At 38.3% G+C, this 57,180-nt stretch overlaps 1 protein-coding gene across 3 annotated transcripts; it reads right to left on the bottom strand.

The window, feature by feature from the left end:
* Positions 1-9,168: 9,168 nt before the first annotated feature.
* On the bottom strand, positions 9,169-36,702 carry LOC129636433 (cytochrome P450 2C42-like). 3 transcript variants are annotated; one of them, XM_055559809.1, is made up of 9 exons: positions 36,535-36,702; positions 34,845-35,007; positions 34,510-34,659; positions 28,807-28,967; positions 27,462-27,638; positions 19,626-19,767; positions 14,403-14,590; positions 10,079-10,220; positions 9,169-9,350 (listed from the first exon to the last, which is right to left on the bottom strand). In XM_055559809.1, the coding sequence occupies exons 1-9, from the start codon at positions 36,700-36,702 to the stop codon at positions 9,169-9,171; spliced, it is 1,473 nt and encodes a 490-aa protein (XP_055415784.1). The 3 variants fall into 3 exon arrangements, with proteins under 3 accessions (XP_055415784.1, XP_055415785.1, XP_055415786.1); XM_055559810.1 differs by lacking the exon at positions 27,462-27,638; XM_055559811.1 differs by lacking the exons at positions 34,845-35,007; positions 36,535-36,702 and adding an exon at positions 36,497-36,521.
* Between the last annotated feature and the right edge of the window lie 20,478 nt (positions 36,703-57,180).

Raw genomic sequence — 57,180 nt, 5'->3', positions numbered from 1 at the left:
ACAGCTTGTGCTTCATCCAGCCCAGCATTTCTCATGATGTACTCTGCATGTAAGTTAAATAAGCAGGGTGACAATATACAACCTTGATGTACTCCTTTCCTGATTTGGAACCAGTCTGTTTTTCCATGTTCAGTTCTAAGTGTTGCTTCTTGACCTGCAGACAGATTTGTCAGGAGGCAGGTCAGGTGGTCTGGTATTCCCATCTCTTTTTTGAATAAGATGTTTAAGATCATTCAAATATCAAGATGAAGTAATTTTGGTTCAGGCACCCAAAATAGAATTGAGTAGTCATTGTTGGATGTGGACATGTTTCTGCATCATTGAGAATTTGAATGTTCTGTACTGTATCAAATTCAGGGATACCACAGGTCATTTTTTAAACAATATATGCTAGCAGCAGCTAGCTGGAATTTGAAGTTTCAAAGATACCAATGTCTGCCCCTCCTGACCTCACAAGTAAGAAAGAGATCATTTCAAATCTCAACCACATTTTTTTCTTAACAAAAGCACCTTCTTGTCAATTCCAATATTAATTCTTTTGTGTTGTTTTGGCTGTGTCACATGGCATGCAGAATCTTAGATCCTCAATCAGGGATGGAAACCATACCCCTGTAGTGGAAGCATGGAGACCTAATTACTGTACTGAGAGGGAATTCCCACCAAGTGTAATTCTTTTTTTTACTTTGATGGTAATTCTTGACAAACAATTTATGTAACCTTGTGTTTTTATCTTTATAAGCTTCCCTTGTTTTGCAGTCAAGCAGAACACAATTCAAGTGCTTCTTGGAGCTGCATCTCCTGGGCTGCAGTCATAATAAAACTCAACTAAAACCTTTTTATTTCAATTGGGTCTCTGTTCCTGTTGTTCTTGGTTGAACACTAACATAATTCAAGCATTTGAGTGATCAAAAACAAAGTAAGTAACTAGCTAATTAAATTTATATGCCTTTTACCATGAAATATTTCTTCTCCCTCCCCAACCAAAAAAAAAAAAAATACAGTGGAAAACAGAGCTTATCATTTTGTATTTTTCAAATGGGGGAAAGGGAGCTTTGGGGAAAGCAGGATAACTTCACATGGTCACAGATGATAATTAAAACTAAGATAGAAACAGATCTTCTGATGTCCATTTATTGCACTCACTCACTACTAGAGAAGAAAAACTTTAGCAAAACCAAACTAAACTGCCAACACAAATAATCAATAAGCAGTCTATAATAAGGAATAGAAGTGCGTTTTATCTGAGCCAAACTGAGAACTGTAGCCCAGGAGAGAGTCTCTTAATAGCCTTGAGAAACTTCTCCAGAGAAGCATGGTTTTCATCAGTTTTATATCTCCTCAGAGCAAAGGTCATACATGAAACATGACAAGGTTTCAAAAGAGACAGATCAGCATGTACACAATGAAGTAGTGTGACCTTGACATCTGAGAAGGAAATCTTATCTTCAATGGACTACTATTATGAGTACCATAGCAAGGGAGGCATTTTATCCCTATTTTCAAAGTGGACAGTCTTACTTCTGGATAATTTATCTTTTAATGCTTAAAGTAGATGTACATGTGTGATACCTGGAGGAGGAAATGGCAACCCACTCCAGCATTCTTGCCTGGAAAGAGGATCCTGGCAGCCTACCTCCACGGGATCTCAAAGAGTCAGACATGACTGAGCAACTGAGCATGCATGCATAATGTTTAATAACTTAAGGCCATAAGCCAGGCTGTTCTAGTTATCATAAAGGTCAGGTTAAATCATGTGTAAGCTGAATGACTTCCTCCCATCTTAAGAAATGAAAAATTCCTCATTTCCCAACATATTACTCTAAATGTACATCTGACTGGCTATTCACAAAATAATGGGCTTCATATTAAATAGATGTCCCTTGACTCCAAGGATTAAAGCATCATAGATTCTCAAGAGGGAAAATAAAAGATAGGGATTCTCCCCTCTCCAGCACTGCAGAGGTGAAATTTGCTCAGGTAACTGAGGGAAGAGCCAATCTCAAGATTTTAGTGGGGAAGGCTTGAGAAACTATGGCTCAAGCCTCCTAGTTGCCTCCAGAAACAACCGCTTCTGTTGTGTTTTGGAGTTTGTAAGAAATAATGAAATAAAGAATGCACAGTGCTAGCCAAAACTTTAGAAAACCAAGACCTGATTGAAATAAAAAGATGTTTACTGGAGGTTAGTTAGTACTTCTGGAAGACACAGAATTGTGTCTTGAATTGTGCTTTCCTGAACTACAAAAGCAACAGTTAGAACTGAACATGGAACAACAGACTGGTTCCAAATAGGAAAAGGAGTACATCAAGGCTGTATATTGTCACCCTGCTTATTTAACTTCTATGCAGAGTACATCATGAGAAACGTTGGCCTGGAAGAAACATAAGCTGGAATCAAGATTGCCAGGAGAAATATCAATAACCTCAGATATGCAGATGACACCACCCTTATGGCAGAAAGTGAAGAGGAACTAAAAAGCTTCTTGATGAAAGTGAAAGAGGAGAGTGAAAAAGTTGGCTTAAAGCTCAACATTCAGAAAACGAAGATCATGGCATCTGGTCCCATCACTTCATGGGAAATAGATGGGGAAACAGGGGAAACAGTGTCAGACTTTATTTTGGGGGGCTCCAGAATCATTGCAGATAGTGACTGCAGCCATGAAATTAAAAGACGCTTACTCCTTGGAAGGAAAGTTATGACCAACCTAGATAGCATATTCAAAAGCAGAGACATTACTTTGCCAACAAAAGTCCGTCTAGTCAAGGCTATGGTTTTTCCTGTGGTCATGTTTGGATGTAAGAGTTGGACTGTGAAGAAGGCTGAGCGCCGAAGAATTGATGCTTTTGAAGTGTGGTGTTGGAGAAGACTCTTGAGAGTCCCTTGGACTGCAAGGAGATCCAACCAGTCCATTCTGAAGGAGATCAGCCCTGGGATTTTTTGGGAAGGAATGATGCTAAAGCTGAAATTCCAGTACTTTGGCCACCTCATGCGAAGAGTTGACTCATTGGAGAAGACTCTGATGCTGGGAGGATTGGGGGCAGGAGGAGAAGGGGACGACAGAGGATGAGATGGCTGGATGGCATCACTGACTCAATGGATGTGAGTCTCAGTGAACTCCGGGAGTTGGTGATGGACAGGGAGGCCTGGTGTGCTGCGATTCATGGGGTCACAAAGAGTCGTACATGAGTGAACAACTGAACTGAACTGAACTACAAAATGGGGGAAACTTTTCAGATATGCTTTGTATCCTTGATAATACTTCACTTTCTCCATTATTTGGATTTTAGCCATTTTCTACTTGGGTAGTGGTGTCTATTTGTTAATTTTGTTTGCAAGTTCCTAATGATATATGATGTTAAGCATTTTTCAGATGCTTTATTGTGATCTGTGTATCTTCTTTCATGAGGTGTTTGTTCAGTTTTTTTGCCCATTTAAAAAAAATTTTTTTAATTGGAGGAAAATTGCTTTACAAAGTTGTGGTGGTTTCTGTCATACAGAAATGCAAATCAGCTGTAATTATAGGCTCCCTCTTGAAGCTTCCTCCCCTCCCCTATCCCACCCTCTAGATCATCAAAGAGTGCCAGGCTGGGCTCCCTGTGCTATACAGCAACTTCTCACCAGCCATCTATTTCACACATGGTAGTTTACATATGTCTTTTCTACTTTCTCCATTCATCTCACTCTCTCCTTCCCCCACTGTGTCCAGAAGTCTGTTCCCGATATCTGCATCTCCATTCCTTCCCTGCAAATAGGTTCATCAATACCATTTTTCTAGATTCCATATATAGGTGTTAATATATGTTTGTTTTTCTCTTTCTGACTTAATTCACTCTGTAGAACAGGCTCTAGATTCATCCACCTCATAGAATTGACTCAAAGGCATTTTTTTTTTTATGGCTGAGTAATAATCCATTGTATATATGTACCACATCTTTATCCTTTCTTCTGTCAGTGGACATCTAGGTTACTTCCATGTCCTAGGTATTGTAAATAGTGCTGCTATGAACATTGGGACACATGTGTATTTTTCAATTATAGTTATCTCAGGGTTTATGCCCAGTACTGCGATTGCTGGGTCATATGGTAGTTTTAGGGGCTTCTCAGGTGGTGCTAGTGGTAAAGAACCTCTTTACCAATGGAGGAGACTTAAAAGTGTAGGTTCAATCCCAGGATAGAGAAAATCCCCTGGAAGAAGGCATGGCAACCCACTCTAGTATTCTTGCCTGGAGAATTCCCAGGAACAGAGGAGTCTGGCAGGCTATAGTCCATAGTGTTTCAAAGAGTTGGACACGACTGAAGCAACTTAGCACATGCACACATGGTAGCTTTATTCCTAGCTTTTTAAGGAATCTCCATACCGTTCTCCAGTGTGGTGTATCAATTTACATCCCCACCAACAGTGCAAGGGGGTTCCCTTTTCTGATTGTTTACCTAGAGTTTTCAATATACGTTTACAGCTAATCCAAGTCTATTAAAAAAAATCCAATACTGTTTCATATGAAGTACAAGTACCTTGTAAAAGTGTATCTAAAGTGTCTCTCCCCTGACTAATATCACTGTTGTCATTTATCCCACTTATCCATAAGATATATTCACAAAATACATTATTGCTACATTTTCAAATAGACTTTTCTGTTAAATCAACTAAGAACAACAAAAATGAAATTGTTATGTTACCTTCCATTATTTTTTTCTGAGACAATATACAAAAGTAAACTCAAAATGGATTAAAGATATAAATGTAAGAATGCAACCATTAAACTCCTAAAAGAAAACATAGTCAGAACACTCTGACATAAATCATAGAAGTATTTTTTTGGATCTATCTTATAAGGAAAGGAAACAATAGGATAAATAAACAAATAGGACCTAACTACACTTAAAAGCTATCACAAAGAAAAGGAAATCATCAACAAAATGAAAAGAAAACTTCTCAAATAGAAGAAAATATGTACAAATTGCCTGATCAATTAGGGGTTAACATGCAAAACGTATAAACAGCTCATACAACTCAATATCAAAAAAATCCAGCAAACATTTAAAAATGGGCAGAAAAAAAATGGGAAGAAACCTGAATAGATATTTCTCCAAAGAAGATACACAGAAGACAAGAAAAATACTCAGTACTGGCAATTAGAAGAGAGGTGTAGATAAAAATCACAATGAGATGCCACTTTACACCTACCAGAATGGCTGTCATCAAAAAGACCACAAGTAACAAACATTGGTAAGGATGTGAGAAAGGGAAGCCCTAACACACTGTTGGTGGGGTTGTAAACTGGTACAACCACTAATGAAAACAGTATGCAACTTTTTCAAAATATAAAAATAGGACTACTATATGATCCAGCAACTCTAAGGTTGGTTATATATCTAAAGATCACAAATGCATTATTTTGAAAACATACATGCATCCCATGGTCATAGCAGCATAATTTACAGTAGCCAACATATGGAAACAGCCTAAGTGAACATCAACAGATAAATGGATAAAACAAAATAGTTGGTATACACATGTGCTTTGAAATATTACTGGGCCATAAAAAAGAATGAACTTTTTCCATTTGCAACAACATTAGTGAACTTAGAGAGCATTATGCTTAGTGAATAAAGTCTGAAAGAGAAAGGCAAATACTTTATGTCAACACACATGTGAAATCTGAAAAATAAGATGAATGTATGTAACAAAACAGACTCACAGATGTAGAGAACAAACTAGTAGTCACCAGTGGAGAGAAACGAATAGAGAGGGGCATAATAGGGGATGGGATTAAGAAATAAACTTTTATGTATAAAATAAATAAGCAACATGGATATATTATACAACATGGGAAAATGAAGTCATTATTTTGTAATACCTTTAAAGAAAGTATACATAAAATATTGAATAACTATGTTGTATATCTGAAACTAATATAATATTGTAAATCAACTGTATTACAATAAAATAAGAAAAATAAAAATACATGGTTTCCCTCTCCATCACTGAAAAGTTAAAATTTCATCAGTGTAACTGATAAAGACACAATCTGAAAATATCAGTGTAACTGAAAAATAATTTATTGGGAAAGTTTGAGATACCATGTCTTTCCCCACCTCTCAGTCACTTTGAGACATAGCTTCTTCTGTTGCTTTTTTGGTTTGTCATTGTCAGAAATAATGGACTTAAGGATGCACATCAGGGAAGGGAAATTATAGAAACAACAACAGTTGAAGATTTAGTACAGGAGAGAAGGCTGGGACTCCATTAAATGCACCCACAGCAGAGAAGCACCACAACACACGCAGCTAAACACAGAGGACATGTACGGGTCATGAGAGAGTGACAATTCACACAATTTCCATGCCATCAAATCTCTTCAGATTTTCTCAAATAACTTTGCCTAATGTAAACTGCTCTCACCTTAAGGATGAAGAAACAGGTTCTCTGAGAGTCAGTACTTAAGGCAAGGACATACAGACCAAAGGTATTAGGGCTCACATTGGAAACCACATACTTGGGCTTGGACTTTTCCTTCCAGCAAAACATTCAGTGCAACTAGGTACACCAGTATCTACTGCACCGTTAGGGTTCATAATGCACCCTAATCAGTGACTTTCAAAGTAAATATTAATATAGTTAATAATTATAGAGCCTGTTTGTTTAATTGAGGGTCAGAAAAGTTTGGTTTTGTAATCTTTTGAGCTGAGTGAACCTAGGTCTACATGACCACTGTAATCAGGACAAACCTAAGAACTGATTTGTTGCCTAACTCACATGGATCTAACTCTGATAGAAGTAAATCAGTTTATTTTGAATAAAATAAGCTCAGTCATTCTCCTTTAGCAACTATTTTATTCTTTGAGAAAGGAGTGTCTTACTCTGTACTTCCTTCTTCTTGCTAGGGTTTATGAATGGCAATTCTTCTTATGGTATGAAAGAATGACAAATAATTGGAGCTCTGAGATCAACTCACCTGATCCTAAATTTTTCAAGTGAACAATCACTGCAGATGGTGACTGCAACCATGAAATTAAACTGTCATCAATTCATCAACACCAGAACTTATCTGAGAATTCAGCATTTTTTGCTCTCAGTTTAGTGATATTGCACATCACCTGAAATTCCAATTGATGTCCAAATGATCAGGAGGGCATCAACATTAAGCCCTCCACAACCATAGATGAATGCACCTTGCCTTGATGAGAGTTGTGAAGTAGAGTTGGAGTTTTTCTTTTAAATTACTAGAAGCTATTTTTAGAAAAGTTTTAGGTTCTCACCCAAACTAGGTGAAATGTATACAACTCCCAGATGTCCATTACCATACCCAAAAACTTCTATCAGCAGCCTTCACCAGTGTGGTACATTTGTTTCACTCAATGAACTGACACAGTATTATCAAGCAAAGTTCTTGGTTTCTAAAAGTTTCATCTTCTGTGTTGTGTTCTATTTTTTTTTTTTTTTTTACAAAACCATAATAACTTGAATAGACCATTGTGGTATCAAACAGAATAGTTCCATTACCCTAAAAATCTGTGATTCACTTATTCATTTTTCCCTCCTACCAAACTCCTGGAAACCTCTGATTTTTTTCACTGTCTCCATAATTTTGCCTTTTCAGAATGTTGTATGGTTGAAATCATAGTATGTTGTCTTCAGATGGTTTCTCTCACTAAAGTAATTTTCATAAGGTTTATCCATGAGTTTTCATGGTTTGTCAGCTCATTTCTAACAACAAAATAATGTTCAATTGTATGGATGTGCTGCAGTTTATGCATTCACCTACTGAAGGACTCTTGGTAGCTTCCAGGTTTTAGCAACTATGAATAAAGTAACTATGAAAATTCATGTGAGGGTTTTTATGTGGACAGAAGTTTTCAACTCATTGGGTTAATACCAAGGAGTGTGATTGCTGGATCATTTCATAATCATATATTTTGTTTTGTAAAAACTATCAACGACTTCCAATGTGGCTGTACCATGCAAAATTGTACACAATAATAACAGTCCTTGTTGCTTCCACGTCATCACCAATATTTGGTTTTGTCAATGATTTGGATTTTACTAATTGTTATCTGGGTGTAATGGTATCTCATTGCTGTTACTGTTTGCAAGTTCCTAGTGATATATCATGTTGAGCATTTCCACATGCTTATTTGCCATGCATATATCTACCTTGGTGAGCTATCCATTCAGGTCACTTGCTCTTTTTTTCTTTTTTTTTTTTTCCTGGCTGCACTGTGCTGTGCAATGAAGCTTATCCAACCACAGATCAGACTCCTACCCTCTGAGGTGGAAACTCAGAGTCTTAACCAGTGGACCACCTGGAAAGTCATTTACCCATTTTCAAAATGGCTTGTTATATTTCTAATTGTTGAGTTTTAGAGTTCTTAGTACACATTGAATGGGCTTCCCAGGTGGTGCTAATGGTAAAGAACCTGCCTAACAATGCAGGAATCCTAAAAGGTATAGGTTCAATCTCTGGGTTGGGAAGATTCCCCTGGAGGAGGGCAGGGCAACCCACTCCAGAATTCTAGCCTGAGAAATCCCATGGACAGGGGAGCCTGGTGGGCGACAAGCTATGAGATCACAGAAGAGCTGGACATGACTGAGCGATTAAACAGCAACAATCACTGATCTTAATATTTCCTACAGGATGAAACTGCTCCTGAAAACAATTTCTCCACCTTCAATCCAAACCTCAGGTAACTCATTTTAACATGCAGCCCAGGGAGCTTTTCTACTCCCATTCCCTCTGTCCTCTGTGCATATGAGAACCATGTGACATCTTTGCCTTTTTTCTTTCCTCTCTTATATGCAATATGTACAAAAGAAGGAAAGCTTGAAAACTGGCTTATCAAATTATGTGTTTTATTAGGAATATGCATATCAGAAATAGCTCTGTATTGTACACACAGTAATCATCTTGTTCTATACTGTATGGAGCGCATAGTACTATGCACATAGAACTACTCAATATTATGTAATTATTTGCATATCTGGTGGCCAATATAGATGTTATAGAGTATGAAGAACAGCAAATACATTTCTGCAGTGAAATTACACAATAAATGAAGAGAGGTCAGAGCAGGCACTCTCAGAAAAGAGGATGGGAAGCAGGTGAACAATGCCGCAGATGAGAGGGAGTTGAAGACAACATCACTGAAGAAACTAGAGGATCTAACATTCCTCACACAGGAATGAAACAGAGCTGGTAAAAACGTGGCACAGAAAGTAACCCATTGACAACTGGGGTGGTGTCGAGGTCCTTTGGGTCAACCACAGATTTCAAGGTAAATTTTTGTAAAATTGTGGTCAGGAATAAAAACAGCTCCATGCGGGCCAGGCCCTCTCCCACACAAATCCGTTTCCCTGGAAACAACAAACACAGAGGGTACATACTCCTTGAACTCTGTCTTTCTGGCTGTCAGAAAAGATACTATGTAGTAGCCATTTGATGAATGTTTGAATGGATGGATGGATTGAATGGCTGGATAGACAGATGGGAAAAGGGTGAACACATATGCTATCCACCTAACATCTTATCATAATAAATATCATTCCTTCAAGAAATATTTACTGACTATTCCAAACACTTCATTAAATTATTCATGCATTATAACTGCAATTTCATATTTTCAAATTTCTACCCATCTTTTTCTATAAACCCACGTACACTGGCTGTATTTTCTGATCCTAATCTAGTAGTCCCACATGTTTCTTTTCATTCTTCACAGCCTCTGTTCTCTGCTCTAAGTATACGTACTCTTCATCAAACTCCAACACACCTTGAAGTTTCAAGTTTTATAACACACTTTTTTTTGGCTAAGATGTAGTTCTCTGATATTTTCAGTTCCCAGCTCAAGTTTTATTTCTAAATGGAAAGAACTGGGTCACCTCTCCAATGTTTCAGTAATCTAGCCCAATAATGAGGATGTTTCATGGGGATGGAAAGAGCATAGTTATTGGGCTGCTACCCCTCATCATGGACAAAGAGCATTTCTTCTACCAGCCCCAGGGTAGGTACTTTGTAACTCCCAGCTGATCCTTAGAAGGTATCCTGTCCTCTAAAGTACTGAATGGGGAAAAAAATTTATTACCTGTTGAGAAAGCCATGAAATGGTCACTCTTCCTAAAGTTGCCACTCTCATCCAGAAAGTGGCCAGGGTCAAACACCTCTGGGTTGGGAAATTCTTTGTCATCATATAGCACAGAAGTCAGTGATGTTAATATACCTGTGCCCTGGAAAGAACAGATGAAGATAAACTGAACTGTGAAAAAGTCACAGAGCTGGAAGAACTGCCTCAAATCATTTAGTCCAATCTTGTGATCAATAATGAAGAATCCTCAGACCAAAGAAGGGCAGTGACATTTTGAGGAAGAAAGAACAAGTTATAAAGAAGAATACATTTAAGACTAGTGGAATGATGCTGCTAAGTGAACAGCCTCTGAAATACTAGGTACATGGATTCTGGGGTGCCAGACCTTATGAACTATTCTGCTTATCACATTTGGACAGTGGTGTCTGACCACACCAGCTGCTTTACTTTATTTTTTTTTAATTTAATTAATTTACTTTACTTTATAATATTGTATTGGTTTTCCCATACATTGCCATACATTTTTGCCATACATTGACTTGAATCTGCCATGAGTGTACATGTGTTCCCCATCCTGAACCCCTTTCCACCTGCCTCTCCACACCATCCCTCTGGGTCACCCCAGTGCACCAGCCCCGAGCATCCTGTATCATGCATCAAACCTGGACTGGCAATTCATTTCACACATGATATTTTACATGTTTCAGTACCATTCTCCCATATCATCCCACCCTCGCCCTCTCCCACAGAGTCCAAAAGACTATTCAATACATCTGTGTCTCTTTTGCTGTCTCACATACAGGGTTATCATTACCCTCTTTCTAAATTCCATATATATGTGTTAGTATACTGTATTGGTGTTTTTCTTTCTGGCTTACTTCACTCTGTATAATAGGCTCCAGTTTCATCCACCTCATTAGAACTGATTCAAATGTATTCTTTTTAATGGTTGATTAATATTTCATTGTGTATATGTACCACAGCTTTCTTTTACTATTATTATTATTATTTTATTTTACTTTTACTTTACAATATTGTATTGGTTTTGCCATACATCAACATAAATCTGCCACAGGGGTACACGTGTTCCCCATCCTGAACCCCCCTCCCACCTCCCTTACCATACCATCCCTCTGGGTCACCCCAGTGCACCAGCCCCAAGCTTCCTGTATCCTGCATCGAACCTGGACTGGCGATTCGTTTCTTATATGATATTATACATGTTTTAATGCCATTCTCCCAAATCTTCCCCCCCTCCCTCTCCCACAGAGTCCCAAAGACTGTTCTATACATCTGTGTGTCTTTTGCTGTCTTGCATACAGGGTTATTGTTACCATCTTTCTAAATTCCATATATATGTGTTAGTATACGGTATTGGTGTTTTTCTTTCTGGCTTACTTCACTCTGTATAATAGGTTCCAGTTTCATTCACCTCATTAGAACTGATTCAAATGTATTCTTTTTAATGGCTGAGTAATACTCCATTGTGTATATGTACCACAGCTTTATTATCCATTCATCTGCTGATGGACATCTAGGTTGCTTCCAAGTGCTGGCTATTATAGACAGTGCTGCGATGAACATTGGGGTACACGTGTCTCTTTCGATTTCTAATACCATACACAAAAATAAACTCAAAATGGATTAAAGATCTAAATATAAGACCAGAAACTATTAAATTTCTAGAGGAAAACATATAGCAAAACACTCTCTGACATAAAACACAGTAGGATCCTCTATGACACACCTCCCAGAATACTGGAAATAAAAGCAAAAATAAACAAATGGGACCAAATTAAAATTAAAAGCTTCTACACAACAAAGGAAACTATAAGCAGGGTGAAAAGACAGCCTTCAGAATGGGAGAAAATAATAGCAAATGAAGCAACTGACAAAGAATTAACCTCAAAAATATACAAGCAACTCCTGCAGCTCAATTCCAGAAAAATAAACGACCCAATCAAACAGTGGGCCAAAGAACTAAACAGACATTTCTCCAAAGAAGACATACAGATGGCTAACAAACACATGAAAAGATGCTCAACATCACTCATTATCAGAGAAATGCAAATCAAAACCACTATGAGGTACCATTTCATGCCAGTCAGAATGGCTGTGATCCAAAAGTCTACAAGCAATAAATGCTGGAGAGGGTGTGGAGAAAAAGGAACCTTTTCTTACACTGTTGGTGGGAATGCAAACTAGTACAGCCACTATGGAGAACAGTGTGGAGATTCCTTAAAGGACTGGAAATAGAACTGTCATATGACCCAGCAATCCCACTGCTGGGCTTACACACTGAGGAAACCAGAATTGAAAGAGACACGAGTACCCCAATGTTCAACACAGCACTGTCTATAATAGCCAGCACTTGGAAGCAACCTAGATGTCCATCAGCAGACGAATGGATAAGAAATCTGTGCTACATATACACAATGGAGTATTACTCATCCATTAAAAAGAACACATTTGAATCAGTTCTAATGAGGTGAATGAAACTGGAGCCTATTATACAGAGTGAAGTAAGCCAGAAAGAAAAACACCAATACCGTATACTAACACATATATATGGAATTTAGAAAGATTGTAACGATAACCCTGTATGCAAGACAGCAAAAGACACACAGATGTATAGAACAGGCTTTTGAACTCTGTGGGAGAGGGCGAGGGTGGGATGATATGGAAGAATGGCATTAAAACATGTATAATATCATATAAGAAACGAATCGCCAGTCCAGGTTCCATGCATGATACAGGATGCTTGGGGCTGGTGCACTGGGATGACCCAGAGGGATGGTATGGGAGGGAGGTGGGAGGGGGGTTCAGGATGGGGAACACGTGTACCCCTGTGGCGGATTCATGTTGATGTATGGCAAAACCAATACAATATTGTAAAGTAATAAGCCTCCAATTAAAATAAATAAATTTATATTAAAAAAAGACAATTAGGACATTTTAAGTATAGCTTGTACATTAAATAATATTGTTGTTTCAGGGATAACTCCTGTGCACAAATGGTATTATTCCTCTGCGTCCAATAATCACTGTTATTGAGGTATGCATACTGAAGTAGGGAGCTTTTGATGGATAGTTGGATATGGATAGATAAGCATTTATTTATTTATTTATTTATTTTTTAAACTTTACATAATTGTATTAGTTTTGCCAAATATCAAAATGAATCCGCCACAGGTATACATGGATAAGCATTTATTAATGGAAGAAATTTTCACATATTGCCATATAGTGAAGTCGTTTTGTTTTATAAATAATTTAACTTGAATTCTGTATTAAGTAAAAGATCCTGTTATGGTCTATTGAATATGTTGTCCATGCTCCTGCTCAGTCATGTCCTACTCTTTTTGACCTCATGGACTGTAGCCCACCAGGCTCCACTGTCCATGGGATTTTCCAGGCAAGAATACTGGGATGGGTTGCCATTTCCTTCTCCAGGAGATCTTCCTGAGTCAGGGATTGAAATGGTATCTCCTGCATCTCTTGTACTGGCAGGTGAATTCTTTTACCACTGAGCCCCAGGGAAACTTCCCTAATCTGATAAAAAAAAATCTAACAAAATATACATAAAACATCATTCCTAATAGTAAGATGTTAACTTCCACTTTCCTTCATATCAGAGATAATACAAGGATGACATGAAGAAATTAACCCAGATAGCAGGATAATGTATATGGAAATTGCTATTAACTAGAGACATTTTCAAAATGACATTAAATTTAGCAAGGTTGTTACATATAAGGTCATCAAAATGATAAGATCAATTATATTTTGATCTTCCACATAAAATGGAAAATGCATTTTAAAATGCTTATAACAACAACAATAACCACTTTGGCAAGACAAAAAAATACGTAAACCACTGCCTGAAAAAATTATTGAAAAAATTAAAGAAAGCCCTTTAAAATAGAAAGACTATATCATATCCAATAAATGAAAAATTCAATGTGTCATGATATTAAGTCTTTCCAAACTGATCTTGCATGTCACTCTGATAAAAAAAAATCCCAGCAGAGTGTTCTGGTAAATCGACAGATTGATACTAATGTTCATTTGGAAATGTGAACAGCTATTGTTAGCCCAACAACATAAAAGAAGCAGAACAAATTTGGAAGTCTTGAATTGCTACCTGTCAAAATCCATTATAAAGCTTTATAGACTAAACTGGAAACAACACACAACCCATCAGTCCACCACACACATGGCTATTTTTACTTCTCTCACCATGTGTTCATCAAGGGTTGCACCCATACTGTGTAAATGAGAACTTCAAGACCAATGAGGTCAGTAAATGAGAAACCAATCCTACCTTTGGGATGAGGTAGTTTCTGAATTTAATGTCACAGGTCACCTCATGGGGCAGGTTGGTGGGGACCAGGTCAATGTATCTCTGGATCTCATGGACCACAGCATCTGTGTAGGGCATGTGGCTCTTGTCCTGCATGCAGGGGCTCCGGTGTCTGCCAATGACATGGTCAATCTCTTCCTGGATCTTAGCTGAAAGGAAGGTAAGGAAGACTGATGGAAAAAGAGGAAAATTCACACCACATTCCATACCAATTCAGGGATACATGAGCACTATGATGGTGTCCCAGTATCATTATACACAAAAACTATATGACCATAAGTGGAACTAAACATAGAGAGATAATGGCCATAATACAGGCACATAAAAGTCTCTTACAAGCCTGGCTTAAGCATCTATCAGTTCAGTTCAGTTCAGTCGCTCAGCCATGTCCAATTCTTTGCGACTCCATGAATTGCAGCACGTCAGGTCTTCCTGTCCACCACCAACCCCCAGAGTTCACTCAAACTCATGTCCATCGAGTCGGTGATGCCGTACAGCCATCTCATCCTCTGTCATTCCCTTCTCCTCCTGCCCCCAATCTCTCCCAGCATCAGAGTCTTTACCAATGAGTCAACTCTTCGCATGAGATGGCCAAAGTACTGGAGTTTCAGCTTTAGCATCACTCCTTCCAAAGTAATCCCAGGGCTGATCTCCTTCACAATGGACTGGTTGGATCTCCTTGCAGTCCAAGGGACTCTCAAGAGTCTTCTTCAACACCACAGCTCAAAGCATCAATTCTTCGGGGCTCAGCTTTCTTCACAGTCCAACTCTCACATCTATACATGACCACTGGAAAAACCATAGCCTTGACTAGATGGACTTTGATGGCAAATTTATGTCTCTGCTTTTGAATATGCTATCTAGGTTGGTCATAACTTTCCTTCCAAGGAGTACGCATCTTTTAATTTCATGGCTGCAGTCACCATCTGCAATGATTTTGGAGCCCCAAAAAATGAAGTCTGACACTGTTTCTACTGTTTCCCCATCTATTTGCCATGAAGTGATGGGACTGGATGCCATGATCTTAGTTTTCTGAATGTCGAGCTTTAAGCCAATTTTTTCACTCTCCTCTTTCACTTTCATCAAGAGGCTTTTGAGTTCCTCTTCACTTTCTGCATTTCTGAGGTTATTGATATTTCTCCCGGCAATCTTGATTCCAGCTTGTGCTTCTTCCAGCCCAGCATTTCTCATGATGTACTCTGCATAGAAGTTAAATAAGCAGGGTGACAATATACAGGCTTGATGTACTCCTTTCCCTCTTTGGAACCAGTCTGTTGTTCCATGTCCAGTTCTAACTATTGCTTCCTGACCTGCATACAGGTTTCCCAAGAGGCAGATCAGGTGGTCTGGTATTCCCATCTCTTTCAGAATTTTCCACAGTTTATTGTGATCCACACAGTCAAAGGCTTTGGCATAGTCAATAAAGCAGAAATAGATGTTTTTCTGGAAGTCTCTTCCTTTTTTGATGATCCAACAGATGTTGGCAATTTGATCTCTGGTTCCTCTGCCTTTTCTAAATCCAGCTTGAATATCTAGAAGCTCACCGTTCACATATTGCTGAAGCCTGGCTTGGAGAATTTTGAGCAGTACTTTACTAGTGTGTGAGATGAGTGCAATTGTGCAGTAGTTTGAGTATTCTTTGGCATTGCTTTTTTTGGGGATTGGAACGAAAACTGACCTTTTCCAGTCCTGTGACCACTGTTAAGTTTTCCAAATTTGCTGGCATATTGACTGTAGCACTTTCACAGCATCATCTTTCAGGATTTGAAGTAGCTCAACTGGAATTCCATCACCTCTAAGGCCCACTTGACTTCACATTCCAGGATGTCAGGCTTTAGGTGAGTGATCACACCATCGTGATTATCTTGGTCGTGAAGATCTTTTTTTTGTACAGTTCTTCTGTGTATTCTTGTCACCTCTTCTTAATATCTTCTGCTTGGTCCATACCATTTCTGTCCTTTATTGAGCACATCTTTGCATGAAATGTTCCTTTGGCATCTCTAATTTTCTTGAAGAGATCTCTAGTCTTTCCCCTTCTGTTGTTTTCCCTATTTCTTTGCATTGATCTTTGAGGAAGGCTTTCTTATCTCTCCTTGCTATTGTTTGGAACTCTGCATTCAGATGCTTATATCTTTCCTTTTCTCCTTTGCATTTCGCTTCTCTTCTTTTCACAGCTATTTGTAAGGCCTCCCCAGACAGCCATTTTGCTTTTTTGCATTTCTTTTCCATGGGGATGGTCTTGATCCCTGTCTCCTGTACAATGTCATGAACTTCCATCCATAGTTCATAAGGCACTCTATCTATCAGATCTAGTCTCTTAAATCTATTTCTCACTTCCACTGTATAATCATAAGGGATTTGATTTAGGTCACCCTTGAATGGTCTAGTGGTTTTCCCTACTTTCTTCAGTTTAAATCTGAATTTGGCACATCTTTCTATATTAGCATACATGATAAAACAAAGAGAAATGATGAAATGTTTCAAATATAAACAGAATATAAAGTCAAGAAATTATAGTCCTTAAAGAAGAAACAAGAATCAAATATTAACTTTATATCAGAATAACACAGGTTGAAAAGTTAAATTATAAAACATGTGTTTTGTGTATTTGTGTATTATGCGTGTGCAATTTGCAATGGTACTCAGGTCATTCTCCAGCTGTCAAATGCCACCGCTTTCAGCATTCTAGCAGTTTCTTCTAAAATTCATGTCCTTTTTCTTAATAATGACTATTTTTATTTCTCACTCACAGATTGTTAAACAGTATCTGACATCTTGGTATGAGAGTTGAGAATTTACATCTCCATCCTTCCTCATACAAAATCACACACACACCACACACACATACACATCCCCTTAATCTATTTCCCCAATATATTTACACCACAATTTCTGATGGTTAGAATATTCATTGTACCATCATTCTATAATGCTCTCTGGTAAGACAATTATGATCACGCTTCATTTTCTTACTTTCTTAGACTTAACCACATGTCTTTATTTCAATTCATAAAATTCTCTACCCGGATTCAATTATTTCCAAATGCTTAGGTAGATGTTCAAACTATTCAGAAGCCACAAGTAGTCCATCACCTCTCTTTTGTTCTTGGTATCTCCCCAAACACCTGCTTTATTCATATAACCCATTTAGAAATGCATATTTTCCAGGCCTGCTGTCTAGCAACAACATTGACACTTTCACTCTCCTTCATGAGATTTCCAAATCCTTGGAGCCCATGACCTTCCTCTGACATTACTTCAGGCATTTGGATGAGAAAGGGGAAAGAGTGGGTAAAAATTTTGTTAAACATACAAGTCTGAAAATACCCTTTTAAAAATTAATACCCAGTTTGATAGTTGCCCTTGAATTATGATGCTGATATGAACTCTTTTATCTATGACCTGCTACATCTCTCTGAATGTCTTTGTGATTTTTCTCTTTTATCCAGGTATTCTGAAATTTTATGACCCTGTGTCTTTGGGTGGATGTTCTTATTTCATTCACTCTGTGAGACATGTTGAGAGAATTTTCTATCTACATAGCAAAACTTGGAAGTCTTTTCTTCAGAGTGCTCACTCTCTGGAGTTTTCCTCTAGCTGCTGAATTTCAGGAAGCAGGATGGGAAAGGAGCTAAGAATCTCTGAATTCAAGAAGTGGATTCTTCCCTAACCTTTCCTCTAAGCTGTGACCTCACTCTTTACCCCTGTCTCTGCCCAGTGTCCTAAGTAGGGCCTCTTAGATTCCCTTTCTCTAGACAGTAAACCTTTTTCATCCTATTGGAGAAACAGAGTTACCTGATGAAAGGAGTTATCAAAGACTTGTGGCTGGGAGAGTTTCCTTTATCAGCCTATGCCTTCCTCTATCTTTTTTGAAACTAGGCACTTCCAAACATAACCTTAAGGGCTGTAAGAACATAAATGACTTCTCCTTGTTTGATGACACCACTCTAATAGCAGAAAGTGAAGAGGAACTGAAGAGCCTTTTGATGAGAGTGAAAGAGGAGAGTGAAATGCTGGCTTAAAACTCAACATTCAAAAAACTAAGATCATGGCATCTGGTCCCACCACTTTATGGCAGTGATTAGATAGCATTGCTGACTCAATGGACATGAATTTAAGCAAACTCTAGGAGATAGGGAAAGACAGGGGACTCTGGAATGCTGAAGGCCATGGGGTCACAAAGAGTTGAATACGACTTAGCCACTGAACAACAACCACAATATTATACCATTTCCTCTTCTGACATTTAGGCTATAACTTCATCCTCTCTATTGACTTCATTGTCAACCCTCAATATGCTCTCTGTGTTTCAGAAATTTGTTGAATATTTGTTGGCTGCTTCCTGACTCCAGCTTAGAAAGGCTAATTCTCATAGGTTATAGGTTATAATCATTTCAGTGGTATTCTGACAACAAACAAGAAAATGTGTGCTTCTAAAATTAACGATAGCTTTTAAAACTTAATTTATAACAAATAAATCTTTCTTTTTGAAAGATAAAATTCTTGACCCCTTAAAATGTGTATTTTGGCAACAACCATTTTTCTGGAAACAAACTTATGGATTAATACAATTTCTTTATATACATATCTTAAGCTAATTTATTGTCAATCTAACTCTTTAGAGGACTTCCTAGATTGTTGAAATTGCATCAGGCAGCCTCACCAAATTTCTATGATTTCCAATCTCTTTAATAAGGAGAGCTTCCAGTGTCCCAACCCTGGTTTCTTTCTTTCTTTCTTTCTTTGATTTTTGGCTGCTCTGTCCATAGCATGTGGGACCTTAGTTTCCTGACCTGGGTTTGAATCAATACTCCCTGCATTGGAGATTCAGTTGTAAGCACTAGACCACTGGGGAAGTTCTTGGACCATAGTTCTAGAACACTGTATTTTCAGAATGTAGGGACATCAGAGTGGTCTTTCCATAATTGAAACCAATATGCAGTTCGAGGCCAATTCATGCTGGCTGTGCTTGTTACACATGACCTCCCACGAAATTCAGATGCTTAATATCTTCACAAATTATGTAAAGATGTCACATTACTATCCCTTCATTAAATCTGGGGGAAAAAGTTAAGCTGCTCAGTCCGAGATTTAAGTAATTCTCTGAGAGAAACAAGGTGGAATACATTCAAGTGTCTTTCTATCATCTCTTCTGAGGTCACCCTGCCCACCACGTTATCATACCTGTGACCTCTGGGTGTTTCAGTAGGAGGAGGAGCCCATATCTCAGTGTGGTGCTCGTCGTCTCTGTCCCAGCTGCAAACAAATCCAATACAGTGTTTGCCAAGTTTTCAACTGTATACTCCAGTTCTTGATTGTGCTTTTCCTAGGAATGATTTAATTAAAAAGTTACAAAGCATACAAAAAAGGAGGAAGTATGGACCAGTAATAGCAAAAATAATAAGTTGACACAAATCATTTCTGAGGAAATCCAGATATGGACTTACTAAACAAAAACTTTAAGACACATGTCTTTAGTATGCTTAAATAGCTAATGAAAATCATCAAGAACTAAAGAAAATATTGAAAAGATATTGAAAATAATGAAAAGTGTATGAACAAGTATAGAATAACAAGAAAGGTACTATAAAAATAAACAAAACAGAATTTTGGAGCTAGAAATCACACTATCTGAACATTTTTAAATTTACCAGAGAGTTTGAACAGTAGACTATGGGAAATCTGAGAAAGAAACAGCAACTCTGAAGCAGAATAAAAAATTTCCAGTGTGATCATCAGAAAGAAAAAGGAATAAAGAAAAATAAATAGAACCTAAGGACCCATGGCACTCAATCAATTGTACTAACATCCACTTTATGAGATCCCAGAAAAGAGTTAGGGAAGGAACAGAAAATAAGTATTTGAATAAGAATGACTGAAAACTTCCAGCATTTTGTGAAGTACATGAATCTAGAAATCCAAAAAGCTAAAGAAACTCCAAGAGGAATGAAACCAAATAGACTCACTGTGAGGCATATTTTAATCAGACTGTCAAAAGCCAAAGCAAAAGAGAGAACGTTTAAAACATCAAGAGAATAGTAACTTATCATGTACAAAGGATCATCATTAGGATAACAGCTCATTTTTTCCACAGACACCATAGAGGCCAAATATCAATGGAAAGATATATTTAAAATCTCAAGTGTAAATATGTCAACCAAGAATTTTGCATTTGGCAAAACCATCCCTCCATAATTTACGAGACATAAGACATCCCCAAATTAAAAGCTAAGGGGTTCCAGTTAACAAAACCAAAGGACAAGATGATAATTCAAAGCCAGATTGACAAAGTCCCTTGTTAAAAATAGCTATGTAGGTAAATGGAAAAGCAAAAGCCACTGTATTCTAATATAAAAGCCTCATTTCATTTCCCATATTATTTAAAAGAAAAAAATCATGAAACAATCATTATAAGTATATGATTCTAGGCACAAAATATAAAGATGTGATTTTGTGACACCAATAAAATAAAGGGGGGATGAAGCTGGATGGGAGCAGAGTTAATGTGCATGATTTGAAGCTATTGAGGAATCAGTTCATACTGAATTGTTATGAATTTAGAATGTTAACAGTAATCTCTTTTATAAGTATTAAGAAATTAATTTTAAAACACAAAAAAAATTGGATGGAAATTAAAAAAGGTACCTTAGGAAAAGATCAAACAAAACTAAGGCCATATTGAAGGAACTAAAAAACAAAAATTATAAAATACATTACAGCAAAAAATTATAGGGCAGAAATAAATTCTTCAATGTGAATAATTAATCGATTGAAACTCATGGTTTAAGACAGATATTGAAAGAATAATATTTTAAATTGTTTATCTAAATATTCCACTACATATTCATAATATATCTATACAAGTATAGAATATAATTTAGCCATTAAAAAAAAGGAAATTCTGATGTCTGTGACAACATAGATGGGCCTTGAAGTTGTGCTAAGTGAAATAAATGAGACACAGAAAGACAAGTTACCATATGATTAAATTCATATGTAAAATATTTTAAAAACTTCATCTTATAAATAGAGAGGATACATTGGTGGCTGCAAGAGTTGGGAGGAGAGATCAAAATGAATAAATAGTCCAGTTATAAAATAAATAAGTCCTGGTGATGTAATAAACAGCATGATGACTATCAGATCAGATCAGACCAGTCGCTCAGTCATGTCCAACTCTTTGCAACCCCATGAATCGCAGCACGCCAGGCCTCCCAGTCCATCACCAACTCCCAGAGTTCACGCTGACTCACGTCCATCGAGTCAGTGATGCCATCCAGCCAACAGAGGATGCTCTGTCATCCCCTTCTCCTCCTGCCCCCAATCCCTCCCAGCATCAGAGTCTTTTCCAATGAGTCAACTCTTCGCATGAGGTGGCCAAAGTACTGGAGTTTCAGCTTTAGCATCATTCCTTCCAAAGAAATCCCAGGGCTGATCTCCTTCAGAATGGACTGGTTGGATCTCCTTGCAGTCCAAGGGACTCTCAAGAGTCTTCTCCAACACCACACTTCAAAAGCATCAATTCTTCGGTGCTCAGCCTTCTTCACAGTCCAACTCTCACATCCATACATGACCACTGGAAAAACCATAGCCTTGACTAGATGGACCTTTGTTGGCAAAGTAATGTCTCTGCTTTTCAATATGCTATCTAGGTTGGTCATAACTTTCCTGCCAAGGAGTAAGCGTCTTTTAATTTCATGGCTGCACTCACCATCTGCAGTGATTTTGGAGCCCAGAAAAATAAAGTCTGACACTGTTTCCCCATCTATTTCCCATGAAGTGATGGGACCGGATGCCATGATCTTCATTTTCTGAATGTTAAGCTTTAAGCCAACTTTTTCACTCTCCTCTTTCACTTTCATCAAGAGGCTTTTGAGTTCCTCTTCACTTTCTGCCATAAGGGTGGTGTCATCTGCATATCTGAGGTTATTGATATTTCTCCCGGCAATCTTGATTCCAGCTTGTGTTTCTTCCAGTCCAGCGTTTCTCATGATGTACTCTGTATATAAGTTAAATAAACAGGCTGACAAAATACAGCCTTGACGTACTCCTTTTCCTATTTGGAACCAGTCTGATGACTATAGTTAATGACATATTCCCTATTTGAATTGCTAAGAGAGCAAATCCTAAGATTTATAAGAAAAATCTGTAACTATGTGTGATAATAAATGTTAATTATGTATATTGTAGTAATCATTTTTAATATATGCATATATTGAATCATTATGTGACACTATAATCTAATAACTAATATGTTATATGTCAACTATTCTCAACAAAAAACCTTGTATGTGGTACAAGATATTGTACATTTGAGATGCCAAAACACAAATACATTGAACGAGAAAGAGGGAAGGAGATTTTGCAAATTATGAGTAGCCAAATAAAGCAAGACTGGAAAAATTTTTATCAAAAATAGTTTAAAGGGACCAAATAAGAATGGGATGTTTTATATTGGACTAAAAAAGGTGAATTCATCCAGTCATATAATTATAAACATGTATTCATCAAGCAACAGAGCCCCCAAAATATATGAAGCAAACATTTATAGAATTGAAAGGATAAATGGAGAGTTCTACAATAACAGTGGGAGGTTTCAAAACTCAGCTTTCAATAATTTATAGCATACCTAGACAAAAGATCAATGAGTAAATATATAAGACTTGAACAACCCTAGAGTCAATTATTCTCACAGATATATAAAGAATACTCCACTCAACAAGAGGAGAATGCACAGTCTTCTCCTGTGTATATAACTTTTTATGTTATATGCACTTCTCAAGTGTACATATAACTTTTTCCACAGTAAACTATATGTTAGGTCATAAACAATTCTTGACAAATTGAAAAAGATAAAAATGATACAAACTATCTTCTCTGACCACAATAAAATGAGGCTAGAAATAAAAAACAGAATGAAAATGTTCAAATGCATAAACAGAGAAAAATAAATCTGATATCTCCACATGTAAAGACCCTGGAAGTTCAACTCCATTCCTAATAACAAGTGAAAAGCTGAACAGACTAAAATCAACAATTCTTTTAAGACTCCTAAGAGAGTTGAGCACAAAGGGAAAATCACTGTCCCCTAAATTGGAGAGGTTGGCAGGGCGATATAGGGAGTCAGACTTACCAAAGAAGAGCACACGAATGGAAATCACAATGAAATTCAGTGGTAAGGCAGGAAAATCTGAATAATATTTGAGAAATTGCTAAAAGCTCAGTGAGGAAAACTCTGAGAGAAGGATGACTCAACAGGATGACTGAGTCATCCAGAAGCTACCATAATTTTTTAAATTTATTCTAGGAGCTTGACCAAATTCTGACAGTACACCTGGAGAAAAATCCCCTCATGTTTCCAGCAGAGGAAGGGCAAAAGGAAAAAAATAATTAAATGAAGTATAGCTTATTTTTAAAACTGTGCTAGTTTTAGGTATACAGCAGAGGATATACACTTTTTTGGATTCTTTTCCATTATAGGTTATTACAAGATATTGAATACCGTCCCTTGTGTTTTACAGTAATTATCTATTTTATATATAGTAGTTATAATAAGACTAATAGTAGTATCTATTAATCCCATACTCCCATTTAATCACCCCTTTCCTTTATTACCTAACCATAAGTTTGTTTACTCTGTCTGAGTCTGTTTCTGTTTTATAAATAAGTTAACTTATGTATATATATATATATATATATTTAGATTCCACATATAAGTGATATATAATATTTGTCTTTGTCTTCCTTCACTTAGTATGATAATCTCTAGGCCCATCCATATTACTCAAATGGCATTATTTAATTCATTTTTAATGGCTGAGTAATATTCCATTGAATATATATATATATATATACACCACATCCTCTCTATCCATTCATCTGTTGATGAATACTTAGGTTGCTTTCATGTCTTGGCTACTGTAAATAGTGCTACTATGAACACTGGGGTTCATAACATCAAATTATAGTTTTCTCTGGATGCATACCTAGGAGTGGGATTGCTGATCATATGAGAACTCTATTAATAGTTTTTAAAGAAACCTTCATACTGTTCTCCATAATGGCAGCACCAATTTACATTCACACCAATAGCGTAGGAGGATTCCCTTTACTCCACATCCTCTCTACCATTTACGGCATGCATGCCTAGTTACTCATTCGTGTCCAGCTCTTTTTGATCCCATGGACTACAGCCTGACAGACTCTTCTGTCCCTGGAATTATCCCAGCATGAATACTGGAGTGGGTTGCCACTTCCTTCTCCAGAAAATCTTCCTGACCTGGGATCAAACCCTAGATCTCCAGTGGCTTCTGCACTGGCAGGCAGATTCTTCACCACTGAGCCACATTTGTAGACTTTCTGATGATGGCCACTCTGACCAGTGTGAAGTGACACCTCATTGTAGTTTTGATTTGTATTTCTCTAGTAATTTGCACTTCCCTCATGGCTCAGATGGTAAAGAATCCACCTGCAGTGTGAGAGACCTGGGTTCAATCCCTGGATTGGGAAGAGCCCCTGGAGGAGGGCATGACAACCCACTCCAGTATTCTTGCCTGGAAAATTCCATGGATAGAGAAGCCTGGTGGGCTGCCAACTCCAGTCCATGGAGTTGCAAAGAGTCGGACACAACTGAGTGACTGAGCATGAATGCATGCTTATATGTAAGCATATAATACCAAAAATATCCATTTTTACTTTATTTTTATAATACCAAAATATCAAAGCTCAACAACAAAGACAAGGAACCTAATTTTAAAGGGGTAAAGGACTTGAATAACAATATTTCTCCAAAGAAGAAATAAAAATGAGTAATGACACATGAAATATATTCTATATCATTGTTCATTGAGGAAATGCAAACTAAAGCCACAAAGAGAGATTTGTGGCTTCACATTAACCAGACTAGCATTAATGACTACAAGAAACTAGAAAATAAATAATGGTGACTATGTGGGAAAATAAGAATGCTTTACATTGCTGGTAGGAATATAAATGCTTCAGTCACCATGGGAAAATCTGGCTATTTCTAAAAATGTCAGACTTAAAATTACCATAGGCCTCATAGATTTCACTCCTAGGAATATACTCAACATAAATGAAAATATGTCCATGAAGAAATTTGTACACAAATTTTTGTGGCAATAATGTTCATTAAGACCCAAAGGGAAACACCAACAATGTCCACAAATACATAAATGTATAAAAAGTCATGGTACTTATATTAAAATAGAATACCATGCAGCCATACAAGAGAGTAACAAATACTGGTATACACTATAACTTAGATAAGAATCCAAAACATTATACTAGATGAAGCCAAAAACAAAAGGGGCAATGCTATGAGTTTTTTTATATGCTACATTCATGCATGCATTCTAAGTCGTTTCAGTCGTGTCAGACTCTTTGTGACTCCATGGACTGTAGCCTGCTAAGCTCCACTATCCATGGGATTCTCCAGGCAAGAATACTGGAGTGGGTTGCCATGCCCTCCTCCAAAGGATATTTCCAACCCAGAGATTGAACTCGTGTCTCTTATGTCTCCTGCACTGTCAGGAGGGTTCTTTACCACTAGCACCACCTGAGTAGTCCCATACTATATTCATAACAAGCAAATCCATAGACATAAAGCAGAAAACAGGTTAACACATGATGGGGTGGAGGGAATGAAGAGTGATCATTTAATGGATATGGTATGTTTCTGGAGAGCAAGAGGAAAGTTTTGAAATAAGAGAACTAGTGATTACACAACATTTTGAGTGCAAGTATATACAACTAAATCATATACTTTAAAATGGTGAATTGCATGTTTATGAATTTCACCTATATTTTAAAATGATGTTGCTCCATAAGTCGATCAACAGATTTCCTGCAATCCCTATAAAAATCCCTAATTTCTTTGCATAAATTGACTAGTTTATCCTATAATTAACCTGAAAATTCAAAGCATTCAGAATGGCCAAAACACTTTTTAAAATTAACAACAAAATTAGAGTTCTCACTTTTCTCAACTTCATAACTAAATACAAAACTAATAATTAAGATGACCAGATGATATGCTACCAGTATAAGGACTGACATTTAGATTAATGGAATAGATGTCAGGTTACACAAATAATCTAGGGCTTCCCTTGCAACTCAGTCAGTAAAGAATCTGCCTGCAGTGCAGGAGACCCGGGTTCAATCCTTAGTTGGGAAGATCCTCTGGAGAAGGAAATGGCAACCCACTCCAGTATCCTTGCCTGGAAAATCTCGTGGACAGAGGAGCCTGGTGGGCTGCAGTCCACGGGGTTGCAAAGAGTCAGGCCCGAATGAGCATCTAACACTTACTTACTTACACAAATAAAGGGTCAAATTTTGAGTGCACTAATCTTTGACAAGGGTGCCAAGAAGGAAAAAGGGTGTCTTTTCAACACATGGTATATAATTCATGCCCACAGACATATAATTCCAGCTCCATATCTATACCAATTCATTTTTACTTCACACTCAAAGTGCTCTCTCTCTCTTCCATCCACCTACTCTTTCTCATCACAGGCCTATGTATACTGTATATAATATATACAGTATTCACCATCTAAAATTCCTTCCCCTGTCCTTCAATGCAAATATATTAAGATTTATTTCCAACCACTTGTTATGCAGGAAGCCCAGCTAGCTTAAGCCATTCTTTTCCATTCCCTTATACAGAGTATGCAATGATCATGTTCAACTTCATCTTATTCCATGATATTTTGTGTTTTTTAACTTGTTTCTAATTGTTTCCATTTCATCTGAGGTGTCATTCTGTACTTCTGTAGGAAGATTACTAGTAGGTGAAGAGTAGAATCAATATATTCAACTAATTTAACAATTAAACATTATATCTTCCATAATGCGTACTATAGATTTATTTGGACATACATCATGTACTTAAAATGTTTGTCAACATTGCTGGCCAAACCACTGAAACATCGCTGGTAAATTCAACAGCCCTAAAAATGCACAAGCAATCAAATAATCGAGCTGTCATTAACATTTTACCTGTTCCATCTTGGTCAGGAAACAATCAATAAAGTCCCGAGGGTTGTTCATGTCCAGGGATGCTTGGTGTTCCCTTGTTTTCTCCAAAATATAACTTTTCATACAAGTATAATTTTCAAAGAATTTTTTATGTTTCCCTGGGACATAATCAATGAGAGCAGGGAAAGAACTACAGAGCTAGAAAAAAAAATGTTCATTAAAAGAAAACACTAAATGAAGATTCAAATATTATATGCCAAGTCCTGGTTAGAAAATGTATTTTAATATTAAAATAATATGATCACTATATAGATGGGACTTTTTAACTTCACAAATACATAGTTTTCTATGCTGATAGATGTATTTCAGGGAGAAAATTATAACCAGGGATCAATGATGGTATTCATCTCCTATACTCATACATCATGTTTACAGTACAAAGGCATCTTTGTATCAATTCTTTCATTTTCTGCATTAATTCTCCCCACAATTATGTAATAAGAGATAGCATGAAACACAGTGATTCACCTTTTATAGATGACATCAGACTGGGAGTTTAGGTAACCTGTTATAGAAAACAAGCTGATCCCTGATATTTCTATTTCTGTTTAGTGGCATCAACCATAAAATCGGTATTTTAGGACTAAAAGGGTCCTAAAGATACCATGAAACACAACTCAACATTTTATGGATGAAGTAACTGGGAACCAGAGCAATTAAGTGACCTCTGTACGGTTACACCATTGTCTTTTAGGCAGGGGGCAGAACATTTAGCTCAGCACAGGGTACACCAGTGACGTTGGTTTGTGGTTCCTACACTAAAAAATAATCATTTTGTCATCCTCAAAGCAATTATTTTGTCAGTTAAGATACCAACTGAAGCACCAAACTCTCCTATCATATTCAGTGTCCTGTGGGAGCCCCTTGAAGGAGATACTGTCTTTCTTCCCAAACAGATATTTCTGTCAGCTAACATGCTGAAGAATCCATGAGTAGAGATTGGGTAACAAGACTTGTGGGCAATGGAAGACTTTCCAGTAGGACCTTGAAGTCCTTCTACTTCTGTGGTCACGCTTTGGGGAAATTACCAAAGTAGTTTACAGAAATTGGTCTTTGGATCTTGGTGGAAAAACCACTGAACAGGGTCAATGGGATGGAATTGCAGTTCTGTATTCTGGGCATGTATTTTCCTGTCTATCATTAAAGGCTCTGCCGTCATCCCCAGATGAGTACTCCATGATGCTAAGCTCTGGGCAGGAATGTGCTGTTCACACATTCACCTCACAGCTTGGTGCCCAGAGAGATCTGGATCTCATGGAGAAAAGAGCCAAAATGATTCCTTGAGAAGAAAGGACTTTGGCCTCACCTGAATCCAAGGAGAGCCCAGAATTCTGGCATTTTCATTCAGTCTTTCCATTAGATCTAGAAAAGTCTGATCTTTATAATCAAAACGATTCTGGAAGATAATGGAGCAGATCACATTGCAGGGTGCACAGCCCAGGATGAAAGTGGGGTCACAGGGCAACCCTAAAGAATAACAAACAATTTAAACACACCATTAAAACATATGCAAGAGACACTTGGTGTTTGAGATAACAGGTAAAGGTAATTTTAGAAACTCTAAAGTGATATCTCATCAACAAATTCCTTTAAAAATAAATATTCAGCATGCATAAAATCAGCACATCACTTTACCTTAACCTGAGTAGGATATTTCAGCACAGCTAGTTAAATAATGGGCTTTTACAAATATTAAATTCACTCCCACCTTGACTTGTACCCTTTTCACTCAAGGTGCCTGTTAATTTGAAGGGAAAATGACAAGAACATTTAAGGAGGCCATTTTGTATGATTTAATAATGAAAGTTATCAATGTTGAATATCATCTGTCTGAAAATTAAACACTGACAGAAAGAAAGAAAATAATTAGGGAATTCAAAATGAATAGTTGAAAAACTCATGTGCAGAATCAGGGAGGAAAAGCTTAAGTGAGAGAGAGAGACTGTAGTTGAATTCATGCATTTGAAAAAAATAAATGTAATAAAACACAAAGTACCCATGCTATATGAGAAGAAAAACTAAGGTACAAGTGAACAATTAACCAATTATTATAAATTGGATTTTTGTCTAAAGTAATATAAAATGTAAAATTTTAATTTCAAACATAAACCCCCAGATAAGTGAAATAAAAAGGGTAACTTGATGAGTGGAATTCCCTTAATTTTGTTTTCATGTTTAAAATTTCTTCTTTTTTAAGAATTAATGTCCCTCATTTACCATGGTCATTAAAATTAATATATTTGGAATAAATACTGTAGAGGATGTGGGGAAAAGGAAACACTCCTATACTGTTGGTGGGAATGTAAATTGATGGAACCACTATAGAGAACTGTATGGAGGTTCCTTAAAAAACTAAAAATAGAGCTACCATATGATTCAGCAATCCCACTCCTGGGCATATATTCAGAAAAGATAAAAACTCTAATTAAAAAAGATACGTGCATCCCGATTTCATGGCAGCACTATTTATAATAGCCAAGACATGGAAACTGGAGAAGGCAATGGCAACCCATTCCAGTATTAGTGCCTGGAGAATCCCATGCAAAGACGAGCCGGGTGGGCTACCATCCGTGAGGTCACAAAGGGTTGAACACGGCTGAAGTGACTTGGCACAAGACATGAAAACAACCTAAATGTCCATCGACAGATGCATGGATACCGAAGATGTGAAACACACACACGTAATGAATATTGTTGCTGTTGTTTAGTCTCTAAGTCATGTCTGATTCTTTGTGACCCCAGGACTATAGTCTGCCAGGCCCCTCTGTCCATGGGATTTCCCAGGCAAGAATACTGAAGTGGGTTTCCATTTCCTTCTCCAGGAGATCTTTCCAGTCCAAGGATTGAACCCACATCTCCTGCATTGGCTGGCAGATTCTTAACCACTAATGCCATCAAGGAAGCCCCCCAAAATATTACTCAGTCACTAAAATAAAGAAATAATGCCATTTTCAGCATTATGAAATTATTATATTGGTGAAGTAAGCCAGACAAAGATAAGTATCATATGATATTGCTTATGGTATGTGAACTGAGAACTTCTAGATGTACCATCTGGATTTAGAAAAGGCAGAGGAATGAGATATCAAATTGCCAACATCTGTTGTATTATTTGCAACAGACTTCCAGAAAAACATCTACTTCTGCCTCATTGACTACACTAAAGCCTTTGACTGTGTGGATCACAACAAACTGTGGAAAATTTTCAAGAGATGGGAATACCAGACCACCTTACCCGCCTCCCAAGAAATCTGCATGCAGGTCAAGAAGCAACAGTTAGAACCAGACATGGAACAACAGACTGGTTTCAATTGGAAAAGGAGTATGTCAAGGCTGTACATTGTCACCCTGCTTATTTATCTTATATGCAAAGTACATCATGTGAAATGCCAGGCTGGATGAAGCACAAGCTGGAATCAAGATGCCGGGAGAAATATCAATCAATCCAGTTCAGGTCAGTTGCTCAGTCCTGTCCTGATCCTCTGTGACCCCATGGGCTGCAGCACGCCAGGCCTCCCTGTCCATCACCAACTCTGGGAGTTTGCTCAAAGTCACCTCCATCAGGTCAGTGATGCCCTCCAACCATTTCATCCTCTGTTGTCCCCGTCTCTTCCTTTCGTCAATCTTTCCCAGCATCACGGTCTTTCCAAAGAGTCAGTTCTTCACATCAGATGACTAAAGTATCAGAGCTTTAGCATGAGTGCTTCCAATGAATACTAAGGACTGATTTCCTTTAGCATTGACTGGTTTGATATTCTTGCTGTCCAAGGGACTTTCAAGAGTCTTCTCCAACACCACAGTTCAAAAGCATCAGTTCTTTGTCACTCAGCTTTCTTTGTGGTACAACTCTCTTACATCACTAGTAGTGATCTTACATCACTACTGGAAAAACCATAGCTGTGACTATCTGGACCATTGTTGGCAAAATGAGGTCTCTGCTTTTTAATATGCTGTCTAGGTTGGTCATAACTTTTCTTCCAAGGAGCAAGCATCTTTTAATTTCATGGCTGCAGTCACCATCTGCAGTGATTTTGGAGCCCAAGAAAATAAAGCCTGTCATTGTTTCTACTGTTTCCCAATCTATTTGCCATGAAGTGATAGGGGTGGGGGGAAATGCCATGATCTTAGTTTTTTTGAATGTTGAGTTTTAAGCCAGCTTTTTCATGCTCCTCTTTCACTTTCATCAAGAGACTTCTAGTTCTTCTTTGCTTTCTGCCATAAGGGTAGTGTCATGTGCATATCTGAGGTTATTGATATTTTTACCAAAAAGGTGACTTCTACCTATTAACTTTAGGCTGCCTAAAGTTATCCTGAGCCAACAGCTTCCTCTAAACATACCCTGTGACACAGCTCTGCCCACAAGAGGGACAAGACCCAGCTGTACCCACCAATGAGCAGGTTTCAGTCTCACCCACCAGGAAGCCTGCACAGCTCCAGGACCAATCTCACCCCGCTAGGGGCAGACATCAGAAATTAGAATAACTATAATCCTGCAGCCTGTGGAACAGAGACCACAAACACAGAAGTTTAGACAAAATGAGATGGCAGAGAAATATATTGCAGACTGTACATTTGTTACTAAAATCCAAAAAAGATGGGGCAAAATTTGCAAACTGAAAACAGAACCAAATTCTACTTGAAGAAGACAAGATAAACAGGTGTTGCTAAGGTCAAAATTTCGTTAAATAAATATTTTATGACTTGGTTCCAAATACGAAAAGGAGTACATCAAGACTGTATATTGTTACCCTGCTTATTTAATGTATATGCAGAATACATCATGAGAAATGCTGGGCTGGAGGAAGCACAAGCTGGAATCAAGATTGCTGGGAGAAATATCAATAACCTCAGATATGCAGATGACACCACTCTTAGGGCAGAAAATGAAGAAGAACTAAAGAGCCTCTTGATGAAAGTGAAAGAGGACAGTGAAAAAGTTGGCTTAAAGCTCAACATTCAGAAAAATAAGATCACGACATCCGGTCCCATCACTTCATGGCAAATAGATGGGGAAATAGTGGAAACAGTGGCAGAATTTATTTTCTGGGGCTCCAAAATCCTGCAGATGGTGATTGCAACCATGAAATTAAAAGACGCTTACTCCTTGGAAGGAAAGTTATGACCAACCTAGACAGCATATTCAAAAGCAGAGACATTACTTTGCCAACAAAGGTCCGTCTAGTCAAGGCTATGGTTTTTCCAGTAGTCATGTATGGATGTGAGAGTTGAACCATAAAGAAAGCTGAGCACAGAAGAATTGATGCTTTTGAACTGTAGTGTTGGAGAATACTCTTGAGAGTCCCTTGGACTGCAAGAAGATCCAACCAGTCCATCCTAAATGAAATCAGTCCTGGGTGTTCATTGGAAGAACTGATGTTGAAGCTGAAACTCCAATACTTTGGTCACCTGATGCAAAGAGCTGACTCATTTGAAAAGACCCAGATGCTGGGAAAGATTGAGGGCAAGAGGAGAAGGGGATGACAGAGGATAAGATGGTTGGATGTCATCACCAAGTCAATGGACTTGGGTTTGGGTGGACTCTGGGAGTTGGTCATGGACAGGAAGGCCTGGTGTGCTGTGGCTCAAGGGGTCTCAAAGAGTCAGACACGAATAAAAGACTGAACTCAACTGAACTGACTTGGTATATATGTGTTTTAACAGAATTAAGATGTAGCATATATTTATTCCAAATATATAAATCGGTACAATTAGTATTGAATAACAAGAAATAATGAATGCTGATACTTTTTAAAGAGTGCTGTCACTGAGGAAACCAGAATTGAAAGAGACATGTGTACCCCAATGTTCATCACAGCACTGTTTATAATAGCCAGGACATGGAAGCAACCTAGATGTCCATCAGCAGATGAATGGATAAGAAAGCTGTGGTACATATACACAATGGAGTATTACTCAGCCATTAAAAAGAATACATTTGAATCAGTTCTAATGAGGTGGATGAAACTGGAGCCTATTATACAGAGTGAAGTAAGCCAGAAAGAAAAACACCAATACCGTATACTAACACATATATATGGAATTTAGAAAGATTGTAACGATAACCCTGTATGCAAGACAGCAAAAGAGACACTGATGTATAGAACAGTCTTTTGGACTCTGTGGGAGAGGGAGAGGGTGGGATGATTTGGGAGAATGGCATTGAAATATGTATAATATCATATATGAAATGAGTTGCCAGTCCAGGTTCGATGCATGAGACATGGTGCTCGGGGCTGGTGCACTGGGACGACCCAGAGGGATGGTATGGGGAGGGAGGAGGGAGGAGGGTTCAGGATGGGGAGCACATGTATACCTGTGGCAGATTCATTTTGATATATGGCAAAACCAATACAATATTGTAAAGTTAAATAAAATAAAAATTAAAAAAAGATAGTAATATAAAGAGTGCTGTCTTTACAGAGAAAGCATAATTGATGAGAATTGCACTAAGATATCCCAAGATGATTAAAATCATAGATGGTATTACTATTGGCCAGAATTGTAGGCCTGAGCCTTGGCAGTAACTCTCAAAAGTGTCTGTAAGGCTGAATATATAAATATAGTCCACTTACGTGAACACACATATTACTTGTTTCATGCCACATAATGGTCATTCCCACCCTGTTCAATTAACAAGTATTTCCTGGTAAAATATTCCGGAATAGACAACCATATTACCTCTACCCTTCTCTGTTCTTTAATATTTTTAGGAAATGACACAAAACTATGTTTTGTGATTTCTGATTTGAAAACAAAGTTCAGGAGATAATTTGATTAAATGATCTTTATACTCACACTGCATGCATAGTCATGGGAGTATACACATAATAAGCACAGATACACAAAACCTCCTTGGCTGCCTATGCTTTATAACCCCCTCCCCCCATCTAAGGGCTAACAACCAATACTAGTATGAAAGATGAGGCCGTCCCTGAAATATCTCCAAGGTTGTCACTGGAGAGAGAGAAGTCTGTTAAAGTCAGACTTAAGAGAAAATAGAATCACCCACCGTTGGTTTTTCTCAACTCCTCCACCAGGCAGCACGCTTCCTGTTGAACACGGTCCTCCATGCTCCTTTTCCCCATCCCGAAATCCCGCAGGGTCACGAGGGAGAAGCGCCGGGTCTCCTTCCATATCTTCCCATTGCTGAAAATGATTCCTACAGCAGGGGAAACAGAAACTAGGAGCAAGTTCTAGGGAAGGAGGAGTGAGCTGACACATGGCAGCCTCAGAGAGGGAACACGATCTGCTGAGGGACCATGGCAGAGAGTTGTCAAATTTCCTTTTCCATCCTCCCCACTCCTACCATTTACCAATGCTGAACACCCACACATACACACCTACCATATCCCTTAGAAGCTCTTTGAATCACTGGGAAACTGCCTCTTCCAGAAAACTCCTCTGCCAGGTCAATCAGAGCTTCTTTCACTGCTTCATATCCATGCAAGACCACCAGGGGCTTCATGCCAAAATACAGAGTGAACACAGGGCCGTAGACTTTTGAGAGCTGGGAATGGAGATGCATGTAATAGCAAAAGAAGTCAATATGAGATACTATGTTGTGTCTGATGCAGAATGTATCATCATCCTGCTATTATGTTTTTATTCTGCCAGAGACAGCCTAATTATGTATTAAATTCAGAATTTAATGCAGAAATATGGTGGTAATTGTTATAGGTTCTACTTATGGATGACTTGAAATGCTGGGTAATGGCCCAAGTAGCTGGTACACAGATTATAATTAATCCTCAAATCAGCACTTTCAGTGGGTTTATTTGCCCCACTATAAATAAAGAAACCGAGGTTGTGGAATTCTGTTCCATGTCCAGCACCCCAGGGCTAATATTTAGAGGATTCAAATTTGAAGATCATAGTCACCCTCTCATCCTTGAGAAGCAATGTAGCAATCCTTAAGGTCCACCTTTTGGACCAACAGCCAGCTCACTGCTTCAGAATCACCCATGAAGCAGTCATTAGAATTCTGACTCTGTAGCCCTATGATGAATACTATAAATTTATAACTTAAAAAATAAGTTCATATAACTCTAATGCCCAGCCTAGTTTGAGATCCTCTGGTATCCCTAACACAGAAAGAGAGGAAGCATCATAGAGGCAGTGCCAGGACATGCAGCATCTCATGGAAGAACAACACCTTCTGTGCAGCAGCATTCACAGGATACAGATGGCAGTTTCCTGCAGAATCCAAATGAATGTTGCTGCCACCAGTGGGACCCTAACTGATGACTTCTTTCTTTCATTCCCCCATGATCATCCTAATCCTAAATTAATTCCTTAACACCAGGCACAATGCCCTTCTTCAGAAAAGTTCTGTTTTCCTGGTCATCTGAACAAAACACACAGCTTATATAGTAAATGATTTCAGGAAAGAAATCACTAATCTCATGCTGAAGCTGAAGCTCCAGTACTTTGTTTGGCTACCTGATGTGAAGAGCCAACTCATTAGAAAAGACTTTGATGCTGGGAAAGATTAAAGGCAGAAGAGGACGACAGAAGATGAGATGGCTGGATGGCATCACTGACTCAATGGACTTGAGTTTGAGCAAGCTCTGGAGGGTGGTGAAAGACAGAGAAACCTGGCATCCTGCAGTCCATGGGGTCACAAAGAGTAGGACACAACTGAGCAACTGAACAACAATATAGTAAATGATTTCTGGAAAGAAATCACTAATCACAAAACACTTCACTTACCCTTTACTTTCAGTCCCAAATCGTAGCAAATGGCTGTGAAATAAAGAAAGGAGGCAACACTCCCAAGCTTTTAAAACTTAATTATTTTGATTCTACCATACAAAGACCTAAACTCTTCTCTACTCACAAAACTCATTACTTTGTTCCTCTTTTTATGATAATAATAGGCCTGAAAAGGCAAGAAAAATATCAAATTTACAGGGAGTAATTTGCTTCAAACTGACCTGCTTTAAGAGTGTGCTCAAAATAATATATATTATTTTTTTAATTGGGCTTATTTTACTTACCTTTTACAAGACACTGGAGGAACATAAAACCTACTTACATTGCTTACAGATTTGCTGATGTCATTAACATCTAATTGTAGGATATTTCCAAGAATTGGGAGAGGAGTGGGGCCCGGCGGGAGCTTCCCTTTCCCAGAGCTCTGTTTCCAGAGTGAGATAAGAAGCAGAAAGCAGAGACAGAGCACCAGGACCACAGGCAGATCCATTGACGCCTTCTCTTCTTACTCGGATGACTGTGAGCCTGAAATCAAAAGCTTTTGTAACAGTCCCTGCTAATTCAACTTGGGCCTCTCTGAGGAATAAAGATACCGTTCAATCACATCCATTTTGTACTCTATTCTGAATGGACTTTGGCCATTGATAAAGATAAAATTAAAGTGTCCTTTAGTCTTGTTTTCCTTCTGTTCAATGACTGTCATTTAATTGCACTGGATTGGGATCAGGTTTGCTAATTAAAAAAAAAAGTATTTCCATTGTGCAGCCAAGAATTAGAACCACTAAAATAAATAATTTGATGCCCCAAACAGCTCAAAACTCTGGATTCTAGTCGATGACAAGTTGTAAATGTATAACTTTGAGGGAAATCAGTGTATTCTATGCCTTTTTTATTAAAAAATATATATAGACATTTATCTTATAATGCAATATAGGATAATTTGTCCTTGAAAATGTATGTGTTTAAAGTTTTTAATGTATTGCACTACCATTACAGTTATAAAAAATAATTAATTATGACATATGTAAGATAGTTTAAACATCAGAATAGAGTAACTATGGTTCTGGCATCCAAAATGAAGTTCGGTGGTCACTGTGGATGTGGTTTTAGACATAAGTGTTCCTGTATCACTGAGAACTTGAATTCTTTTCTGTGTCAAACTCAAGGACTCCACCAACCATTTTTGAAACAATATATGCTAGCAGGTGCTTGCTACAACTTTGTATTTTCAAAGTCTTCTCCAGACTGTCCTCCCTCCCAACCCCATCTCTTCCTCCACTGCTTCACAACTCTGTAACCATTTCTAACTCCAACTAATTTTGCTTACAAGCATCCTTACCTCTTGCCATCTACAAGTCTCAGTTCAGTTCAGTTTAGTCGCTCAGTTGTGTCCGACTTTTTGTGACCCCATGAACCACAGCACAAGTCTAGTTCTTGACAAAAACTTCACCTACTCTTGTGGTTTCTTGTCTTTATTAATTTCCCCATGTTGTAGCCTGCTGCTGCTGCTGCTGCTAAGTCGCTTCATTCGTGTCTGACTGTGTGCGACCCCATAGATGGCAGCCCACCAGGCTCCTCCGTCCCTGGGATTTTCCCAGCAAGAGCATGGAGTGGGTTGCCATTTCCTTCTCCACTAGAAGAACATAATTTAAGAGCTTCTTGGATCTGTGTCTCCTGGGCTTCAGTCCTATCAAGCTCCAAATAAACACCTCTTGATTTTCACATGATCTTCATTCTTGGAATTCATGCTTAACATTAACATAATTCAAACCTCTTAAATAATCAAAGACATATACAGTAATTATCTAAGTAAATTTACATGACTTTTACCTTGAAATCTCACATCTATCTTAGCAAAGAAAAAAGGAAGGTAGAGATAGTAATTTTATATTTTTCACATGAGGGAAAGGGAGATCTGGGGTAAGAGAACTGTCCAGCATCACAAGGCTCATAATAAATAAAATTAGGATTTAAACTGAGATCTTCTGACTCCTGTTGTGATGCATTCTCATATATACCTCAGCTGCCTCAAGAACAATTTTAGAAAAACAAAACCAAATAGCCTAAAATATTACTCTGAATATGCACCCCACTGATTGTTCATTGATTGTTCATAAAATAACAATAACAGGCATCACAGGATATGCGTGTCCCTGGACTTCGAGGGAAAAAGTCATAGATTCTCAGGACAAGAAATTCTACAAAAGTCTACAAGTAATAAATGCTGGAGAGGGTGTGGAGAAAAGGGAACCCTCTTACACTGTTGGTGGGAATGCAAACTAGTACAGCCACTATGGAGAACAGTGTGGAGACTCCTTAAAAAACTGGAAATAGAACTGCCTTATGATCCAGCAATCCCACTGCTGGGCATACACGCTGAGGAAACCAGAAGGGAAAGAGACACGTGTACCCCAGTGTTCATCGCAGCACTGTTTATAATAGCCAGGACATGGAAGCAACCTAGATGCCCATCAGCAGATGAATGGATAAGAAAGCAGTGGTACATATACACAATAGAGTATTACTCAGCCATTAAAAAGAATACATTTGAATCAGTTCTAATGAGGTGGATGAAACTGGAGCCTATTATACAGAGTGAAGTAAGCCAGAAAGAAAAACACCAATACAGTATACTAACGCATATATATGGAATTTAGAAAGATGGTAACAATAACTCTGTGTACGAGACAGCAAAAGAGACACTGATGTATAGAACAGTCTTATGGACTCTGTGGGAGAGGGAGAGGGTTGGAAGATTTGGGAGAATGGCATTGAAACATGTAAAATATCATGTATGAAATGAGTCGCCAGTCCAGGTTCGATGCACGATACTGGATGCTTGGGGCTGGTGCACTGGGACGACCCAGAGGGATGGAATGGGGAGGGAGGAGGGAGGAGGGTTCAGGATGGGGAACACATGTATACCTGTGGTGGATTCATTTTGATATTTGGCAAAACTAATACAATTATGTAAAGTTTAAAAATAAAATAAAATTAAAAAAAAAAAGAAATTCTAAAAAGATATTCACCCCTCTCCAACACCAAAGAGGAAAAACTCACTCAGGCAATGGAGGGAACAGCCAGTCTCAAGAATTTAGTGGGGAAGGCTTGAGAAACTATGGCTCAAGCCTCCTACTTGCCTCCAGAAACAATTGTTTCTGTTGCCTCTTGGAGTCTGTCTTTGTCAGAAATAATGGAATTAAGAATACACAGAAAATGCAGACTTGACTGATATAAAAAGGTGTTTACTGGGAGTTTGTTAGGACTGCAGCCCAAGAGACAGAGATTCAAGAAACAACTGAATCACACTCTGCTGGACTACAAAAATGTGGTGGCTTATGAGGGCAAAATTCACAAAATTACAAAAAGTGTTTGTCAAGAATCACTGTTGGAGCTGGCAAGTAAGAGTTCCTATTAAGTAATCATTGGTAGGGGTCCAAAATGGTTGCATAATTACAATGGGAGACCTTGAGAATATAAGGATGTAGCTGGTAAGTGTTTTCTGAATAGGGCTAGTTCTGTCCTTGGGTCTGGTATAGGTCAAAGAAACATCAAGTTCTCAGAGGTGTGGAGACAACCCTGATCCTCAGTGGCCTGCTGACTCCATTTTTGTATGCCTGAACTGTGATTACTCCATTATAATTTCAATTTGTCATCAAGAGCAAGGACGAGAGATTTTACACAGAACAATAGGTGTAGATTCAGTGGAGGATCAGAGGCATGGACTTCATTAAACAGACCCTCAGCCCAGAACCACCAGATCATGCAGATTCAAACAGAAGACAGTTAGTGGTCATGATGATCTAAATATTACTGGAGGGGTAAACATCACTAGATCACTAAGAGCAGTGCTTTACAAACACAGATTCTACAAAGATATCATATTTGTTTAGATTGACTAGTGCAGTTATTTCTAAGATCTTTTTGCAGAGATAAGTAAGTTTTTGTCAAGACCCAATTACAAAATTAAAAAGAATTTTTATTTTATATTGGAGTATACTTGATTTACAGTGTTGTATTAAGTTCAGGTGTACAGCAAAGTGATTTAGTTATACATATACCTATTTTTTTCCCACATTATTTTCCCATATGGGTTACTATAGACTACTGAGTAGAGTTCCTTGTCTTATACAGTAGGTCCTTGTTTATTATCTATTTTATATATAGTAGAGTGTGTAGGTTATTCCCACCTTCTAGTTTATCTTTCCCTCCCCCTTTCTCCATTGGTCGTCATCGTGAAGTCGCTCAGTTGTGTCCGACTCTGCGAGTCCATGGACTGTCGCCTATCAAGCTCCTCAGGCGACAGTCCATGAAGTTTTTCAGGCAAGAGTACTGGAGTGGGTTGCCATTTCCTTCTCCAGGGGATCTTCCTGACCCGGGGATCAAACCTGGGTCTCCTGCATTGCAGGCAGACGCTTTATCATCTGAGCCACAGGGAAGCCCTTCCCCTTTGGTAACCATTACTTTTTTTTTTTCAAAATATGTGTCTATTTCTGTTTTGTAAGTGAGTTCATTTGTATCACTTTTTAGATTCCACATATAAGTGATATCATATGATATTTGTCTTTGACTTCACTTACTATGATAATCTCTATGTCCATCCATGTTGCTAAAAATAACTTTATTTCCTTCGTTTTTTAGGTTGAGTAGTATTCCATTGTCATACGTACCACATCTTCTTCATCTATTCATCCATTGATAAACATTTAGGTCTACTCCATATCTTAGCTTTTGTAAATAGTGCTGCAGTGAACCCTGGGGTGCATGTATAATCGCCAAGTATGTTTTTCTCCAGATACATGCCCAGGGTGGGACTGTTGGACCATATGGTAACTACTTTTAGTTTTTTAAGAAACCTCCATACTGTTTTCCACAGTGGCTGTACTGATTTACATTTCTACTAACAGTGCAAGAAGGTTACCTTCTCTCCACACCCTCTCCAGCATTTACTGTTTGTAGACTTTTTGTTGATGGCCATTCACCGTGGTGTGAGGTGATTTCTCACTGGAGTTTTGATGTGCATTTTTCCAATAATTAGTGACTTTGAACATCTTTTCATGTGCTTTTTGGCCATCCATACATCTTCTTTGGAGAGATGTCTATTTCTATTTTGTGCCCACTTTTAGCTTGAGTTTTTTTTTTTTTTTTTTTTTTTTTAGTAATGGGCTGCATGAGTTGTTTGTATATTTTGGAGATTAATCCCCTATGAGCTGCATCATTTGCAAATATTTTCTCCCATTCTGTGGGTTGTGTGTTCATTTTGTATATGGTTGCCTTTGCCATGCAAAAACTATCCAGGTCCTATTTACTTATTTTTTTTAAATTTTCATTACTCTAGGAGGTGGATCCAAAAAGTTATTGATTCAATTTATCTCAAAGAGTGTTTTGCCTATGTGTTCCTTTAAGAGTTTTATAGTATCTGGTCCTACACTTAGGTCTTTAATCCATCTGAGTTTATTTTTATATATGGTGTTAGAGTATGTTCTAATTTTATTCTTTTACATGTAGCTGTCCAGTTTTCCCAGCATCACTTATTGGAATGACTGTCTTTACTCCATTGTATATTCTTGCCCTCTTTGTTGCAGATTAATTGACCAAAGGTGCATGGGTTTATTTTGGGGCTATCTATCTTCTTCCATGAATCCTTTATCCCTCATGTTTACATGGATTCATGTTTTATTCACCATGTTTAACAGGATTTTCACACCCAGGATTTTCTCTCAATTACCTTAACTGAAGGTAAAACTATTTTCATTTGGGGGATGAAGAAACTGGGCCTTGGAGATTCAGTACTTGTGCCAATGACACAGTACCTGCATGTGGTAGAGCTGAGACTGGAGCTCACATCTCTTGTGTCATGTGTGCTTCCCCCTAACCAAACATTCAGTTCACCAGGGTCACCACACTTACTGTGTATGTGGCATGAGTCAATATTTTGTGATTCATCCTAATCAGTGAATGTCCAAATATATTGATTTAGTTAATAATTAATGCACCAGTTGATTAAAATGGGGGTCAGAAAAGTTTAGTTTTGTAACCTGTAAACCTGACTGAGTTTAAGACTCAGAGTAGCTTTTATTTACAACAAAGAGAGGCAGTAATTTGCAGCCTAACTCAGGTAGCTCTAAACTCTAAAATAACTGAATAGTTTATTGTAGATGAAATCTATTCAGTCAGTTTCTTTAGAGCTGCCCTTTTATTCTTTGAGAAATGAGTGTGCCTGCTTTGTTCCACTTTCCTTTCTGTTAAAAGTTCATTGCTTTTTGTAGAATAATAGAATCAAAGATAATTTAAAAATTCAAGGAATCTCTGAGATCAATTAGTCCAGTCTTTCTTTTTTCTAAGGCGCAATTAGAAAATTGACTTGGATGGTGTTTCCTCATTACATTAGTTCAAGGCCTTGAGTGTATATATATATATATATATATATATATATATATATATATGGAGAAAGCAATGGCACCCCACTCCAGTACTCTTGCCTGGAAAATCCCATGGACGGAGGAGCCTGGTGGGCTGCAGTCCATGGGGTCGCTAAGAGTCGGACACCACCGAGCAACTTCACTTTCACTTCTCACTTTCATGCATTGGAGAAGGAAATGGCAACCCACTCCAGTGTTTTTGCCTGGAGAATCCCAGGGACGGGGGAGCCTGGTGCGCTGCCTTATATAGGGTCGCACAGAGTCGGACACGACTGAAGCGACTTAGCAGCATATATATATATATATATCCTTTTTAGATTCTTTTCAGTTATAGGTTATTACAAAATACTGAATATAGGTCCCTGTGCTATATAGTAGATCCTTGTTGATTATCTATTTTTTATACAGTATGATATATATGTTCATTTCAGACTCCTAGTTTATTCCTCTGTCTCCCTTCCCCTAGGGAAACCATATTTGTTTTCTCTGTCTGTGAGTCTATTTCTGTTTTGTATGTAAGTTCACTTGTATCATTTTTTTAAGATGTCACACATAACCAATATCATACATTTGTTGTTCTCTGTTTGACTTCATTTTTAGTATGATAATCTCTACATCTGTCCATGTTGCTGCAAATGGCATTATTTTATTCTTTTTCATTGTTGAGTAATATTCCATTAAATATATATATATATATATATATATATATATATATATATATCTTCTTTACATTTAAGGCTATGATCTACTTGAGTTAACTTTTGTGAAGGGTATAAGATCTTGTGTGTGTGTGTGGAAAAGAGAGACAGGATTAGGGGAGAGAATATTCCATAGTGACAGAAACCTTTGCTGAAAAAGCTATCCTCTATATTTTTCCATTGGATTACTTTATTCTTTTGTCAAAGCTCAGTCTTCTATATTTATATCTAGGAAATGGAAACCCACTGCAGTATTCTTGCCTGGAAATTCCCATGGACAGAAGGAAGCCTGGTGGACTACAGTCCATGGAGTCACAGAGTCAGACATGACTGAGTGACTAAAAAACAACAATAACTAGCCTCCCTCTTCTGTTCCACTGATCCATATCTCTATGCTTTCATCAATACCACACTGTATTAAACACTGTAGCTTACAGTAAGTCTTAAGTCAAATAGTATCAGTGCTCTGTCCTTGTTCTTTTTCTTCAATATTGTGTTGGCTATTCTGGATCTTTAAACTGTTCACACAGATTTTATAAAAGACTGTTCATATCTTAACAAAAGTCTTGCCGAGATTTTGATCAGGATAGCATTGAAGCTTATACTAAATTGCTCAAATGTTCAATCGTGTCTGACTCTTTGTGACCCCATGGACTGTAGCCCACCAGGTTCCTCTGTCCAGGAGATTTTCCAGGCAAGAATACTGGAGTGGGTTCCCATTTCCTTCTCCAGGGGATATTTCCCATCCAGGGGTTGAACCTGGGTCTCTTGTATTGTAGGCAGATTCTTTACCAACTGAGTCACCAGGGAAGAACACTGAATTGGGGAGAACTAAATACTACACAATTTTGAGACCTCCTGTTGCTGGATGTGGAATATATTTCCTATTGTTTAGAGCCTCTTTGGTTTCTTTAATCAGAGTATTATAGTTTTATTTGAAGAAAACTTGTACAGGTGTTCCCAGATTTAGATTTAAGTAGTTCAATTTTTGCTTTAATGTACATAATATTGTGTTTTTAATGTCAAATTCCAATTGTTCGTTGCTAGTATATAGGAAAGAAATTGATGGCCATATGTTAACACTATGGATTTCCCTTGTGGTTCAGCAGATAAAGAATCTGCCTGCAATGTGGGAGACATGGGTTCAATCCCTGGATTGGGAAGATCCACAGGAGAAGGGAAAGTTTGCACACTCCAGTATTCTGGCCTGGAGAATTCCAGTATTCAGGCCTGGAGAGTCAGACACGACTGAACAAATTTCACTTTCACTTTAAAATTATATAGTGAAATCATGCTAAAACTGCTTATTAGTAGTAGTTCCTGGAGGTTAAAAAAAAAATTTGGGTGATTTTCTACATAGAAAATTACACTGTCTGAAATAAACACAGTTTTGTTTCTTCCTTCTCAATCTGCATACTCCTCTTATTTCCTATTCCTGTCTTCCTGTATTAACTAGGAATTCCACTATAAGGTCAAATAGGAATGATAGCAGGGGATATCTTGCTTACCCCTCATTTTAGCAGGAAAGCTTCTAGTTTCTCACCAATGACAATGATGTTAGCTGTAACTACTTTGTAGATGTTCTTTCTCAAGTTGAGGAAGTTTCCCCTCCATTCCTAGTTTGCTGAGAGTTTCTATCATGAGTGGGTTTTGGATTTTGTCAGATGATTTTTATACATAAATAAAAATACAATTTTGTGATTTCTAGTCTTTAATTTGTTGATGTGATGGTTTATACTGATTGGTTTTCAAATACTGAACCAGTGCATGAACCAGTCATGGACACCTTAAATAAATCTTATTGGACATTGCTGAATTTGGGTTGTTAATATTTGGCTGAAGAATTTTGCATCTATGTTCATGAGAAATATTGGTCTGTGCTTTTCCTCTTTTGTAATGTCTTTGTCTGAATTAAGGTAATACTAGCCTCATGAAATACTAGTCTCATCAAATACTTCAGGAAGAATTTCTACTACTATATTAACTCTAGGTAACATGCAACCAAGAGTTAACTGTGGTTTGCATTTGAAAGGGAGAACAATTGCTTTCACGAGCAGTTTTCCCAGGTAGGAATATTGAGATCAGTAATGCTGAGAAATTAAATTCAAACTAAGCCACAGTAAACTACACGTGAAAATCAGAATAAAAATCAATGAGATTGTGTATAAGAAATCACCAGGGGAAAAAAAAAATCCATGAAACCAAGGGTGGTTCTTTAGACTAGAATTGATAAACCTATACCCAGGGCTACCCTCACCTGCCAAGTCAAGAAGACACAAATAAAACAAGTTGTAGTTAAAATGGGGGGTCATTTCTTTGATGTCATGGACATTAAAAGCATAATAAAAGAGTATTATGAACAGTTCTACATCCATGAATTTGATAGCTTAGTTGAAATGGGTCAATTCCTAAGAACACAATCAGCTGAAACTCACACAAGAGGGTAAAACATTAGTAACTTGCCATAATAGGAAGCTCTGAACTTTTCATCCCCCAATGGCCACATTGATTCAGAGCAACATGTGGAGAAATTCTCTTTGTAAAAATAATCCAGAACCTAGTTGAAAGACTTCTACACCCTTAGTGAATGTGAAGCCAGCCACATCAAACCCAGAAATAATTAACTCTGGGGAACACACCCCCAGGGCTTCCCTGGTGGCTTAGACAATAAAGAATCTGCTTGCAATGCGGGAGATCTGGGTTCGATCCCTGGGTTGGAAAGATCACCTGGAGGAGGGCATGGCAACCCAGCATGATATCTTTGCACTTTTTACTTTCTTTTCTTACCTACAATATGCACAAATTTGAGAACTGATTTATCAAGCTCTGCTTTTCACTAGGAACATATACAGGAGAAATGGATCTGCAATGGTATACACTAATCACCTTATTTTGTCTGGAATACCTAGTACTATGTGGACTTACCAGGTGTTGCTTGTGGTAAAGAACCCACCTACCAATGCAAGAGATGTAAGAAATTTGGGTTCAATCCCTGGGTCAGGAAGATACCCTGAAGGAGGTCATGGCAACCCATTCCAGTATTCTTGCCTGGATAACCCCACAGACAGAGAAGCCTGGCAGGCTGCAGTCCATAGAGTTGCAAAGAGTTGGACTGAAGCAACTTAGCATGCATGCAGCTAGTATGGAGTATGGAGTGTACATGTGTGTATTAAGTCACTTCATTCATGTCCGACTCTTTCCAATACTATAGACTGTAGGCTGCGAGGCTCCTATGTCCATGGGATTCTCCAGACAAGAATACTTGAGTGGGTTGCCATTTCCTTCTCCAGGAGATCTTCCCAACCCAAGGATCAAACCAACATCTCTTAAGTCTCCTGCATTGACAGGCGTGTTCTTTACCACTAGCACCCCCTGGGAAAGCCCACATATAGAGTACTACACAGTGTTATATAAGTATTTGTATATGTGGTCTCCAATACAGATGTTACAGAGTATGAAGAACAGCAGACAGATTTCTGCCTGTACAATGAATGAGGAGAGATCAGAGAAGCCAGTCTCAGGAAAGATTGATGAGAAACAGGTGAAGGATGCCCAAGATAAGAGAGAGTTGAGACAACACCACAGAAGTCAAATGATCTAACACATTCCTCACCCAGGAATGAAGCAGAGCTGGGAAGCAGGCAGCAGAGAAGCAAACCCACTGGCAATTGGGGGTGATGTCAATGTCCCTTGGGCCAACTACAGATTTAAAGGTAAACTTTTTCTAAAATTGTGCTCAGGAATAAAAACAGCTCCATGCTAGGTCCTCTCACCCACAAACCTGTTTTCCTGAAAATAACAAACACAGTGAGCACATACTTCTTGAACATTGTGTTGCTGGTTGTCAGAAAGAGACTATGTAGTAACCATTTGATGAATGTTTGAGTGGATGGATGGAAGGCAAGATAGACAGATGGACAAAAAGTGGACACACGTGTTATCCACGTAACATTTTACCTTAACAGGCATCCTTCTTTCAACAAATATTTACTGAGTATCAGCACTATACCAAGTATCCATACATTATAGCTGAAATTTAATATTTTCAAGTTTACATCAATTTTTTTCTGGAAACACTCATAACTTGGTTGTATTTTTGTTTTTGGTTTGATGGTCCCAATATATTACTTTTCATGTTCACAGCCTCTTCTCTGCTGTAAGTATATCTACTCTTCATCAACCTCCAAAACACCTTGAAGTTTCAAGTTTTATAATACATGGTTCTTTTTGGTTAAGATGAACTTCTTGGACATTTTCAGTACCCAGCTCAAATTTTCCTCCTGAATTTTAAATAAATGGGTCACCTCTCCAAAACTCCAGTAACCTAGCCCAAGAATGAGGATGTATTATGAGTAGTGGAAGTGTGTGTCCCTGGGACTGCTGCCCCTTACCATAGACAAAGATAATTTTTACCAGCCCCAGAGCAAGAACTATGTAAGTTCCCACTGATCACAAAAAGGTAATCTTGTCCTCTTAAGTAATGAAGAAAATAAATTTAGGAGACGGTCCTAAGATGGTGGAGGAATAGGACGGGGAGACCACTTTCTCCCCCACAAATTCATCGAAAGAACATTTGAACGCCAAACAAATTCCACAGAACCACTTCTGGATGCTGGCAGTGGACATCAGGCACCCAGAAAGACAGCCCATTGCCTTTGAAAGGAAGTAGAACAAAATATAAAAGATAAAAAGAGAGACAAAAGAGTTAGGGATGGAGATCCTTCCTGGGAAGGGAGTCTTAAAAAAAAAAGAGAGGGAAGTTTCCAAACACCAGGAAACACTCTCTCCGGTGGGTCTGTGGTGAGCCTTGGAATCTCAGAGGGCAAAATAACTGGGAGGAAAAATAAATAAATAATTAAAACCCACAGATTATGTGCCTAACAGCAACTCCCAGTGGTGCAACAGCCCAGAGGCTTGCATCCCCCACTAGCAAGTGGGGGAGGGACAGGGAGGAGCGGGCTGCATTGCTTAGGATAAGGACCGGGCCTGAATGCCCTGAGGGCAATCTGAGGGAACTAGCTTGAGATAGCAACCCAGACTGTGGAATAGCTATCCCGTGATCCTGGGGAAAGCCCTAACCACCGCCAGGCACGCTCACAGAACAAGGGACTGAGCAGAGCTAGCTAGCTGCGGACCCAGCCCATCCCCCACCAAAGACAGGCAGGAGAGGGCAGCCAGAGCCAGAAGGGGGCAATCGCAGCCCCAGGGAGGCATCCTATACCAAACTGCAAGCTGACTTCATTGATAACCAAGACTTCTTGGGATTCTGGACCATTGACATCCACCAGGAGGGTCGCAGCCAGAGATTAGCTTCCCAGAAGAGACATGTGGCACACCTGAGAAGGTGCGCCCATTGTACACCCAGAAAACCAAGGGGCTGTGATGGTGGAGGGGATAAGTCACAGCCTTCAACTGAGGGCGACTTTGCGCGCCAAGGACCTGGTCACCTGAGCTACTAGGACCTGGGACAGGGACAAAATGCAGGCCCAACCAAGTCTGCACCTTTGTGGAGTACCCGAGAACCTGAATCTGAACGCCTTAGACCTGGGAAGTGCATGCAAACCAGGGCCCACATCAGACAGTTCCCAGCAGAGCAACCTAGAGTCTGAGCTGTGTACACTGGGAAAGCACACACGCCGTGAGTGGGGGCAAACCCAGTGTGGCTGAATCACTGTAACCACACACCAGTGATATTTGTTTGCAGTGTTCCTCCCTCCCCAAAGCACGATTGAACAAGCAAGCCTAAAAAAAGTGACCACCACCTTGCCCCTTGTGTCAGGGTGGAAATTAGACACTGAAGAGACCAGCAAACAGAAGAAGCTAAAATAAACAGGGAACCGCTTTGGAAGTGACAGGTGTAATAGATTAACACTCTGTAGTTAGCACTGACTTCATAGGAAGGGGTCTATAGACCATGAGAAGTACAAGCCAGAACAAGGAACTATCTGAAAATGAACTGATCCCCCACACTGTCCACAACAGCTCCAGAGAAAATCTTAGATATATTTTTACTATTATCATTTTTTTAATTAAAAAATTTATTTTATTTTATTTTTAAGTCCCTGTGACTCCTTGAATTTTCATTTTTATAACCTACTATTACCTTGCAAAAAAAAAAAAGACCCTATTTTTAAAGAAAACTTCATATATATATATTTTATAATTTCTGTGACTTTGTGTTTTTTTTTTCTTTGCTTGTTTTTTGTTTCTTTGAGCTTTTTTGTTTTTGTCTTGTTTTTTTCTTTTTTAATATTGTATTTTTGAGAATCGAACCTCTATTCAAGGTTTTTAATCTTTATTTTTTGGTATTTGTTAACAACTTTGTACCTTTAAGAACCCAATCTACAAGATGCATTTTTACTTGCAAACAAGATCAATGGCCTGATTGCTCTCTCCACCTGTTGACTCTCCTTTTTATCCAACAGGTCACCTCTATCTCCCCCCTCCCCTTTTCTTCTCTACCCAGCTCGGTGAATCTCTTTGTGTATTCCAGGCTATGGAGAACATTTAGGGAACTGATTACTGGCTGGATCTGTCTCTCTCCTTTTGATTCCCCCTTTTATCCTCCTGGTCACCTCTGTCTCCTTCCTCCCTCTTTTCTTCTCTGAGCAACTCCATGAACATCTCTGAGGGATGCAGACTGTGGAGAGCACATAGGGATGTGATTACTGACTAGCTTGCTCTCTCCTCTTTTGATTTCCCCCCTCCTCCTCCTTTATCTCCCTCCTCCCTCTTCTCTTTTCCATGTAACTCTGTGTACCTCTCCAGGTGTCCCTCACTGTGGAGAAAATTTTCATCATAACCTAGATGTTTTATCATCAGTGCTGTATAGAAGGAGAAGTCTTGAGGCTACTGTAAGAATAAGACTGAAAACCAGAGGCAGGAGGCTTAAGTCCAAATCTTGAGAACACCAGAGAACTCCTAACTCCAGGGAACATTAATTGACAGGAGCTCATCAAGTGTCTCCATACCTACACTGAAACCAAGCACCACCCAAGGGCCAACAAGTTCCAGAGCAAGACATACCACACAAATTCTCCAGCAACACATGAACATAGCCCTGAGCTTCAATATACATACTGCTCAAAGTCACTCCAAACCCATTGACAACTCATAACTCATTATTGGACACTTCATTGCACTCCAGAGAGAAGAAATCCAGCTCCACCCACCAGAACACCGACACAAGCTTCCCTAACCAGGAAACCTTGACAAGCCACCCATACAACCCCACCCACAGTGAGGAAACTCAACAATAAAGAGAACTCCACAAACTGCCAGAATACAGAAAGGCCACCCCAAACACAGCAATATAAACAAAATGAAGAGACAGAGGAATACCCAGCAGGTAAAGGAACAGGATAAATGCCCACCAAACCGAACAAAAGAAGAAGAGATAGGGAATCTACCTGATAAAGAATTCTGAATAATGATAGTGAAAAATATCCAAAATCTTGAAAACAAAATGGAGTTACAGATAAATAGCCTGGAGACAAGGATTAAGAAGATGCAAGAAAGTTTTAATAAGGACCTAGAAGAAATAAAAAAGAGTCAATATATAATGAACAATGCAATAAATGAGATAAAAAACACTCTGGAGGGAACCAACAGTAGAATAATGGAGGCAGAAGATAGGATAAGTGAGGTAGAAGATAGAATGGTAGAAATGAATGAATCAGAGAGGAAAGAAGAAAAACAAATTAAAAGAAGTGAGGACAATCTCAGAGAGTTCTGGGACAATGATAAACACCCTAAGATTCGAATCATAGAAGTCCAAGAAGAAGAAGACAAAAAGAAAGACCATGAGAAAATACTTGAGGAGACAATAGTTGAAAACTTCCCTACAATGGAGAAGGAAATAATCACCCAAGTCCAAGAAACTCAGAGAGTCCCAAACAGGATAAACCCAAGGCAAAACACCCCAGATCAGATCAGATCAGATCAGTCACTCAGTTGTGTCCGACTCTTTGCGACCCCATAAACCGCAGCACACCAGGCCTCCCTGTCCATCACCAACTCCCGGAGTTCACTCAGACTCACGTCTATCGAGTCAGTGATGCCATCCACCCATCTCATCTTCTGTTGTCCCCTTCTCCTCCTGCCCCCAATCCCTTCCAGCATCAGAGTCTTTTCCAATGAGTCAACCCTTCGCATGAGGTGGCCAAAGTACTGGAGTTTCAGCTTTAGCATCATTCCTTCCAAAGAAATCCCAGGGCTGATCTTAAAGATCAAACACAAAGAACAAATATGAAAAGCAGCAAGGCAAAAACAACAAATAACACACAAGGGGATTCCCATAAGGATAACAGCTGATCTTTCAGTAGAAACTCTTCAGGCCAGGAGGGAATGGCAGGACATACCTAAAGTGATGAATGAATATAAACTACAGCCCAGATTACTGTACCCAGCAAGGATCTCATTCAAATATGAAGGAGAAATCAAAGGCTTTACAGACAAGCAAAAGCTCAGAGAATTCAGCACCACCAAACCAGTTGTCCAACAAATGCTAAAGGATCTTCTCTAGACAGGAAACTAAAAGAGGATGTATAAATTTGAACACAAAACAATAAAGTAAATGGCAACGGGATCATACTTATCAATAATTACCTTAAACATAAATGGGTTGAATGCCCCAACCAAAACACAAGACTGGCTGAATGGATACAAAAACAAGACCCCTACATATGTTGTCTACAAGAGACCCACCTCAAAACAAGGGACACACACAGACTGAAAATGAAGGGCTGGTAAAAGATATTCCATGCAAAAAGAGACCAAAAGAAAGCAGGAATAGCAGTGCTCATATCAGATAAAATAGACTTTAAAACAAAGGCTGTGAAAAGAGACAAAGAAGGACACTACATAATGATCAAAGGATCAATCCAAGAAGATATAACAATTATAAATATATATGCACTCAACATAGGAGCACCACAATATGTAAGACAAATGCTAACAAGTATGAAAGGGGAAATTAACAATAACACAATAATATTGAGAGACTTTAATACTCCACTCACACCTAGTGATAGATCAACTAAACAGAAAATTAACAAGGAAACACAAACTTTAAGTGATACAATAGACCAGTTAGACCTAATTGATATCTATAGGACATTTCACCCCAAAACAATGAATTTCACCTTTTTCTCAAGCACACACAGAAACTTCTCCAGGACAGATCACACCCTGGGCCATAAATCTAGCCGTGGCAAACTCAAAAAAACTGAAACCATTCCAAGCATCTTTTCCAATCACAATGCAGTAACATTAGATGTCAACTACAGGAAAAGAAACTATTAAAAATACAAACATATGGTGGCTAAACAATGCACTTTTGAATAACCAACAAATCACAGAAGAAATCAAAAGAGAAACCAAAATATCATAGAAAAGAATGAAAATGAAAACACAACAACCCAAAACCTATGGGACACTGTAAAAGCAGTGCTAAAGGGAAGGTTCATAGCAATAGAGCCTTACCTCAAGAAACAAGAAAAAAGTCGAATAAATAACCTACTCTGCACATAAAACAACTAGAAAAAGAAGAAATGAAGAACCCTAGGGTTAGTAGAAGGAAAGAAATCTTAAAAATTAGGGCAGAAATAAATGCAAAAGAGACCATAGCAAAATCAACAAAGCTAAAATCTGGCTCTTTGAGAAGATAAATAAAATTGACAAACCATTAGACAAACTTATCAAGAAACAAAGGGAGAAGAATCAAATAAACAAAATTAGAAATGAAAATGGAGAAATCACAACAGACAATACAGAAATACAAAGGATCATAAGAGACTACTATCAGCAACTATAAGCCAATAATATGGACAACTTGGAAGAAATGGACAAATTCTTAGAAAAGTACAACTTTCCAAAACTGGACCAGTAAGAAATAGAAAATCTTAACAGACCCATCACAAGCATGGAAATAGAAACTGTAAACAGAAATCTTCCAGCAAAAAAAGCCAGGACCAGACGGCTTCACAGCTGAATTCTGCCAAAAATTTAGAGAGGAGCTAACACCTGTCCTACTAAAATCTTCCAGAAAATTGCAGAGGAAGGTAAACTTCCAAACTCATTCTATGAGGCCACCATCACCCTAATACCAAAACCAGACAAAGATGCCACAAAAAAAGAAAACTACAGGCCAATATCACTGATGAACATAGATGCAAAAATCCTTAACAAAATTCTAGCAAACAGAATCCAATAACACATTAAAAAGATGATAAATCATGACCAAGTGGGCTTTATCCCAGGGATTCAAGGATTCTTCAATATCTGCAAATCAATCAATGGAATACACCACATTAACAAATTGAAAAATAAAAGCCATATGATTATCTCAATAGATGCACAGAAAGCCTTTGACAAAATTCAACATCCATTTATGATTAAAAAAAAAATACCCTCCAGAAAGCAGGAATAGAAATAACATAGCTCAACATAATAAAAGCTATATATGACAAACCCACAGCAAACATTATCCTCAATGGTGAAAAATTGAAAGCATGTCCCCTAAAGTCACGAACAAGACAAGGGTGCCCACTCTCACCAGTACTATTCAACATAGTTTTGGAAGTTTTGGCCACAGCAATCAGGGCAGAAAAAAAAATAAAAGGAATCAAGATTGGAAAAGAAGAATAAAACTCTCACTGTTTGCATATGACATGATCCTCTACATAGAAAACCCTAAAGACTCCACCAGAAAATTACTAGAGCTAATCAATGAAGATAGTAAAGTTGCAGGATATAAAATCAACACACAGAAATCCCTCGCATTCCTATACACTAACAATGAGAAAACAGAAAGAGAACTTAAGCAAACAATTCCATTCACCATTGAAACAAAAGAATAAACTACTTAGGAATATATTTACCTACAGAAAAAAAAAAAGACCTATATAGAAAACTATAAAACATTGATAAAAGAAATCAAAGAGGACACAAAGAGATGGAGAAATATACCATGTTCATAGAGCAGAAGAATCAATATACTGAAAATGAGTGTACTACCCAAAGCAATCTACACGTTCAATGCAATCCCTATCAAGCTACCAACGGTATTTTTCAGAATACTAGAAAAAATAATTTCACAATTTGTATGGAAATACAAAAAACCTCGAATAGCCAAAGCAATCTTGAGAAAGAAGAATGGAACTGGAGGAATCAACCTGTCTGACTTCAGGCTCTACTACAAAGCTGCAGTCAACAAGACAGTATGGTACTGGTGCAAGGACAGAAATATAGATCAATGGAACAAAATAGAAATCCCAAGAATAAATCCATGCACCTATGGACACCTTATCTTCAACAAAGGAGCCAAGAATATGCAATGGAGAAAAGACAATCTCTTCAACAAGTGATGCCGAAAAAAACTGGTCAACCACTTGCAAAGAATGAAACTAGAACACTTTCTAACACCATACACAAAAATAAACTCAAAATGGATTAAAGATCTAAACATAATACCAGAAACTATTAAACTGCTAGAGGAAAAGATAGGCAAAACACTCTCTGACATAAATCACAGCAGGATCCTCTATGACCCACCTCCCAGAATATTGGAAATAAAAGCAAAAATAGGGAGGAGCCAAGATGGCGGAGGACTAGGACGGGGAGAACACTTTCTCCCCCACAAATTCATCAAAAAAGCATTTAAACGTCGAGTAAATTCCACAAAACAACTTCTGAATGCCGGCAGAGGACATCAGGCACCCAGAAAAGCAACCCAACTCTTCGAAAGGAGGTAGGAAAAAATATAAAAGACAAAAAAAGAGACAAAAGAGGGAGGGACGGAGTTCCGTCCCAGGAAGGGAGTCTTAAAAAGAGAGAAGTTTCCAAACACCAGGAAACCTTCTCACTGCTGAATCTGTGCCGAGCTTTGGAAGCACAGAGGGCAACATAACAGGGAGAAAAAAATAAACAAACATTAAAAATCGCAGATTGCGAGCCCTACAGTAACTCCCCCAGAGGAGAAGCAGCGCAGACGCCTGCACACGGCATTAGCAAGCGGGGGCTGGGCAGGGAAGCACGTCGCGGGCTGCGTCGCTTAGAGTAACAATCTGGCCCGAAGGTCCTGAGCGCTATCTGAGCGAAATAATTTGGGCTAGCAAACCAGACTGTGGGATATCTACCACGCGAAAAGCCAGCCCTAACCTAAGACACTGCCAGGCCCACTCACGGAACAAAGGACTGAACAGAGATAGCCGGCTGCAGACCTTCCCCCTCCAGTGACAGGCAGCCAGAGCCGGAAGGGGGCAATCGCAGCCCCAGAGAGACACTATCTATAAAACTGTAAGCAGGCTTCTTTGCTAACTAAATCTTCTTGGGGGTCTGGACGGTCAACATCTGCCTGAGAAGGTGCGCCAGTTTTACACCCAGATAACCGAGTGGCAGGGAGGCGATAAGTCGCAGCATTGGCGCTCGCCAAACACCTCATCACCTGAGCTGCTTGGACCTGGGAAGAGCACAAAACGCAGGCCCAACCGAGTCTGCGCCTCTGAGGACTACCCGAGTGCCTGAACCTGAGCGGCTTGGACCTGGGAGCTCAGCCCAGGGCCGGCCTCTGATTGCTCCCGGCGGAACAACCTAGAGCCTGAGCAGTGTGGGCAGGGAGGCTACACGCGCTGTGAGACCCAGTGTGGCTGAGGCACTGCGAGCACACGCCAGTGTTATCTGTTTGCAGCATCCCTCCCTCCCTCCCCACAGCGCTACTGAACAAGTGAGCCTAAATAAAAAAAAAAAAAAGAAAAAGTGTCCTCCACCGTCCCCTTTGGGTCAGGGCGGAAACCAGACACTGAAGAGACCAGCAAACAGAAGAAGCTATAACAGAGGGAAACGCCTTGGAAGCTACAGGCCATAGATTAAAACCCTGTGGTTACTACGGACTACATAGGAAGGGGCCTATAGATCTTGAGAAATATAAGTCGGACCAAGGAACTAGCCAAAAATGAACTGAACCCACAATACTCACAACAAAACCAGAGAAAGACCTAGATATATTTTTACTATTTATATGATAAATCCTTCTTTCTTTTTTTTTTAATTAAGAAAAAAATTTAAGTCCTCTATTGTCCTTTAATTTTCACTTTTATAACCTATTACTTTGCAAAAAAAGAAAAAAAAAAGACCCTATTTTTTTTCTTCTTCAGCAAATTTCATATATATATTTTATAATTTTTTGACCATGTTTTGTTTTTTTTTTCTTTTTCTTCTTTTCTTTAACATTGTATTTTTGAAATTCCAAACTCTACTCTAGATTTTTAATTTTAGCCTTTTGGTATATGTTATCAATTTTGTACCTATAGTTTTTTTTATAATATCTGTGACTTTTTTCTTTTTTTTCCCTCTGTTTCTTTCTCTTCTTCTTTTATATAACATCATATATCTGCAATTCCAAACTCTACTCAAGATTTTTAATTTTTGCTTTTTGGTATTTGATATCAATTTTGTACCTGTATTTTCTTTATAATTTTTGTGACATTGTTTTTGTTGGTTTGTTTGTTTTCTCTCTTTATTTTTCTTCTTCTTCTTCTTTTTTTTTAATGTAGTATTTTGAAATTCAGAACTCTACTTTAGATTTTTAATTTTTGCTTTTTGGTATTAGTTATCAATTTTGTACCTGTAGTTTCTTTATAATTTTTGCGACCTTGTTTGTTTTTCTTTGTTCGTTTTTTCTCTCTTTCTTTTCCTTCTTCTTTTCTTTAACATCGTATTTTTGAAATTCCAAACTCTACTCTAGATTTTTAATTTTTGCTTTTATGTATTTGTTACCAATTTTGTACCTTTAAGAACCCAATCTTCAGGACCCATTTTTCACTAGGGAGCGAGATTACCAGCTTGCCT

The sequence above is a fragment of the Bubalus kerabau genome, chromosome 22, assembly GCF_029407905.1.
Source record: "Bubalus kerabau isolate K-KA32 ecotype Philippines breed swamp buffalo chromosome 22, PCC_UOA_SB_1v2, whole genome shotgun sequence".
NCBI classification, from domain to species: domain Eukaryota; kingdom Metazoa; phylum Chordata; class Mammalia; order Artiodactyla; family Bovidae; genus Bubalus; species Bubalus kerabau.
Note: the sequence above shows the minus strand (reverse complement) of the source record. Positions and strands in the feature narration are given on the sequence as shown.

What these genes read in the sequence shown, in the direction of transcription:
- LOC129636433 (XM_055559809.1), bottom strand. Translation starts at nt 36,702, where the DNA reads ATGGATCTGCCTGTGGTCCTGGTGCTCTGTCTCTGCTTTCTGCTTCTT. An exon ending in TCCTGACCAAGATGGAACAG is followed by an intron (nt 19,768 to 27,461) that starts GTAAAATGTTAA and finishes AATCATTCCTAG; the next exon opens with GAAAAGCACAATCAAGAACT. An exon ending in GAAACTACCTCATCCCAAAG is followed by an intron (nt 10,221 to 14,402) that starts GTAGGATTGGTT and finishes TGTTCTTTCCAG; the next exon opens with GGCACAGGTATATTAACATC.